The 72,089-nt window shown below is 34.8% G+C and overlaps 2 protein-coding genes across 2 annotated transcripts; one reads left to right on the top strand and one right to left on the bottom strand.

Annotated features, from left to right (window-relative positions):
* The first annotated feature begins 36,840 nt into the window (after positions 1-36,840).
* Positions 36,841-38,226, top strand: LOC145669763 (uncharacterized). The gene has a single exon (XM_081738101.1). The coding sequence runs from the start codon at positions 36,841-36,843 to the stop codon at positions 38,224-38,226; it is 1,386 nt and encodes a 461-aa protein (XP_081594227.1).
* Positions 38,227-46,469: 8,243 nt separating this feature from the next.
* On the bottom strand, positions 46,470-47,855 carry LOC145669762 (uncharacterized). The gene has a single exon (XM_081738100.1). The coding sequence runs from the start codon at positions 47,853-47,855 to the stop codon at positions 46,470-46,472; it is 1,386 nt and encodes a 461-aa protein (XP_081594226.1).
* Between the last annotated feature and the right edge of the window lie 24,234 nt (positions 47,856-72,089).

Below are 72,089 nucleotides of genomic sequence, written 5' to 3'. Positions count from 1 at the left end.
TTAAATAGAAAGCTTTGACTACACAATGGTGATCTATCTACTGATAAATGTCAGCAATGCTTCCAAGCATTTTTTATTTCGTTTTTTTTATTTCCTGCAAAAAAAGCATTTCCATTTATATAAGTGAGTATATGTTCGACGTAAGTGTATTCCATTAATATCCATTATGTGATCTATTACGTGATGAAATTGTGATCCATTTAGCAAACATTTTAGAAACATGCTCCTCTAACTATTTCTCTGCTACCTATTGTTTCTTAAATATTTTTATTGTAACGTGAGCTTGGAACACGTGCGGACGCAGTTGACTTGTGGTGTAAGCCAATTTTTAGAAATCATTCTAATTTTTTTTTTTTAAATTACCAGCAACATACGAAAATTTTGTGAATTCAGACAAATTATACAACATTATTAACGTTTAACGAGGAAAAATGTCTGAAGATGAGAAGTAAGCTAATGTACAGAATGTTTGAAAACGACACCGACATTGTTTGGGAGGTAATTCCTGACACCAAGATAAGGCAAAATGTATAGACCAACCTGGGTGCAGAAATCCATTATTTCGGAGTTATAGGCTGCCGAAAACATAAAAAAATGAACTTTTAAAGGTCCATAGCTCCAATACCATGGGACCTTTCGTAGTCAGGTCAAGAAACTAGTATGTGTCCTATCCAAATATTGAAGTTTAAGAATCCTGTGGTACTTCCGCAACAATTTTGATAGATGTAGTTGACGAGTACTTCAAATTATATGCATGTAGAAGAACACCCTCCATAAAAATTGTTGTGTGAGTGCCTTAGAAATCTGAAACATGTATTTTTGGATAGTGTACATATTAGTTCCTAAGTGAAGTCTTGACCTGACTACGAAAGGTTCCATAGTATTCAAGCTATGAACCATTAAAAGTTCATTTTTTCATATTTCTGACAGTCTATAACTCTGAAATAAGGGATTTCTGCTCCCAGGTTGGTCTATAGTTTCTGTTTTATCTTTGGTGTCAGGAATCACCTCCCAAAAGTTGTCGGTTTTGTTTTGAAACACCCTGTATAGATCACACTGAGCTAACGAAATGGTGTAAGTGAGTGTGAATTCTCATACGTAATTTTCGAAAAAAGTCTAGAAAGTTCAATTTCTTTCTAAATTTAAAAATATATTATGTATGATTATTATGTCGACTATTAAGATGAAATTTATACTCAAGAGTACACTATTAGAACTGTTCATTATGACTGTAGCAAGATGAGATTTGTGCTCGTATAATTAATGAGATGGTCTACACAGTATAATTAATGAGACGACCTACACAGTATAATTAATGAGATGCCCTACACAGTATAATTAATGAGATGGCCTACACAGTATAATTAATGAGATGGCCTACACAGTATAATTAATGAGATGGCCTACGCAGTATAATTAATGAGATGGCCTACACAGTATAATTAATGAGATGGCCTACACAGTATAATTAATGAGATGGCCTACACAGTATAATTAATGAGATGGCCTACGCAGTAAAATTAGTGAGATTTGTACTAGAATTACGATTAACTCTTGAACTTTATTTATTTTTTTTTTGTTTAACTAGCATTTTGATGGAAGATGCCATTTGAGAGTTTTTCTTTACGAAAATTAGTCCTTAATTTTAATGGCACGTAACTCAGGAACCGAAGATCAGGACAGGAAAGTATGAGAGATTTTAAAGCCAATCCTGGTTTCTAGTAAATGCAGGTTACCATCATCATTAGGAATTGTGCCGTTATTGTCAGGTCAGTTGCTGCAAGTGAGAACTTTCTATTCTCCACGGTTTTCCGTTAACCTCTTCATCTTCACGTACGATTTTTCTGTTTTAATATCGTCCATTAATAGTAATCTCCTTCGCCCCCTCTCTCTTTTTCCTGCTCCCATACCTTCTAAAACGTCTTTCGTGATACAGTTCCTTTTCAAGCAATGTCCCAACTAGTTTCTCTTCCTCTTCTTAATAATATCTAAAAATGTTCTTTTATTTTTCTACCATTTCTAACACCCTCTCATTCGTTTTCCGCTCGACCCTGCAAATTCACTCCATTCTTCTTCACATCCACATTTCAAAAGCTTCCAGTCGTTTTTCATCATTTTTGCGTAATGTCCGTGTTTCTGACCCATACACTACAGTACTCAACACGAAGCATTTTATGAATCTTTTTTCTAAACTCTTTATTTAAGGTCCCACAAGATAATACTTTCTTCCTCCTAAAGGCTTCTTTCGCCATTCCTATCCTTGCTTTTTATTTCACGTTCACATTTCATATAATTTCTAATAATACTACCGCAAGTAATCGAAGGGTAATCCAAAGTAAAACCAGTGACCCATATAACCCTTTGCAACAGTTATATATTTATCCCAGGACTTAACTAATGCCTGGAAGGCTTCGGTATAGGAAGATTTGACAGTACGTCTAAACCATTATAGGGGAGTTGTTTCCATTCATCACTGGAGAAGTATTGACCTTCTCGGAATTCTTTTACGGGAATATACAAGAAGAAATCACTATACGGTTCTTCCATTCAGTGAAGACTTCAACTCATCTGTGTCGGTCAAAAGCGGAAACCTCTTTTGAAACCCAGTGTGGACCCACTTTTCGGTACAGCAAATGGTCATGAATTAATTTTTATTCATTTTATCTACCGTACCTGTTGAAATATTACACACTTTTGAAATTTCACGACACATTATAAAATAGATTTTCACTTTGCGCTGTTCGAAGTAGACGACTGCACTAATCTCTGTGTGCACCAAAGAAGAACAACTGCCATCCGCTTTTTGTGGTCCGAAAGTGTAGCCGGAGCGGAAATTCATAGGAGACTTTCAGTACAATACGGGGACAATGTGTTGTCTCAGCGAAGTGTATACGAGTGGATTGAACAGTTCAAAAGTTGTCGTATGAGTGTGAAGGATGTGGAAAGAGCAAGGCTGGACAGGATGATACTGTTCAGCTACAGCAACAACTGATGACAATAAGAAAGATTGTGAACAACAGACGAGCGAGTGTTGATAAAGTGGCAACACATATGCAGTTTAGTCTTGGTTCTGCAAACGATATTTAGCATAACAAGGTCAACTTTTACAAAGACTGTGCGAGATGGGTTCAAAAAAAATTCGATAAAGAGCACAAGGGAAACTGTGTGAGCATGTGTGAGCGCCTACTGGACCATTACGCTAACGAAAGTGATGTGTTTCTTAGGCGAACTATCACTCGAGATGAAACGTGAATTCATCACTTTCAACCAGAGCGCAAAGCATGGAATGGAAACACCCAGGATCTCCTGTCAAGAAGAAATTCAAGAGCCAAACTTCTGTAAGGTAAGTGATGCTCACAGTGTTATGGGACTTACAAGAGCCAGACTTGAAACATTACTTGGAAGAGGGACCAACTGTAAAAGGTAGAGAGATATACTGGTAAGCAAGTTGAAGTCTGTAATTTGTAATAGACGCAGAGGTCGATTGTCGAAAGGTGTTCTTGTGTTGCACAACAATGCGGGTCCACATTCCGATTCCCATACAGCTCAAACCTTCAGACGCTGCGTTTCGAGGTGTTGGAGCATCCTGTGTATAGTCTTGTTCTTCCCCGTTTTGTTACCATCTGTTTGGTTCACTTAAAGATGCTTTCAGAGACCATCAATTCAGCTAAGATTATCAAGTGAAGAAAGCGTTCCATTCGTGGCTTGATGTGCAACCAAAACCCCCTTTTTGGGGGGGGAAGGATATGGGAAATCTTGTGAAACGGTGGATTGAAAAGTAAGGTGACTGTGGTGAAAAATATGAATAAAAACATTGTACACTTGTGGTAATGAATAATAAAAATTGATTGTAAATACTTATTGACTTATTGACTTATCTATCTATCTATCTATCTATCTATCTATATATTGTTGATACATGTCATTGATATTATTCAGAAAGATATTATTTTTGGTAAAGGAAGTATATTTAATTAATCGGATGTTAAGAAACTCAATGTTATCATGTAACGTAAACACGTGTGTGTGTGTTTGTGTGTTGACATCAATGTTTTGTGTATGTGATGTTTCGCTACGGCTAGACGCTTGGTCGTCAGTTCGTAAGCTATTGTAATTTGTATTTGTAATGTTTTTGAATTGTCATCAAATTGTAACATCGTAACATTGACACACTTTGACTGTGGTATAATCGTTGAGTTTGCAGAAATTTGTAAGTCTGAGAATTTGATCACGATGTAATTCGGGTGAAACCAATGTTTTACCAATAGCTGAGATATACAGAAAGTCAACAACAATGAATTCCAGGATGTCTGGAATCCTAGTATAAAACTTATGGTTTGGAAGAATTGAGGAGAGGTGGATCAGAGATCAGAGGTGGACCGTGAGACATCGAGTATACACATAGAGATCCACTGCGACTTATATCACAGTAGTTACTTAGCTGTGATTCTCTTCTACGAACATCGACATCAGTTCCAGACACCAGTTGTATAAAGGTACGTGTATCTCAGCTATGTTCGAGTTATTCGTGGTTAACTTCTTAGCTGCTTAAAGATATGTGATCTTGCGTTTATACTCAGTCGACGATCAACAATAATAGTACACAAGCTTTAATGAAATACAAAGATTTAATTCAAAGTTAATTCAATGTGGTTTCTTTCCGTCATCCTGTACTTACTCATTCTAGATGGTGAGTAGCAGCGATCTTCGACCGTCAGTTAACATTTCATCCCCATGCTATATAGGCACGACGGTGAAAGGTTGTTATGGTGGAAATGCTGGTTTTGTAACGATCCTAGGGTAGCCCACCGTTTTATGGTGGAGATAGTGGTGGTTCGAATCCCGCGCCGGTGCAATTTTAGTGTTAAGAGTAATCCCACCGTCTTATGGTAGAGATTTGCTGGTTTTTGTAGCTATCCTAGGGTAGTTTTATGGTGGAGATATTTTGGTTCAATTCCCGAAGAGTGCTAAGTGTAGTTCTCACCAGTCTTATGGTGATGAATAGCTATGGCTCGAATCCCGAAACGGAATAATTTTAGTTTTAAAAATACGTTTTAATAGGTTATGGTTAAGTCCGGTTTAAATATTTATAGTTTAAGTTATTTAGTATGTTAAGATTTTTTAGTATGATCGTTCACCAATTGAATACGAGATTTGGTTCGGATCTCGAATGACTAAGGCAATTGACTCAAGTAGAATAAGTAATTACGTTAACCCTCACCACCCACCCTCGCTTCGTAATCAAAGTTGTATTAAGTAGTTAGATAAATGAATGAAAACACTGTGTTAACTAGAGCACAGAAAGCGAGTAAGGGAATAAATATTGATGTGAATAATTTATTTGGTGTGAGGACACCGGAAAGACGAAATACTTCTTGTAGTCAAGACAAGGTCGCGAGTCCTAAAATTATTTTGAGTAGAGAACCAGTTTTCAATTTCCCGAGTAGTCCGGTGACTAAATCCGTATCAGAAGACTTTCCTTCAATCATAAATTTAGATCCGAAGTTAATAGATAGTAATAATAAGGATTGTAAAATGGCGTCTAACATTACGTTTTATGCAGATATTAACAAACTACCTAAATTCGATTTGAAGAACGATAATGACATCGTTTCGTTCTTCGATGAGTTCGACGATGCTTGTCAAATGGCAGGTATCGCCGAAAGCAAAAGAAAGGAATTACTGCCTAATATTTTCAAAGGAGTAGGGAGGCAATGGATTAAATTGTTCCTGAAACGGAAAAACACGGCAGAAATACAGTATAAAGATTTGCAATCAGAAATAGTAGAAGAGTTTACTAAATCTAATGTGACAATAGATATAGAAGATAAAATTAGGGAGCGTTTACAGCATGAAGACGAAGCCGTCATCAATTACGTATATGACATGCTCGTTCTCTGTGAACGATTAGATTCGAATATGACTGATATTAAGAAAATAGGTATTGTAGTTGGAGGATTACGTCCATACTATATGGAAAAGGTAGGAACCCGAGAATATTCTAGCCTAGACAAATTCGTTGAAGACTTGCAAAAGATAGAAAAGAATAAGTGTAAGATTGCAAAACGCGTGAAGAAAGAGCCCGGTAAAGTCACGATTAAAGATCTTGTTAAAAACATTAGGGAGCAAGTAGAAGATGACGAAAGTGGATCTGATTCAGATCATGTAGTCGTAAGAAAAAATAAAGAAGAAAGTAAGATAAAACAAGAGCCGCAGAGTATTACACAAATCGCGGAGTTAGAGAAGAAGATAGACAAATTACAACTTGCATTATCGGCGAAAACACAAAGCGAAGAAAAACACGAGAATAACGGTAGAAAACAAGGAAAAAATCAGTATTATAGAAATAATAAGCAGAATAGAGGTAATAACCGAAACAATTACCGTGGAAATAAGAATAAGAATTGGTATAGTAATAGTAACCGTAGCCAAAACAACAATAGAGGAAATAATGGATATTACAATAAGCGTGGTAATCGAGGTAATTATTGGAGAAATAATAGAGGACGTGGTCAACAAGGAAACTGGCAAGGAAATTGTCAGAATACGTGTTGTCACCAATCCTATAATTTTGAAAATCCGAATCAGCAGAGATTTGTGCAAGTGGTACCAGCGCAAGTAAATGGTACTACTTACTATCAAACAGTAGGTCCGAGTAATTTAAACGGAACACATCTGTAAATGGGCGAGGCGCATTTACAGGCAATCGTAATGTACGAACAAGAGAAATAATCGCCTCAGTTAATTTAGAAAACAATATGGTATATTTACCATTGGAGATCGATGATAGACAGATTAAGGCATTACTCGATAGTGGGTCACAAATTTCGATTATTAATGAGAAATTAGTGCCACCGAGTGCAAAAATAATCCCACGACAAACTAAGATCAAAGGCATCACGCAAAACACTCTTGTAATTAATAAATTAGCTGTAATCAAGTTCAAAATTTCAAATCAAACTTTTCACCAAGAATTTCGGATAATTAAAGATTTCCCATATCAAATGTTGATTGGGAATGATTTTTTGCAAACGCAGAATTGTAGAATAGATTATGGTACTGGTAAAATTATAGTTCAAAGGTTCGGGAAACCGATCAAAATTTGTAGAAATGATCAAGAAACCAGAACAGTTTCTGATAGTATAGCAATTAGCATAAAAACAAGTTTAAAGCCGAAATGGGTTCTTGGACATAGAATAAAGTTGTTACCAAGAACTAGGACAACTGTTGAAGTTAACCCAGTTAACTCTTGGGCGAACAACGAATTTTTGTTAGAACCAGATAAATTATTAGAGTCTCAATATAACATATTTGTACCTAGAGTGATATTGTCGAAAGAAAATAGTTGTTTAGAAGTAATCAATCCATCGAATAAGACGATCATGTTGACTAGAAATTTGAAAATGGGAGATGCAGAAGCATGTACTAGTGAATCAGAATTAAGACAAGAAGGATTAACAGACGATGAAATTGAAGAGGTGTTAGAAGCGAGGAAAAATTACGATAAAACACGGTTGAAATTTGGCAATAAGACTAAACCAGAAATCAAAAAGAAATTAGAGAAGTTATGTTATGATTACGCAGATGTTTTTGCGTGGCGAGAGAACGAATTAGGAAGAGTCAAGGGAGTAGAACATAAGATAGAGTTGGAAACGGAAGTACCGTTTCGACGTCAACAGTATCCAATACCTATAGCTATGAAAGATAAAGTTAAAGAACAGATAAACATCTTACTCGAACAAAACATCATCGAGGAAAGTAATAGCTCGTATAACTCACCTATGCTATTTGTAAAGAAGCCAAATGGATCTATTAGAGCCTGCTTGGATTGTAGATTGCTGAATCGGCACGTAAAGTTCCATTCCGTGGCGTTGCCGCCTATACATCAGATCTTAACATGTATGGGTGGTCACAAATTCTTTAGTGTGCTTGACATTAAGAGTGCTTACCACACGGTATCGATTTCTAAGGAATCTAGGAAGTACACGGCATTCAATATTCCTGGCGTAGGGGCGTATCAATACTCTAAATTACCGATGGGTTACATTCAATCGCCCGCTATATATACGAAAATCATGGCAATGTCATTAGCTAACGTTCATCCGGAGGCGGTGTCATATTACATGGATGACGTATTCCTATATGTAAACAATCAGGAGAAGATGGTATCGGTATTGCATTCAGTTTTTCAAAGACTAAGGAAATATGGCTTAAAGTTATCAGTAGAAAAATGTCACTTCATGGAAGAAAAAGTAATGGCATTAGGTCACATCGTGAGCGAAGCTGGTTACGAAATAAGTCCTAAAGTGATTCAGGCAATAAAAGCTTGTAAGCCACCTACAAGCGCGAAAGAGCTTAAGTCATTCCTTGGGTTGACTAATTATGTGCGGAAGTTTTGTAAAAACTACGCGGAAATGTCATCTAATTTCCAACAATTATTAAGGAAAAACCATAAATTTGTATGGACCCAGGAACACCAACTTAGTTTTGAAAAATTAAAGGAAGCGTTGATGAATGCACCGTTATTAGCACCGTTCCGTGAAAATCTGGAAACAAGGGTGTATACCGATGCGTCTACAAAATCAATAGGGGCTGTACTCATGCAAAAGCAATTGAATGGAGAGTGGACACCTATAGCATATTATAGCAGAGTGTTAAGACCAAACGAAACAAGAAGACATATAGTGTAATTGGAAATTTTGGCCGTGGTGAGTGCCTTTAAAGCATTCAATTACTATTTGTATAATAAAGAATTTGAATTATACACGGATTGCAGATGTATAAAATATTTACAGACAACGCCAAAATTATCACCAAAATTGTTACGGTATAGTTTAGAGATGGCACAATACCAATATACGCCAGTGCATTGTCCAGGTGAGAAAAACCCTAGTGATGTATTATCAAGAAACACGAACATCCAACCAACCGATGAAGACATTGATTTAGATGCGTTACCAGTCAAGACCGAAGACCTCGAAGTCAACATCACGTTCGACGAGGATGTGGACGTAGCTGAGTTGCAGAGGAAAGATTCTTTCTTCGGGTCAATAATGAAGGCAATAGAACATCCGGAAGAAGCAGCTGAAAAAGCGGAAAAACAAGCTCGCTGGTATGAAATTAAGGACGGAAAACTTTTCAGAACTCAGAAGATGGCTAATGGAAAGAAATTTCTATTATGTATTCCTTTTTCTTTAAGGGAACAAGTTTTTAAGAACTTGCATTGTTCGATATATGGAGGTGGACACTATTCCTACACGAAGTGTTATAATCGAGCATTGAAATCCATTTATTTTCCGAATATGAAAAGATTTTTCCAAGAGAAGGTCAGCCAGTGCATCAGTTGCCAAATCCAGAAACGTAAAGCTGGTAGGACACCACTGCATCCGCAAACATATCCTAGTTATATGCCATTCCAGCATGTAACTATGGATGAGATTGGACCGTTTAAAAGATCGAAAAATCATAGAAATAAGTATGTAATTGTGTTCGTTGACAGTGCCACTCGGTACTTAATTGCTAGGGCAGTTCCTGCTATAACTTCAGAAATTATAGCAGAAGTAATTTTTGAAGAATTGATTACAAAACATGGGATCCCTGAAATTCTTGCGATGGACCGGCACAGTACACACCGAAGCCGAGTTATGGAAGAGATGGCTGAGCGGTTTGGTATGAGGTTGAACTTTGCCAATACAGATGCCCACTACAACATCGGAACATCGGAAAGAGCTATAGGATCAATCCAACAGATTATGAAGCACTATATAGACCGTGAATTTACAAACTGGGACGAGATCTTACCTTCAATAGTGTTTACCATGAATACACAGATTCATGACGGAACAAAACACTCGCCTTATTATTTGCTTACAGGGCGTGAACCCAGAACGTTCTTGGAACAGGATCTGGACATACCTTGTGAGTATGTAGAAAACGAAGAGCGAATAAGGAATGTAAAGGAAGCAAGGAAGGTTGCGTATCAGAATTTGCAGAAGCGGTTTAAATCCCAGATTGAGAAGAAGTTCTCTCAACCGAACTTCGACGTAGGACAAAAAGTTTGGATTCGTGAAATGCCAAGAGCAGGCATTCCAGCTTGTTTTGGAAAGCGATATAACACTCGAGGAGTAATAGTGCAAAAGTTGAATAATAACTCATATAAGGTGAAATATGAGACTAAGAAAGGACAAGAGAAGACGGATTCCGTTGACATAAGACTTTTAAAACCATTTGTAAGTGCAAATGAGGAAGATTCGGATAAACAAGAGGAAGAGTCGGATTTAGACAGTGATGTCTAAAAAGAAAAAAAAACAACGCGTGGAAAACCAAGAGGTTTTTAAACTCAAAGGACTACATCACGAGAAGAAAAAAAAAGTTTTGCAACTACAAAATACGAATAAGTTTTAGTATACAAGTTTATTTTTTGTTAGGTATCTGTATACAACATGTTTTTATCAGTGAAACAGCGAGATGGACCGCTGTTTATCAACAAAAGTCCGTGTCCCGAAATCAAAGTAAATGTTGATTTCCATCTGAAAATCCCTTAACTGGTAAAAATATATTGTTTACAGAGCGTAAAGTGATTAGGAAATTAGAGAATTTTTTTTAAAATTAGAGATATCTAGTAAATAGATTTAAATTGTTAAATAATCCAAGGTACACATACAAAGTAAACTAAATAAATAAAAACATAAGTATTAAATAAATAAGATATATCGAAATAATTAAAATAACTAAGTTAATTTCAGAATAGTAATTCTAAGTTTTAATTGTTTACAGTTATCATCATGTTCAAGATTATCGGTTGTCTAGTACTATTGATTAGTATTGGGGTAGCTGAAGAAGAACATCAACAAATAACATTATCAGATATTGGATTAGCTTTGACACAGAATGCCTATGCTGTTCATGCTACGAATATGGTGTTTACGACTGTCAAAATGCATTTGAATTTCCAAGAATCGGTGCCAGTACATGATAAATGTACTGACGCATACGAGATTTTAAATGATTATGCAGTAAAAGAGAAAGAGTTTAGACAGAACATAGTAAATTTATTACCCTGCCATTTTGTCTATGAAAATGGTAGAACTAGGTGTAATAATAATCACAGAAATAAAAGATTTATATTTTCATGGTTACTGGGATTGTCGTCAATTGGTTTATCGACGTATAATTTAATACATAATAAACAGTTGTCTCAGTCTATTGATAAATTAAGTAAACATGAGAATGTATTAACTAATGAAATTAAAAATCTAAAAGAATCATTTAATAATGAAATTGCAGTAGTCCATGGAATTGTCGTAAAAGTGCAACATGTATTGCAAGATTTTAAAAATAAAATTCAGGAGCTATACTGTTATTTACATCAATCCCAACGCAAGATTATGGCAAACTTGTTTGCTCATCTTGTACAGGAGAGAGTGAATAAAATAGTAAATAGCATTTTAAATAATCAGTTAACATATCATATATTATCTAATGCTGATGTTAAAAGGTTAATTAGTCTTCATGACGTATTGAAAAATACTATTTATAGGTCAGACATTGGGATGTTTTACCAAATGTCTAGTATATATTTAGTAAAATATCACTACGAAGAAAATAATGTGGATTTAATAATAAAAACTCCGATAATATATGATACTAGTATCTCAATAATGTATGACGTAACATCAATGGGCTACTTAATAAATAAGACCAGAATATTTTATGAATTACCGGAAGCAGTTTATTTGGCTGAAGGTAAATTTCACTCATTGGATAAAAGTAAATGCGAATTTAAAAGTTTTCTATATTTTTGTGAAAGCATAACTATGGATCGTGAATCGAAATGTTTGAATAATATCGTTTTAAATAATTCTCTAGAAGGATGCCAGCAGAATTCTGAGAAATTTTTGGGGAATGTGATATTCAGATATACACACGCTGGTGTGATGTATTCTTCTATTGAAGAAGCGTACATGACAAAAGTGGGTGTACATCAAGAAATTACTTCAACAAAACTTGATCAAACTAAGGCTAAATCAAATTTCATAAACTATGATAAATTTGATAACATAATAATTGGAGAGCTGGTCATTCCAACCAAACGGATAATTCAGATTCAAAATAAACATATTAAATTGATCGGTAATTGGACTGAGAGACAAATAAATTTCACCTTGCATACGCAAGAGCTAAATAGTTTAACTGAGAAATTGTTAAAATTGAAAGTTGATACGTCAATCCCAGAACTACATTTAAAAACAGACTATATTATGTATGTAATTTTAGGAGTAATAATATCATTAATTTTGACAACAATATTGTTATTAGTACTGTATTGTAAGCTTTATAGAGCAATACGGAAGTATAAAATTGAAAATCAAGAATAATAATAATAATAATAATAATAATAATAATAATAATAATAATCAAAAAGTAATAATAAAGTAAGCATAGTATGTAAATCAATATTGTATGTGCCTTGGGTTATGAAAAAAAAAGTTTTTACATTTTTGGATATGAAGAAGAATGGAGTTTATTTTGAAAAAAAAGTGTAAGTTGCAATAAAAACCTGAAAAGGAATATCGGATTAACATTTAAAACAATTGGTAATATGTAGAGATACTTACCTACAGCATGAGGTAGTTGTAAGTTGAAAAGCCTTTGGTTATGTCATCCTAGATAAAACTAGGATTGGTCTAGTTGAGTTGGTGAAACGATTAAGTTGTTGAATAAAAATGGTTACGTAGTACTAATACGGCAAAACTCTTAGTTTTGGTAGAAAAAGAAGCAATAGAAAATAAGCATAGATAATAGATCATCATAGATAAACATAGGTACAAGCGTGTAAATAGATAATAGCTAAGTTAAATAACAACAGAATATTAGTGAAATCAGTAGCTTCAAGCTATAGAAAACAAAAGCGAAAAGAAGAAAAATAGAAAAATTGTCTATTAGTAAAGCTAGATAAATAGACAAATCATAGATAAAGTAGATGCTAGTGTTACAAACTAGTTCAAGTAAGCTTACAAATCTACAATAATAAGTCGTTAAAAAGTACGAAAAAAGTATGAAAAGTCGTTAAAAGAAGTAAATAGTTTGAATAGAAAAGTAGGAAAATCATAGATAATAGACGAGAAATAGTCGGAAATAGAATACAATCATAATGCATCATGTCTATAATCATTGCTAAGTTGTATGTAAACACATTATTTTTGTCAAAATTCATTTTCTAAATTCACGTATTTTTTTAAAATGAGAGAAGAAGTATTTATTTATTATTATTATCGAATGATCAATTGGCATATGGATTATTTGTATAATAATAAGTTATTGTATTCAGTGCATGAATGTCTTCAGTATTCATGTAGATACAATACTCAGTTTTGTAGTTTTCTGTTTTCTAAGACATACTACTTGCGGAATACCGACGGGAGCCTGTTGTTCGCTGATCGCGCGTGCGAGAGAGGATTCGTTGCTAAGGGGCGTGACTTACGAGAAGATGGCCGCCGTCTAAGCAACAAGCCACTCCCACTGAGGACGAGTTTCTCTTATTCACAATGTTTTTGATGCTTTATGAATGATTTCTAAGTACAGAGAATGTTGGAATGTTAAAATAAGATAGATTGAACATCAATAAAGATAATTGTACCTACAAACAACGTTAAAACTAGCTGTAAAGTGTATTTAAGAACAAAAATATGCACGAAAATATAGGATTGTACGACTTTGAAAAAAAACTGACAATAACAGCGTCAAACGAATGAAAATGTAACGAGGATAGCATTTTTGTATCCGAATAGGTTACATAACGATTAGAACACTAGTCATTATTTAGAATATGCATCGATTATGCATTTTATAGAGAATAATGAACGATTAATGAACATTAATACTAGGCCTATGCTGGAAGTATGAATATATTTTTCAGAAGAGAGTCATAGACCGCGATATAGTTATATTAGTTTTTAAGAAAATAAAAACGCGATTTCACACTTAGATTATCTATATTTACAGGTATTATGGAAAAGAAGTTTACCATACTTGCTATTGCATTAACATCTTTAACAGTGTTAGTACTAGCGACGTCTATAATTATTATTTATTTAATTATTAAATTACGTAGATTTAGTAGAAAGAAAAAACAGGAAGGAAGTGTAGAGAAAAAGGTATATGACGATATTAGTAACATAGAAAACTGCGGATTATTTCCAATCTATGCAGAAGTAGATAAAAACCACACTAAAAAGCACACTATTTGCACAAAACAAAATGCAGATCACTATCTCAAGCAAAAAGAGGAACCACAAGGTAACTTGAACACTGTTGCTATGCACTGCACCAAAACCAAAGAGGGATGTATCACAAATCACGAATTATTCGATTCTGAAGCGGAAAAAACGGATAAACATTTAGTCACAAACTTGAAACACGAAAAAGTGTACATGCGTCCAAACGATGTAATAATCCTGTGAACAATTTGCCGAAATTTTCACGAAAAGTGCGGAGCACGTATTCAAAGTTAACTTTAACCATCCAAGCAACGCGGCAAACAGGATGAGACGTGGAGATTTATCAAGATCAGTGTCAAAAACGTTGCTGACATAACATTTTTGCGGAAGGAAGTGCATCAGAGTTGATAACTCTACAGATAGCAAACTTACCATAAGTGAAGTGAATAATATTTTCAAATTTTATTTTGTGTTCTAAAATTATGCAACGACAAGAAACGTTGTTCATTAGTGTATTAGTGGTTTATAACAACATATATAGTGTATAATGAAGTGCATTGTATTTATGGAAAGCATCAGTGATATGGACACTGATACTAGTGGAAAATGTGCGGAGACAATAAACACTGAGTTGGACTTTGCGACTGAATACAGTGGAAGTTTCCGAGAACGAGAGCGAGAAAATATATGTATGTGTGTTCAAGAGCACAGGATGTGCTAGACAATTACAAATAGTTATATAGATAACTCAACAGATGGCAGGAGACCATACTTTTATGAGGACTCTTGACAAGTATTTAAAAAAAAAGAAAACAATAAATGTAATTAAATGATGTTTTTATGATTTCTTTTGAATGTGATAAATGAATATAAAACTATATACAGGGTGATGGATAAATATACTCAATTATTTTATGGTCAATTTCAGGGAAGAAATTGAGTCGAGAACGGAGTTCTCTCATTTTGAAGGTAGGGCATGTTGATACATGTCATTGATATTATTCAGAAAGATATTATTTTTGGTAAAGGAAGTATATTTAATTAATCGGATGTTAAGAAACTCAATGTTATCATGTAACGTAAACACGTGTGTGTGTGTTTATGTGTTGACATCAATGTTTTGTGTATGTGATGTTTCGCTACGGCTAGACGCTTGGTCGTCAGTTCGTAAGCTATTGTAATTTGTATTTGTAATGTTTTTGAATTGTCATCAAATTGTAACATCGTAACATTGACACACTTTGACTGTGGTATGATCGTTGAGTTTGCAGAAATTTGTAAGTCTGAGAATTTGATCACGATGTAATTCGGGTGAAACCAATGTTTTACCAATAGCTGAGATATACAGAAAGTCAACAACAATGAATTCCAGGATGTCTGGAATCCTAGTATAAAACTTATGGTTTGGAAGAATTGAGGAGAGGTGGATCAGAGATCAGAGGTGGACCGTGAGACATCGAGTATACACATAGAGATCCACTGCGACTTATATCACAGTAGTTACTTAGCTGTGATTCTCTTCTACGAACATCGACATCAGTTCCAGACACCAGTTGTATAAAGGTACGTGTATCTCAGCTATGTTCGAGTTATTCGTGGTTAACTTCTTAGCTGCTTAAAGATATGTGATCTTGCGTTTATACTCAGTCGACGATCAACAATAATAGTACACAAGCTTTAATGAAATACAAAGATTTAATTCAAAGTTAATTCAATGTGGTTTCTTTCCGTCATCCTGTACCTACTCATTCTAGATGGTGAGTAGCAGCGATCTTCGACCGTCAGTTAACATTTCATCCCCATGCTATATAGGCACGACGGTGAAAGGTTGTTAATATATATATATATATATATATATATATATATATATATATATATATATATATATATATATTAAACAAAGTGTACTGGAGTGTCAGTGTAGGATCCTCAAGCCTCAAAGTTGCACAGAGATGTATAAGCGTCTCAAGGCCAGTAAGCTGAGAGAAGTAAAAGGAATCTCAAGGTCCAGGAATTCAAGAAAGATAATTAGAAGTCACAAGGTCCAGAGTAACCAAGAGAGGATGATCAGCTCCAGGCAGACTGATGTTGATGAATATAGTTTCCCTCCTTTTATATATACATTTCGGGTATCTCTGACTTCCTATGTGGTTGATGCTTTTGTTTTCCTTCTTCGGCTCACGCGATGCTTATTTGACACTTGATGTGTCGTTTGCTTGCTACTGTTGAGAGGTAACAGCTGGTTGGAATTTTACGATACGAGGACTTTTTGACAATATATTTCGCTTGAATACTTTTTTCTTAAATAATGGCAACTTTTGAAAAGACATTAAACTTAAAGCAAGTTCTAATTTGCATAACTATAGCAGCCTAAGACTGAAAATGCTAAGTATTTTCTCATTTGTTCCTTAGGTCAATTAATTTTAGCATACCCAAGGTGACAAAATTCTCTAAGTTGTTATTGTAATATATATTGGCTTTTTCTGCAAGCTTCGTTATCACATTAAACATGATAATTAAAATAAAGAATACAAATTGTAATTAAGAATATTTTTCTTCTTTCTTTTAGGTAGTTTGGCGGCAAAATGAGGACACATTATATGGTGGTTGTTACATTTTTTTTAATGGCTAACAAAACAAAAGCGGGAAAATATTTGATACCGAAATTACCAAGAAACCACCTTAAGAGCAAATTAAGTGGTTGCCTTTCGTACATTATATCAATGTATTACAACCACACACGAGTTGTAACGGTGTTTGCAGATAATACAACTGCTGGTTTGAATGTGCTACTACCAAGTTACAACTATCCAGTAGTAATAGTTAACACTAACTTGCCGGATGTACTAAATGCATCAAAACCGAAGATTTCTGTATTTGAATGGTCTGAAAATTCAATAGTATATTTGTTTTTCCTGGAAAACAGTGCCGAATTTTTGAAAGCAATTCACAAACTGAAGTTATTTTATTTAAGTCCCAGAAGTAAAATCATTGTTGTTCTTTTCACAGTGAATAAAACAACTGAGGCAGAAAGTATTTTTCGCAGTGCATTTCAGGAAAACATATTCAATGTGATTGTTCTTACAGTGGGGAATAAAAAGTTGCTGAATATGATCGACATATACACATATTTTCCATTCTCACAAAGTCACTGTAAGTCAGCTGAGAGACTAATACTCATCGACCAGTGGCATAAGGGACATATGATCAAAGGAACTGACTTATTTCCAAACAAAGTACAGAATCTTCATTCGTGTGAATTGAGTGCTACAACAACTAATTTACCTCCTGTTTCCATATTAGAAAAGAGAACAGACGGTAGTGTTGTTGCTAAGGGCCTAACTCCAAAAATACTATATACAGTTGCGAAGAAAATGAATTTTACTTTGAAGTTTTTGAAAAGAATTGATATGAATGATCATGGTATACCCTTAGATAATGGTACATTTTTCGGTGATTTGGGAAGAATAATATCAGGTGAATTAGAATGAAGTTTTGTAGGTTGGACACCAAAATTTATGTACTTCGTACATTTTGATCCAATACTAAGTGGAGATTTCATTCGAATGATGTGGGCTGTTCGCCAGCCCTCCACATATCCTAAATGGATGAGTATAATTTTCCCTTTCGACTTATATTGCTGGATTCTAATTTTATTCATGTATTGTCTCGTCATTATAACAACAAAACTAATGAAATTCGTTATAAGGAATGGAAACAGTTTAATGTTTGTATCTCCTTTCATGTATAAGTTCTCAATACTTTTAGGGATATCTGTTCCAGGACCACCTCGTATACCTTTGGTTAGAGTGTTATTCCTAATCTGGGTTATGGGTTCTTTCATTTTGAATTATTGCTATCAGGCTTCGCTTTTTAGATTTGTTACAAAACCAATAAAATATAAGTTAATTAATAGTATGAATGATCTTGTAGACTCAGATGTTCCGTTGGGTGGAATTTTTGACCATCGGAGGTTTTTCTCTGACTCTACTGATCACCTAATGAAACGCATTCTAGGCAAGTGGAAGGACCTGACTCCTGTAACAGCTCTGCAAAAAGAGTTAATAGATTTGGCTGGATCGAAAAATTGGGGGATACTTTGGGAATCCGGTGTTGTTGATTATTTAGTGTATTTACACTCCCTTTTCGATTCACAAGGTAAACCGTTGATTCATAAGGTCCAGCAGGTTGTTGTTGCAGTTCCTACGGTTTATTTGCTGCGACCAAATTCTCCTTACGTGAATTCTTTTAGTCAAGTGATTCAATATTGTGTGGAATATGGATTACGTGAAAAATGGAAAATTGATACGTTACTTGATGTATGGATAACAAGACGACATTTAGCTTTTAGTGCGAAAGATAATGATGTCATAATAATTTCTATTAAGGATTTGATGGGTGGTTTTGCATTGCTTATTTTGGGATTATCTTTGTGTATAATGGCATTTGTAATTGAAGTACTTCATAAGTATAGTTCTAAGTTCAGGGAAAATAAGTAGACAGTGTTTTCCAGGGTATGTTTTATATTGTGTTTTTGACAGTAGACAATCGACGGTTGGTTTTCTATGTACTAAAATTACTGTACATATTGTACATGAGCCTTTGGCCAGCTGCATATTGAAGATTAAGATCGTGCATGATTTAGTGCTCTAATGGTTTGCAGTTATTTTTTTATTTTTAATTTTTAACTTGAGTTCCAATTAACTTTATTGTTTTACAAATACGAATGTTAAACTCTAAATGTGAATACGGCCATTGTGATATTACGAAATAATTAAGTTGATAGGATACGGTTTGTGTTTTGGAATTAAATCGTCACAATAGTTTTAGATCTATAATTTGTCTGCGTGATAGTGACATCTATTGACGTTAGACTGGCAGCGACATATATTATAGTGACTGTGGTGTCCTATTATGAATTACCGTGACGCACAAAAATGTTTATATTTTATAAGTAGGATTGTTAATATCAGAAAATGACATTTTCCGAATATTTTCTTTATATTTTTAATTAAAAAATTATATGCAAAACTCTCCATTTCTTGAATGTTGTTTAACATTTTAAGGACAATAAAGAGTATATTTTATAAGAAAAAGGCACATACAATATAGGTTTCTTTTTCTTACTTTTACCAATGCTCTATTAATTTCTTACTAATTTGTAACTTTACATGATCAAAAATTATATTTTTTATCGAACGTTGAAAAGAATATCTAGTTTGGAATTATATGTAACATTTTCTAAAATTACTTTTTACATTCTTAGAAGTTCACTTAACATTTGTGGTTATGATTTTCTTCGGTTGTATATGTTGTACTAGAGAAAAGAAGCTTCCTCCAGCTCCCAATCGTTGGCTTGTTGGACCGTAATCGATATACATAGAAATAGAAAAGATGATGAACAAACATCTCCAGATATCATAGAATGCGTCTGGCTAATTTTCTCGGAGCATTATTCTAAAAATTGGAGCAAATATAAATTTATCGAGGAGGTTGTTGCATTTCCTTTCCGTTTTTAACTTTGTACGTCTAGCAACTATTTCAGCATTCATAACGATCAACGCGAGACTTGAATGGGCAATTGCGTCCTAACATGTCAAATCCAATACTAGTGATTTGCCTCTCATCCAAGGTACTACTATCATGCCCTCGGGTCGTTTATCATCGGAAAGACAACAACCTGATTGTTCCGCGTATGGAAGGGATTCAGGTCGTGGTGAGGGCTCGCAAGATGATATTGTTAACTGGGGAATGTCTGGTGTTTCTGCCAATGCTCTTCATGCATTAAAGGCCATGCAGGGCTCGTTGGGTAACTTGACCACTGCAGGCTGGATAGCCCGATGTGGCTTACAAACAGCAGCACCCAGTCTTAAGGAAGCAGAGATTCGAAATGTTTCATTAGACATGTAAAGACCTAATGGGGGTTGAAAGTATTGCTTAAGACCATGCAACAGTATGGGTGATGAAACAGTAAGAATACGGCTTTATCCGCTGGAACAGCAACTTACTGTAATAGAAGTTCATGGAACTGTACTGCAATTAGTGTATACCAAGATGCAAAGGTACATCTTTTGCTACTTTCTGGAAGCTCCATATCTGTTATATATTTCCATTTGCTTGAGTCTTCTTGAACTGCCCCACTGGCTCCAGGTGACAACCTTGTGGAAGGAAAGCCTCGATTAAGAGATCCGTGGTAGGACACTAAAACGATAGGAATCTCCATATCGACGGTTCGTCGAATACCAAGGAATCCTAATCCTACAAGTAAGAGTGCTTGCATCCAACAGACGTCACATACGGAGTAGTTCAAAATAGACTCAGACCCATTCTGAGGGTAAGATCATATTTCTCCAGCACTGGGGGGTCTCATTCCAAGATGGAAAGGCTCGTAAAACATAGTTTAAACGAGGGATTGAAAATGAAGCACGTAGAAGAAAAAAAATGATGCATATGGTGAAATCAAAGCGAGGTGGGACAAAAATATATTCCAATTAGATACTTGTTAACGACACATTTGTAAATTTTCCTTTGTGGGAGCAAAACCTAGAAGACAAAACATCATACTTAGTTAGGAGACGTACTCCTGGGGCAGTTTCTGCAAATCTTCTGAATAATTGGTTGAATGTGGCTTCATCTGATCAAAGAAATAACAACTTCCATTTTTTTAGAAAAAGTAATGTAGGTCAAGTGCAGATGCCTTCTCATTTATATGTGTTAATGTTGAAATTGCTGCTTCAGATTTGTACGCAATAGTCCCATCATCTAAATACCAGATGTTTAATTCAATGTGAATTGAATTTACTAAAGAGTGTATAGGTATATCAAAAAGTGCAGGGTCCAGGGGCTCACTTTGTTGTACCCATCTCTGGGATGAAATAGTGTCTCAGCTTAAGAAATAATTTCTTGGTTGTTGAGAATAACACTGGTGAAGATATGGATATATTGCGGGAAAGTACTTCAACACTGCAGTAAGCATGGAGTCCTGGCGACGTCCATTAAAACCATTGCGAAAATTCAGCTTCACGATAGCCTTAAGAGTATTGTGTGTGGACGAAAAATATGCCCTGGTTGCATGAACCGGTGCCTCGGCTCCAGTGGGAATACAAACTCCAAGTTGATGGGGAGACAGAAAGTTCTTATCAGGCTCTTTGGCTGATACTCTGTGCCAAAGATTTACTATGGCGATATGTCTGATTCTACCACATTTCTTTTAAAGAGCAGTAAGTTTGGCTTTGAAAAACAAGGGCGAACTTTCAATGGTACCATTCTCAAAATAATTAGATTGAACATGTCGCAAAGTGATTTGGGAGCTTTTCCTTCAATCCAAGTATTTGACAAGATAACATATCTTTGAGAATGGAAGGGCGAAGACCATCTGGACCTTCTGAGATTCCTGATGGAAAAAATGATAGAATATTTAACTTCGCAATAGAACTCTTTGTTTTACCCATGAGATAAGATTTTTTAAAATATTTTCGGATTGTTTGGGAAGTTAGTGCTACAAATCGAAATATGAACATTTTGATACATTCTTTATTTTTATTTGAAATAACTACTTGTAACAACTTCCAAGAGTGGATCAGCACCCTGAGTTCGAGCACAACGAGGTACACGTCTTAGGATGTGTGTAATAGATCTTAATGATGTCAATAAGTTGCCAAAGTTAGACAACGTTAAATCCTGCGTGCTATCGTTGCTGTTAGTGATACTAAAATTTGTGGCTCTACAATCAGGAAAGCTAATATTGTTGATATTACTACAATCCTCCTCTACATTTAGGATCCTATGTTTTTGTCTATATAAATGGCTAACCCCCTTGCATTCAGATAAAACGTTCCACAGTGAGGACAAGGTAATGTCCCGCAGATGTAGGAGTGGCTGAAAAGTTGCCTCTGTCAGGCTTACCACTGCTGTCGTCCAAGTCATTGCCAGGAATATCGGTTTCTCCTGACTCCGCTTAGTCAACCGATGGATATTGAACACTGGAAACGCCATTTGGAAATTACATTAGTTAATATTGTATTTCTACCTCAAACATGCTGAATTTATACCCCCAGGAGTATATTCCGAATAATTTATTATATATATCTATGTATATACAGAATTTGGAAACTTGCTGACTTCAAGAACAAATGCCAATTTTGCAGCAAAGTGCAAAAATACTCCTTTCTATCAACTAAATTCGATAAGCCTAGTCGGTAAGACGTCTTTCTTGCATGTGGGTGGCTCGGAATCGATCTACTGTGGAAGCGAGAAAAGTTTCTCGCTTTACTCTATTTTTGAATGTGGCTATGAAGTTTGTCCATCCTTTTCAAAATAGGTACCTGGGGCAACCGGGACAAATATCGAATAAGTCACGTAATCTCTTAACTTTCTACACTAACCATTGTCATTGAACCCCCTGACATGTTCAGAAAAAGGTGCAACTTTAGTTTACATTCTATCAAATAATAATAACAAAAAACGATTTGTTTAGTTTAAGATTCCGCGGTGTGCCATTTTTGTAAAACAAACGAATGATTCATGGAGGTGAGTGATTGTGATCATTTTTGTGTTCTTTTCTTAGAAATTGAACCCGGGAATACGTGCATCAAAAGTACACGAGCTAGTCTGTATTCCAGGGAGGGGCACGTATCTATTGGGTTTTCCACTTCTCAGGTAAAAAAAAATCTATTGATTTGACAATTTTCTATTACATCCTGTCTTCAGCCACACTCTTTTTTATTTCTGACTACTATTTTTTCCCTATATCTATATTATTTAGTCCGTATATTTCATTCATGGCTTTCCTTTAGGTATTCTTCTGTTATTCCATGCACAGTTAGTAACACCATTCTCCTGACTCATAATTCGTTCGAAAATCATATCTATACTTTTTGGAATTACCTTCCGTATTTTCCTTCTACCACTTTCATTACTCTTGTTTGACACCTTATCCGCATCTAATTTTCCAACATTATTCTTCTATAGCACCACATTTCTATGATTTCCATTTTCCGTTTTTCGTTTTCTTTACCCCGCCTGATATCCATACAACGCCTCTAAAGTGCATACTATGCTGCTCTCAGCAATTTCTTTGAGTTTTTTGTCAATATTTCCAGCTAGTTTACTTCGAATGTCTGTAGTTGCCTGGATTTTATATCTTGCATTGCACTTATAATTTTACTCTTTAAGCAACAGAATTTCTCCATCCGTTCCATCAGGTGATATCTTATTTTGGTATTAACTTTTCTTTTTCTTTTCTAGTGAATCATTTGTTTAATTGACAAACAACCCAAACAAACCTTTGTTTAGTAAATAAACATATTTCTTTGTTTTGTTTAGTTAAAGGGTATTAATCCAAACTGTTTGCAATAATAAAATAAAAAAATGGATTTACAAGAAAAACGTTTGTTTCATTTTTATAAACAATAGAATATTTTGCAAGTAAATTTACTTTCAAGAAGCAGAACTCTAATAATTGTTGATGACAAACTTTCAATCTTTAAAGCATTGATATGTCCTATTCTTATTTTACGTTTACGTGTATTAACTGTAATTGTTTTTACATAGTATATTTCTACTCCTTTGTATAGAGCTATATAGACAATGCAAACTGTACATTGCTTTCAACTATAGCTGAAATAAAAATAATAAATTGCAAGGTGTACACTTACAGAACGTTAAGTTGGGAATCAAATTTCAAATTTAAACTGGAAATTACCTTAAAAATAGCATTCGTGCCACTATCTGTTGAACTTAGTGCGACTACCATGTGAATTAACAATGGACCTACACCTTAACTTCGATTAAAGAAGCTCCTTATAAAATACACTAAGGGGGCTCTTCTTCCATTTCCGCTTTACAAGTTTTCCAGATACATACACATTTTTTGTATGTATTTCAACAAACCGCAGAAAGTATTACAACATTCGAGGAAAACGATGTCTTCAGAAGACCAAAGTCAGAAATGTATAGGGCTAACATATGGTGAATTCCTCTTTTGTCTCGCCAGTGGTTGTCTTCGTCCCTTGCAGAAATCTGTGCATAGAATCTGATTTATATGATGAATCCTTATTAGGATGCAATTGGACTTGATTTATGAAATTTCCATACAAACAAAGGAGATCTCTATACGAAAGGAGAGTTGTCAATATGTGTTGCTGATAGTGTGAGCTAACTTTAGAGTTAGAAGTCATCCGATGAATAGTAAATCTTCTATTATTGCAGTATTCAGCACGTACTATAATATTTAAATTATATGCAATAGATGTACTGTCTACGCTTTCTTTACGCCAGCAAAATCAATTTTTATACAAAAGTTGTCATATATTCCCTTTTAATCATGAAGGATTGGTCAAGCCAATGATCATATTTGACTGACTTCAAGCAATGGAGTTACGTGATATCTTCAATAAACACTACACTACACTGTCAAGATCGAATACTTATTACAAAAGCCATTATATAACATATTTTTTAAACCCAAGAATGGAGTTAAATCTAAGTTCACTCTCTCTTTTTTAATTAGTTTAAATTTAGGTAGTGGGAGATATTGTCAAGCCTCAATAAACAGAAACTTTGTTTTATAGAAACCTAATAGCTTTACGAAACATATTGTGGAATTTTTTGTCAGGGAAAGAGGTAAGTAATCCATCCTTAGATTAACCACTTATTCGGTTGCATTTGGCGGCACGGTTAGTAAATGCCATCTTTCCTGTGGAAACTCACAATAGATCGACATACTTTTTGTGGTCACAAACATAATGTTAATGAATATGAAGGACTTGACAATATACTATGGCTATAGATGCATTGGGCCTTGCAAACAATAACCTACTAGTGTCTTCACAATTCATATTTTGTATTTCCTACACAGTTTTTAATTGTACATTAACTGATTGATTGGATTGAAATTTAGCTTTCTTTCCAACACCGAGGCAATATAAGACTTGAAACTAACGTTTAATGTTGGATTTGAACCATAAAATCCAATCGTCCTATTAAAAATAGAAGTAATACATAGCGTTTTGGTTATAAATATAAGTATCTCTGAGTTTAGTAAAATTGACTGTTTATGTTCTGAAATTTTGCGGTCTATTAGATAGGTCGGACCTACAGTTTAAAGTAGAATATGAATAGTCTCAACAAAAAACAAACCCAAGACTTTGTGCATCATAGACGAATGCTCTGGCTACATAAAGAGCAGCGTTTATTTCATATGATTTCTTCCAGACAGTACTTAAATAGATGGAGTGAATGCAGTTATGTGAAATATATTAATATCCTGTGTTGAGCATGATCTAAAATATGGTTCGAGGAAGGGTATTTCTTAGCTCGGAGAGGAATTTTCCTAAGGGCTATCCCTGAAAGCGTCACTGGGAAAGAAGGTTCGTACTCTTATTATTTTTGGAAAATTAAATTTCTAGATTTACAGTTCACAATTATGCTCTTTAGACTAAAGACAACAGATGAATCCATGAAAATGAATTATTATTAAGTACTTCTTAAAATGAGAATGCGGGAGCAACGGGAGAAACCTGATAAAACCCACGGTCACAACTTTGTCCATCACTAACTCGCGTGGGTGGGGATCAAAACAGGAGCTCTCGCATTAGATGTGAGCTTTGTACCACTAGGCCAAAGCATCATCCCGTTATTATATTACATTTACTAAATATTCTTACCCAAGAAATTGCTTTGATTTTCCTAAGAATGATGAAACTGGAAGGAGAGAGAAGGCAAATAAGATGAAGAGTTGGTTCAGCATTATGAGCTCTTGCTATTTCCATTCATTGTCAGCTACAGTAATCGTTGATAAACTTACAAAGTATGGACTTGTCTCTTTTTGAGCTAGTAAAAATTGACTTCTTATGTATTAGAAGTTTCTCTTTTGAGGCAATCAATCTACCAGCAAAATATCATTCCTTTTTGGCCTGGATAGTTAGAACCTACACTCTAATTTTTAATAAGATTTGCCAAATCCACCTAAATCCAACTCCACTATCTAGTGAATATAAACCTAATCCGACGTAACGTAAAAATACTACAAATTAAATGATTTTTAAAGTTGAAAGTCCGATTATTTGTGAAATTACATTTTTCTGCTCTCCCACCAGGAATCGAACCCGGTACCATATGCACGTAAATAATTACATTAGTCGTTGTTAATAAAAACATAAATTTGTAATGTTCGTATATTATTTCACTTTACAAATACGATTTAGGAGATGATAGAATATATAAAGTGTACCATTCTCGTTGAATCTGAGGTAATGCGCCAGTATCCATTCAGTATATATTCCATTCAGTATTCAATTCCATTCAGTATAACGCCAAAATATAAGATATGACATTCAACTTTTACTTCCGATTCCAAAAATACGACTGTATTTGTATGAAACAACTTTAGGATAATATTTGTTCCACATAAGTATTCCACCAATTTTAACCTGAACTTCATCATTGGTTTATGAAGAATAAATAGATATTAATATATTTTCATTTATAGAAAATTTATGAAAGCGCACTTTTAATACTATTTTCGCAGAGTAAGCTTTCAAATGAGAATTGTGATGTTGGAAATTGTATCCCATGAGAAAATGATCAGAAATGGAAATTTTGTAACTATGTAGTTACTACGTTAGAAAAATGAAAATAATCTCCCTTATTTTTGAAACGAAATGAAGTGAAATCTTAAGTTTTACGTCCCATGGTCATGCCTGCTAGGCTAAAGGAGACGGTGATTGTGAGAAGTGAATGAAATGGTGGAATGAGGAAAGTGGGAGGAAACGGGAGAACCCCGAGGAAACCCACGCACACGGCGTTTGTCCACCACAAAGTTTTCTTGGCGAAGCTGGGATCGAACCCGGAACCCCACACCCAACAGGTGAACGCTCTACCAGTGAGCCTCCGCGGTTCTCTCCCCTATTTTTGATTTACTTATTAGTATAACATATATTTGTAATAGTTACTAACAATTACTATCAAATAATAGTTGGGTAATCAAGAATGAGTTACACAAGTATGTTTTCACGTAAATCTTACAAATAGAGCAACTTTAGTTTGTAATACCATTCGTCGCGAGTGACTTTCCATGCACTGTACAAAGTAACTCCAAATTTACCTTTTCGATAAATAAAATATTACAAAACATTTTAAACTTACAATTGTACTGCAACTCACAACTTTAAAAGAAATGTAATAAATTTAGAGAACATGAGCCATGGTAACAATTGCAAAGTGCCACTTGGAATCTTAAAACATGCGGTGAAATTTAGGAATGTTTCCAATTTGAAAAATTGAATAATGGACGTTTGATGCACATTAGAAGCAGTCTTAAATTCATATTGGTGAACTATGGAACATAAATAAGCATACCATTCGCTTTTTGGGAAAATTTGCTATTAAAATGAGGTGTCACATACTGTGGTTTTCATTTTTCAAACTTTACTTTAATTCAAAATTGCAGATTTCAAGACGGCTGCTGTTAAGGATACCCTTACCGTATCACTTCCCTCTAGGCATAATATGTATTACCAAAGCTTGTATCCACTTATTATCATCAATACGCGGGTTAGAAGCGGAAGTAAGGGACTTACACACATAGTAATTATAAACAATCAATATGCTTGTAACTTTTCCCCAAATGGGGGTATCTTAAACTAACTTCACCATTGTCTTCCTGATAAAATTCTAGCCCGAAATTATGTATCATATTACCCTATTCTCATTTAAAAACCTTGAACTTAATTCAAAATGGTGGATTTCAATATGTATGCCGTCAATTCATACGTACCATACGAGCCTTCCCTTAAGCCTTATATGTATCTACATGGTTGTTCTTTCGTTAACACTCTGTTTACAACGGGTAGTAAGGGACTTCTGCAGTAATCTCTATTAACCACATCACAACTCTTAAAAATTATAGAAAAATAGAAAACATGGATCATGGCAGAAATTTCTGTAATCACAAGTAATAAATACATGTCCTCTATTGGCAAAGAAAAAGTTCATTGAAATCGGAGAAGGACAATTGGGTGAGGTCCATTGTTAGCTTAAGAGTGGAAGTGTAATTTTATTATACTTGTTTTACTTATTGCCAATTTAGTACTAGGCAGGTAATTAGCCAGAACACTTAGACAAGGGTGAGAGATAATTTGGGAGAAGGTAACTAGGTTCGCCTTACATTCATAATGGTTTATATTCTAAATATGTATTTATCTTATTTAACTTATATATTATTTCATACAACCAATACAACCAACAGGTTACATACATTAGGTTATTTTTTTGAAATGGTCTCCATATCGGTTTAGGTACTTGTTGAACAGAGAGATGAGTCTGAAAATTCCCTCCTGGTAAAAATCCTGTCATTGCGTGTTTAGCCATGTTGTCATGAAGTGTTTCACCTCCTTGTTTGAAGCGAAGCAACGGTCTCCTAGGCGACATTCGCTTGCGAACGACATTTGCAACTCTGCCATCAAATGCCTTTAGGCGATTCTCCTGATGTCCTGAATCAGCTCCTCCTCACAAGTTGTGTTCAAATCTGTTGATGCCGTGCTGGGTCGACCACTGCGCTCCTTGTCGATGATGTTTTCTCTACCAGACGCAAGCCTTCGACGTCACTCTGCGACATTCTGACGAGACATTACAGTCTTTCCGTAAATCTCTACCAACTGCCGGTGAATCTTAGCCATGGTTAGATGTTTCGCCCACAGAAATCGAATAACTGAGCAGACATCTTCGTGAGACAAGTTTTCAAGACGAGTAGCCATTTGTGTTCACCTACAACTAGCGCTGTAGGTGGCGGGTGGCTGAAACTGTGCACAGTTGCCAACTCCATGTGTGAAAATTATCGCACACTCCTCATTCCTATATAACAGACGAAACTAGAGAAATATCAGTCTTGTAACATTAGTTTCTGATGCTCTTATTGTCCCGTAATTGTAATCGTAACTGTGTCATATTATTACCACTTAATTTAAGAAGATACACTACCGGTATTGATAAGCTGTTGCGCTAAGTTTTATAAAAAGAAGCTCAGATCATATTGCCTTTAAAGCTATTTTTGAAGAACAACTTCTTGCAAGTAGATCAGCACGATTAATCTTGTAGTTAAGAGGTAATCAAGGAAAGCTTAAACTCCATCTTGGGCTCTCCTGAAATCTTTAAGACCTTTTATTTTTAAGTACCTTGTTAGGGTAAATTGTATTTCATAGTATAATTTATATAACTAGAAACTATGAAGATAAGGTAAACAGAAGTTAGTCCTACCAATAAATTATCTTTCTACTCTTAGTTTTCAGACTATGGGCATGACCATTTGCGAAATTTTTCAAAAAAACGAATGTTGGAACCATTTAGCTCTCAAACTTGGTTAGGAAAGAAAAGAAAACTCGTTTATTTTTGTTTCGTTAACCTGGTTGATCTATGAAGGAAACGTACATAATTTAGTGGTGAACGCAGAAGTTAATCAGGAATGAGTTTAAGCTCCCAACTTGGGGCATATAACTTCAAGTGAAAGTACACATATATGAATACGGTAAATGTTTGTTTTAGCTTTGCTTAATGTGTTGCTTACTGCCACCTTAAGTACGCCACTAACACTCTCAGGGAATATTACGACTGGAAGCACTCTTATAATGATAACATTAATAAATATGTATAGCTTCATATGGAAAATAGTTTGTATCGCATGAATCATTTTCCAGTACGGAGAGTTCTAAACAACTATGTTATAAAGTTTTGTGGCCAGACATATATAAACATGTTTTTATGTACAGGTCGAATATAATACGCGGAGAAGTTATTAATAATGTATGTATTCTCAATTATAGAGAAGGAATTTTGTAAAAATAGAAAGGTAAATGCAGAGAATCTGCGGAAAATACATCTGTTTAAATATATTCTAGTTTGTGTGTTATCATTGAAATATTTAGTGAGTGAACTATGTTTTAATTAGTTCCAGAAATTATAATATAATGAACTTAGATCAAAATAGATGTTATATATTCTCAGGAGACATATATTTACAGACAGGATAACTGACAGCTGACACAACGATGCCAGAAATATCTGGAGGTTCATGGTGACTACGTCAAAAAAATAGCGGTTGAATATACTTGATATTATATCAAACACAATAAATTTCTTCTGCTATCTTTTATTGCTATTTTTAAATATCTTTTCGACATTCGACATACATAAAAATTGATTGTGTGGGTGAGTACGTTTCAGCATAACCCTAAAAAGTTTGGAGCAATTTTATCCAAACTTGGTTTAAATATTACAGTCTGGAAAACAGTATCGTCGTTGTTAGTAATGAAGAGTGAGAGACAGACAGAGAGGGAGTGTGTGTGTTTGAGAGAGGGACAAACATAACATGATCAAAAACGATTGATATTAATGTCGAGTCCATAGTTTTCAGGGTCCATGAGATGATTGGTGACAGTTCTAATGCCTTTTAAGTCCAAGTTCAACCCCAGAGTTAGTGTAAATCCTCGTTGCACACCTAAGAGGAGTAGGAGTGGCGTCATACAAAAATGATTGATAAAGCTTGATATTTGTGTCAGATTTGTAGTTTCTGTGGTTCTTGAGATGAACAGCAAAAGTTTCAATGCTGTTTAAATAGGTTTCGTCTCCTACGTTAACTCTCTATGCGAACATGAAGTGTTCAAATGAACTTTTACCGCTTTGAACGTTTATCTTAACTTCCACCTTATAATTAATGCTAATTTATAGTAACAAAGATATATCTGCAATTAATTCAGCGAATCAAGAGATTTCATCACAAACTTCAACACTTACTGAAACTGGAAACGGTTAAAATTAACTAGTTATTACTAGTAGTAAATTGCTTTCCATAAAACAAAAAATATTAAAAGATATCCAGAAACGGTTCTTTGTAATCGATTCAATATCCCAGGAATACGTCCCGCCTTCTACGTTACCTTTTCGTTAATACAGGAAGTGGTAGACAGGCCCGTATCCAATGGGGGAAGGGGTCTAGGGGGCGCCCCCTAAAATTTTCACGGCAGGCTTGCTAATGAACTATAATATGGTGATAAACTATAATGTGGTTGGATCGGGGCCCCATAAGCTACCGGCCTGTTGGTAGATACTGTATATATCAACCATTTAATGTTTTAATGTCCATCGAAATAGTAGAATAAAAACGGTACTAGAAAAGTGAAAATGATTTACTGCAATCGATTTAGTATCTCAAGAGATCATACAACCAGCACACGCAACACCAAATTCTGTTACTTCCATTTTACAAGTACTTCCGCTTTCCGCTTTCAGTACTGATTTCCAGGGAACAAAAGCGCTAAAAGATATTGGAAAGCATTTTTGTGCAGTCCTTCGTCATCCCAAGATGAGGGCCACAGTACTATAAAGGTAACCAAGAAAGTTCTGACACTTTTTACCCATTGCCTTCGAATATCGATATGTCACCTAAGACGTACCTGGAAGATCAAAAGTAGTCTCCAGCATCGACGATCTTCTGCAAATGTTCTCGAAAGCCATGGATTCCATCGCGGTAGAACTTGGTGGGCCGCGAAGCGAAGAAGGTATGAAGTACATTTTGCACCTCAACTAAGGATTTGAACTAACGTCTTCTAAGGCGATTGTCCAAGGAATGGAACAGGTGATAATCGGAGGGTGCAAGGTCCGGGGAGTATTGCGTATGTAATAATGTTTCCCATCCAAGGCTTAGAATGGTGTCCCGGGTCATCATAGCCACGCGGGGCTTATCGTGGTTCTGTAACAGGAGAGCCACTTTGCAATTCAGAAGTGTTTGCTCAAGAGTTTTGAGTTTTACTTGAACAGGGCTCAACTACTGACAGTATACAGTTGCATTGATGTCCTGAGCATCTAGTAGCAGTTCCTGATCACGATATAGCGAGCAGTCTAACAAACACAGGAGGATCTTCTTCTGGTGTAGTGCTGGTTTCGGCTATTTTAGAACCGGTTAGTGGGATGCTAACCAATGATGGCGGCACTGTGGAGCTTCGTACAGGACCCACTTATCACATGTTAACACCCTGTCCAGAATGGCTCTTTCCTCAGACGAAACAGCAAAGAAACACAGGTGTCTGCACGCGTTACCTTCTGGCCCGGGGTCAAATCATGTGGGATCCATCGACCATCTTGTAGTGCTTACCAAGTTGATAAAGGTGCTGTCCAATGATTTCTCCACTCACACTGAATTACGGTCCCAGTTCCTCACATGTATGGCTATTCCTCGCGTCAATTCCTGCCTGAAGATCTTCATTTTGTACATGTATTAGTCTGCCGGACGTGATGCATCTTCGAGTGTTTCGTCACCGTTCTTAAACTTACTGAGCCACCTCTACATTGTGCAGATAGTCACGATACTCTCAGCGTTTGACCGAAGTTTGAACTCGTACAGCATATACTCGCTTATGACGCTCTGCTGAGGTCCCATGTTCACTCTGTCCTTGCGGAAGTTCGCGGTGTAACTGAACTGCCACAACCAGGTAGTATGTTGGATATACCCACACCAACAACTGACCTTCGCCTTATCTCCATTCGCATTCAACTCATGGTGTGAGGCCAATAGAATACAGACCTTCACAAAAAGTGACAGAACTTTCTTAGTTACCTTTATAATTAATAATTACGGTTTCTACATTGCTTTCCATAAAACAAAAATGGTAAAAGGTATCCAGAAACTGTTTCTTCTAGTCAATTCATTGTCCTAAAAATACGTTTCACCTTCTCCGTTACCCCTTAGATAATACGTAGTGAATGGAAAGTGAACCATTTCTTGTTTCAACGTTAATCGAAATAGTAAAAAATGACGGTAGTAGAAAAGGAAAAGTGGTTTACTGCAATCCACTCAGCATCCCACGAATATGTATCATCTTCTCCGTTATTTCTTTAGTAAAATGAAATTGGAAATGTCAGTTCTTGACTATTTTATATTACAGCATTTGTGGCCATACAACTAAAACGGTAACAGATAGCGACATGTTGTTTTCTTGTAACCGATTTATACGTTTCATTAGAACTTATTATGACCATCCACAACACTCTACCGAATGTGAAAGTGTTTCAAATTTACTAATACTTCAAGTTCCAATATCGATCTTCATAAATCAAAATTGTATGTGATGTAGTTTTCTTTTTTCTTTTCTTTTCTTTTCTTTTCTTTTCTTTTCTTTTCTTTTCTTTTCTTTTCTTTTCTTTTCTTTCTTTCTTTCTTTCTTCTTCTTCTTTTTTTCCTTTTTTTTGTAAATCAGCGTGCCAAGAAAAGCTTGAATCTCCTGCATTCACTCTGTATTAAGACCAAAAGTGGTAGGAATCTACTGCATGCGATCTTAAGTTAGATAGCTAGAGAATAAAAACGAAATCATTAATAAGGAGCGGACTTTTTTGAACGATTTGGTGTCTTCAGAAAAGATTCTCTTTTGTCTCTCTACTAAGACCGGAAGTGGTATAGATTTACTTTTAATAGTCAATTCGTAACGAATTTAAATTCAATTCGTTTGGAAGTCTACCGTAGTTTAACGACTGTGAAACGAAATTAATTTGTTAAAATTGTATGATCATGTTACCCTTATATTTTTTTCTCTAATTTTCTCTAAAAATAATGTAGTGTATTTTTAATCATCAAACGATTATATGACTAAATAGGAAGTTGGACACCCTTTCTTACCACTCTAATGGTGACCTTCATTTTGGGAACTTCTGCATACTTTTATCCTTTGGAATACTAGGGGCTGGGTAAGATGCAGTGCCTAATGGAAAAAACCCGCTACCAACAATTTATTGACTGAATAAGAAGTTAAAAGATAACGTATAATGAAGTCTTTTGTATACGTGAAATATAACTATATTCGAAATAGATCTATGTCCCTTTGTTACTTGAGTCATCAAAAATTCGTAAAGAGATTAATATTATATACTTGTAATAATGCATTGTATTTCTATTTGTGATAATACATTTTTCCTTATTTCAGAATATATCAAAGGTATTGTTATTTATCTTGCGGTTCTATACGCTATTAGAACTGAATATAATTCAAACGTTATAAAGTATTCACGAAATGTTTATCACGCACAGTATTTTCCTCATCTAACCTCATTTATTATTAATATTTATTTTACGTTCTGCCTACAATAAAGTAGAGTAACTATTGGCGACAAATTGTGTGTACTGAGCATTATTACTGTGAGATTTCCTGTTGACTGTAGACGGTAAGTCTGTCTTTAATATTACTTTAACTCTCCCACTATCGTCTACGTTGACTTCTTGAAGGAGCTCTCACAGTTTTGTGAAAGTCGTCCTCCGCTTGAACTGTAATTATCCATCTGCGATTGTTTTGAGCTAATTTGGACCAAAACTGAAGTCAAAGTAATTTACGACCTACTTATGTCACGTTAGACTTATAATTGTCCATGACAACAACCGGCCACTACAGTTGCTGATACTGTTAAGATAATTCTAAGATTTCGACGAGAAATGTTCAATCATCTCCCTTAAGCTCTGTCATTGCCCCATTGATTTATTTTTTTTATTCATCTGGAAAAGTGGCTTGCATCGAAACGTTTCAGTTACAATAAAGTCCTCAAGATATGAATTCTACACTGGAAGCAATCTGAAATGCCAGATATTTACAGAGAGGGTAAAATTGAAACTGGGGCCACGATACCAGGAATGTCTTGAAGTTCGTGGCGACTACATAAAAAGACTTGTATGTACTTATACCTCAACAAGAAGAAAATTTTCTCTCCTATGATTTTATTGGTTTCTTTAAATATAAGTTCTTTTTCGACATTCGTCATATATAAAAATTGATGTATATGTGGAAGTCCATGTTAAAGCATAACTCTAGAACACCGGAAGCAATTTTATCCAAACTTCTTACACATATTACAGTCCTGAAGAGAGTACTGTAGTGGAGAGTGGATACACAATGATTGAGAACAATAGATATTTGTCTCAAATTCATAGTTTTTGAAGTCCATGATATGATTGGTGAAAGTTCCGATGTCCTGTATACCCAAAGTCAACCGCAGAATCAAGTAAACCTTGCATGCCTAAGGAAATGCACTAAATTATAGGAAGATATAAATTGCGTAACCACATCAGCGCAGAAGTGAGAGTGTTAAATGTTTTCTCAGTCCTTCCTTAGGTCAAACAATTTTTAAATATCCAGAGATAAACAATCAATAGATTTCAATCAATTGAACAAAAAATGAAATGAAATATTTGAGTTTTACGTCCCACGCATATGCCGGTGTGGGTAAAGGAGACGGTGATGATGAGTAATGAATGAAATGGTGGAATGAAGAAAGTGGGCGGAACGGAAGACCCCGAGGAAACCCACGCACACGGAGATCAACTGAACAAGTTATATATGAGTGAGTATAGATCTTCAGGTGTAGTTTTTGAGAAAATCGAAAAAAAAACTGTTTTTGTAAACCTAAACATTGATGCGATACCATAACTACGCTATCTTTGAATACAAACTGATACTGAAGTATATAACCTTACCAAACTTTCCCTGTCCATTGTCCCTGTTATGAAAACCGGAGGTAGTAAATCTTTCTTCATTTTGTTCTCATAGTTAAAATGTTGTAGGTTTAGTTTGAAACAAAACTCAATGCTAGTTTCAGTTAAACCATCAGTAAAATTAATTCCACTAACGGTTAAAATACTATCACTACTTGTTACAATTCTTCTTACTAATGATGAAATTAATTAAGACTTAAATACACTTCCGATGTCTATTCACTTTCCCTCCCGTTTGGCAGTGATTTTATAGCTGCTGCATTCATTACACAATGGAATGAAGTTCATGTTTTGTCATTCTTGTCGTATTTAAACATTAAAATGTCTATCAGGAGCTGATTTCAGAGCTAAGAAGCTTCAAGACCAGATTCTGTATACAGCTCTTGTATTATAATGTAAAAGACTGTGTTAATTTTTCATATTCTTTCCGTATAAGTTTAAGTTTTTCTTCCTGAGAACTTTGGTAATGTATAGTATATTGTTTGTTTCTGAAAGCCCAATGATCAAATCAATCATAGATAAGTAATATAAAGACTACAAACTTTCAATCTAACAATATTCTTCTTATTTCTTTTAGGCAATCTTGACGAGAAAATGAGGACACATTACATGGTGGTTGTTATAATTTTTTTAATGGCTAACACAACAAAAGCGGGAGAAAACCTGGTACAAAAATTACCAAGAAACCAACACAACAGTGAATTATTGGGTTGCCTTTCGTACATTCTATCCATATATGACAAAAACACACGAGCTGTAACTGTGTTTGCAGATAATACGAATATTGGATTGGATGTGTTGCCACCAAGTTACAACGGTGCATTTGTAATTGTTAACAGCAACTTGCCAGATGTACTAAATACATCAAAACTCAAGGTTTCCGTATTAGAATGGTCCGAAGATTCAATAGTTTATTTGTTTTTCTTGGAAAACGATGTTGGTTTTTTGAAAACGATACACAAGATGAAATTATTTTATTTAAGTTCCAGAAGTAAATTCATTGTTGTTCTTTCTAGGATGCATAAAATAACAACTGGGACAGAAAGTATTTTCCGTAGTGCGTTTCAGGAAAATATATACAATGTGATTGTCATAACAATGGGAAATATAAAGTTGCTAAATATCATCGACATATACACGTACTTTCCATTCTCAAATGATCATTGTAAGTCAGCTGGTAGACTAACACTCATCGATCAATGGCATAAGGGACATATGATCAAAGGAAGTGACTTATTTCCGAATAAATTAGAAAACCTTCATTCGTGTGAATTGAGTGCTACAACGTTTTTCTTACCCCCTGATTCCATATTAGAAAAGAGAATAGATGGTGGTGTTATTGCTAAGGGACCAACTCCAAAAGCACTATATACAATTGCGAAGAAGATGAATTTTACCTTGAAGTTTACGAAACGAATTAATAAAAATGATCATGGTAGACTCTTACCTAATGGCACATTTCTCGGTGACTTGGCAAGAATAAAATCCGGAGAATTAGAAGGAAGCTTTGTAGGTAGAACACCAAAATTGAATCATTTTGTACATTTTCATCCAATACTCAGTGGAGATTTCTATCGAATGATATGGGCTGTTCGCCAACCCTCCACATATCCTAAATGGATGAGTATAATGTTTCCTTTCCACTTATATTGCTGGATTGTAATTTTATTCTTATATGGTCTCGTTATTATGCCTATGAAATTAATCAAATCACTTATTAAGAATAGAAACTGTTTAATATTCCGATCTCCTTTCATGTATAATTTCTCCATACTTTTAGGGATATCAGTCCCAGAACCACCTCGTATTCCTCTGGTAAGAATAGTATTTGTAATCTGGGTTCTGGGTTCTTTCATTTTGAATTATAGCTACCAGGCTTCGCTTTTTAGATTTGTTACAAAACCAATAAAATATAAGTTAATTAATAGTATGAATGATCTTTTAGACTCAGGCATTCCGCTTGGTGGCCTTTCTCACCATCGGAGTTTTTTCTCTGACCCTACTGATCACGTAATGAAACAGATTCTGGACAAGTGGAAGGATTTTACTTCTCCAAGAGCTGTGGCAGAAGCGTTAGTAGATTTAGCCGGAATTAAAAATTGGGGTATATTTTGGACATCCAGTGGTGTTGATTATTTGGTATATTCACACTCCTTTTTCGATTCACAAGGCAAACCGTTGATTCATAAAGTCCAGCAGATTGTTGTTTCAGTTCCTAGTGTTTATTTGCTGCGACCAAATTCTCCTTACGTGGATTCTTTTAACCAAGTGATTCAAGATTGTGTGGAATATGGATTACGTAAAAAATGGAAAACTGATACGTTACATGAGGTACGAACAACAAGACGACATTTAGCTTTCAGTACTAAAGATAATGATGTTGTAATAATTTCTATTAAGGATTTGATGGGTGGTTTTGCATTTCTTATTTTCGGATTATCTTTGAGTATAATGGCATTTGTAATTGAAGTATTTCATAAATAGAGTTCTTAGTTGAGGAAATAATAAGTGTACAGTGTTTTGCAGGAAGTATATTATATTGTGTTTTTGAAAGTATTTGGTCTAGGAATTAATTCGCGCGGTTGGTACGCACACATTGAAGCTGTAGTACAAACACAAAATACATAAATACCTTAAGAAAAATATTGTCCATCGCTAGCCACCACTTTCGCCCATCTGTCAGGCAATGTACGGATTCCGTGGCGAAAGAAGTCCTCATCCTTGGAAGCGATCCAGTCAGAGACCCATGTTTCGATATCTTCTGAAGAAGTAAACCGCTGTCCAATCAAATCGTTGTTCATGCAATCGAACAAGTAGTAGTCCGAAGGAGCAACGTCTGGTGAATACGGCGGGTGGGGTAAAACTTCCCATCCGACATTTTCTAAATAGGTTTTGACCGGTTTTGCGACATGTGGGCGAGCGTTATCATGTTGAACAATAAGTTTGTCATGTCTGTTCTCCCATTCTGGTCGTGTTCTGGCCAGAGCTTGCTTCAAACGCATTAATTGTCGTCGATAACCTTCTCCATTCATAGTTTCACCCGGTTGCAGCAGCTCATAGTACACCACACCTTTCATATCCCACCATATGCACAGCATAACCTTTGCACAGTGAATATCTCGTTTTGGTTGTGATGGACCTGGTTCACCTGGTTTCACCCAGGCCTTTTTTCGTTTAGGGTTCTCGTAATGGATCCACTTCTCATCACCCGTAATAATTCGATGCAGAAACCCCTTTCTGCTCTGTCGTTGAAGCAGCAATTCGCAAATGGTTTTTCGTCTTTCAACGTCTCTGTCTTTCAATTCATGTGGAACCCAATGCGACATCTTTTGAATCATTCCCATGGCTTTCAAGCGTTTGGAGACTGTTGTTTGATCAACGCCTAATGCTGCTGCAAGTTGTTCCTGCGTTTGACACGAATCCTGCTCGAGCAATGCTGTCAATTCTTCGTCTTGAAATTTTTTTGGCTGTCCAGCTCGCTCTTGGTCTGCCAAGCCGAAATCACCACTTCTAAACCGTGCAAACCACTTCTGACACGTTCGCTCAGCTAGAGCATGGTCACCATACACTTCCACCAAAATACGATGACTTTCAGTCGCACATTTCTGCATGTTAAAGTAATGCAGCAGGACACCCCGCAAAAACACTTTATCAGGCACAAATTGCGCCATGTTCACTTAACTACAAACTGGTGTTGTTGACGCTTTAATCCACTGCCCTATACTACGAACGATACGCGATGACAGGGGTTTGCAACACATGTGTGGATACACGGAACTGTGGGACGCTCCGTTCGTTGCGCCATCTCTTGTCCACCCGCATGAATTAATTCCTAGACCAAATAGTTTGGTGACTGTTGGCTTTCTATGTATTAAAGCTGTTGAGGTTGTTGCACGGGAGCATTTTGCTGTAGAATTAAAATTATAATCGTGGTTAGTTTAATGCTTTAATGATTTATATTTGACTTCGTTTCTTTTTTTTTTTTGCTTGTTCTGCAATATCTTTTGGTGTAATACATATAGGGATGTTGAACTCTAACTACAGATACGGCCATTGTGATATTTTGGAATAATTTAAGCAAGAGGACGCAGTTTACGTTGCTATTAAGTCGCCACAATAGTTTTAAATCTATGGATTTTCCGCAAGATAGTGACATCTGTTGTCATTATCAGGTAGGCAGGCAGGCAGCAGCTTCTCAATACATTAGCTTGACGCATATATATATATATATACATATATATATATATATATATAGGGATGGCCAATTCCGGAATTTTTACTTTCCGGAATCCGCCCCTGGCAAACCTTGCAGACAGGCCTTGTTCAACAGTACAAACAATAATTGCGATGTATAATGTTTCTATCACTGTGCGAAACCATAAAAGAATAATAAAAAAATAATAATAAAAAAAAAGAACTGGAAGACCAAGAGTGTTGAGTGAACAAGTTAAACGTTACATTATTAGGGAAAGAAAAAAGGTTCCGAAAAAGTAGTGCTGTGCAATTGGCAACGGATCTGGAAGCACGCGGTGTTAAAGTATCAGCCAGTACAGTGCGGAATATTTGCAGGGTATCATGGTCGGATAGCCAGGAAAATGATCTGGGTGAACAAGACAAATCGTATAAAGAGACTAAAGTTTGAAAAAGAGTATAAAGATAAGGGATCAGGCTTCTTTCTGGAATAGGGTCATATTTTCGGACGAAAATAAATTTAATTTTATCGAGTCCAATGGGAGGCGTATGGTATGGCGCAAGGTGAATATAGAGATGAATCCTCAAAATCTCGTCCCTAAAGTAAGACACGGAGGAGGGTCCGTGCTCGTCTGGGGTTGTATGAGTGCCTCAGGAGTGGGTCGTCTCCACCTTATCGATGGAGTGATGATCCACAAAGTGTATATTAACATATTAAAGGAATATCTCCATACTAGTGCGCAGAAGATGGTTCTTGAAAACAATTTATTGTTCAGCAAGACAACGACTCCAAACATACAGCGGAAAATACTCGATTGTGGCTACTCTATACAGGGGCGGATCCAGGACGGACTTCTGGGGAAGGGGCGGTCGGCAGTAATACTGCTACTTTTAAGAGCTCCAAACTTGTTATGGATGGGTTTATTTATATATAAAATAAGAAAGTTTCCTCTTGTGGGGGGGCGATGGCCCCGATCGCCCCCCTCTGGATCTGCCCCTGAGGTTTGGTATCTTTCTCAAAGACTTACCCTTCTTATGCACTTTAATAATTACTTTTCTTGTCTCCTCATTTGTTTCTGTTCGGTTGCTTCCCATTTCGACAGCCCACCGTGCAGTTTTTTCACTCCTATTCACAACTCACTCTGTTACTCGTCATGCTATACAAAGGTGCATACTCAGGTGAATACTAGTGAACCCCAGTTGTGGTATCTTTGTTTCGTATTCGTACGTCAGGTGTACGATCACTTTTTGCGTCTACTCTATACATTTTCTACGGAATTTATTTACTTTCTGACCATTAAACTTGTCTTTGTGGTTCTTTATTGATATATTCATAAAGCTTAGTTTTCATTATTCATATTGTGTGTGTTATTACACTTCTTAAATTTTCTGTTTCTTTTTCGCAGGCATTCTCGTTTCAATAGCATAGGTGTACGAACACTTTCTGCGCTCACTGTATGTACAGTAAATACAAATTTATAATTTTTGACTTTACGAAGTATACAATGTAATTGTTCAATAATTAACATAAGCAGGCATTCATTAATTTATATTAATATAATAGTTAACAAAATTAATAAGCGGGTGATTGATGACTTAGTGGTAGAGTTTTCATCTATGGTATTCTAACCCAGGACATGTGGGTTTTCGATGGCTAATTTTGTGTTCGAAAATTTTCCCGGTGGTACTCTTGGTTCCCTTTCTTATATTTGTTCCATCATCACTCATTAACGAATTTAGTTTATCAAAACTCTATAGCCATATATTCATTCTGTCCGTCAGTGAAACAAACAGTCTCAAGAACTATCTGATAGATTACCAATCAATTTTGGCCATGATGTACAGAGTCAATAGTTAAGAATCGAGTTCCCTGATGAATGTAATATTCAAACCGGAAGCGGTACAAATCAACCATTTCCGGTTTTAACGTTAATCATTATATAGTAAATATGGTAATAGATAGCGAGAAGCGGTTTCCAGTAATCGACATATATAACATTCATGTAGATAGAATGTTACCCAGTTTGTGTATCTGCTGAAAATAATGAGCTTAGGTATTTAGAGAGCATTTTCCGCTTTAGAAAATGTGTGCTTGGTAAAGAATGTAGAGAATTAGCTGAGTCAGGCACGTAGCTAGAATATGGTAATAGGAAGGGGGGGATCTGTCACGAAATACTGTGGTTATTTACCAGGGGCTCAATCATTCTAAACTATTTTATTGGCAACATATATTGGTTCGTTTAGCCAAGATTTCTAATGGGGGCATGATATGAAATACTGTGGTTACACACCAGAGGTTCGATCAATCTAAATATTTTACTGACAACATACCCATATTGATTGGTTAGGACAATAAAATGAGGATATATTAGTAAGTATTTTAATAAGAAGCTATGAAAAAATCTCGAGTAAAAGAATATAAAAAAAGTATTGAAAAAGATATCGTCTTCCGAGGTCATTCGAACGGTGTCGAGAATTTTGCGTCTGGGAAATTTGCGCCCTACCTCAAGAACAGGGAAAATTGCGCCTGCGATGTACCTCCAACGGGAAGTTTGAGCCCTGCGAAATAAAAGAACCTATTGGAGCTTACGCATTTCCTCGGAGGGGCTGACATTAGAGCATAAACAATCCTCCCCCCACAACCATGCCATTTGTGATTTATTTTCATTGTGGCTATATAAGGGGACAATAAACTTCAATATAAGCCAAAAGAACACAACGGATCAACGCAATCACTGCTTCTTCCAGAGATGATTTTGGGGGAACACTGGCCTCCCCAGAGCTCTCAGAGTGCCCCCTCGGAGGAGACCAAAATAATACGTCTATAATATAATAATAAATAGAATAGTACCAGCAGTGACCCCCCTCCGGAATACTAAATATGCTCCCCGGAACATTTTTCCTGAAAGAACGACTGAACGCAATTGTGTGTTTGAAGTGTAATTCCAGCAAGTAAACACACTGTACATAGTTTTCTTGATAATATTACTGAACTGATTTTACATTCACTTTACATTTTCTTTTCTATATTTTGTGTCCTGAAAAGCCAAACAACTCGCAAGGATTGTGAACAGAGATATCTTGGGTAGAGCCAAACAGCCTTTTGTAGATTAAATTATACTCTTTGATTATATTAATAAATAATTATATATCAGTCATTTATACGTTTATTGTAAATTTTGTAGTATAATGAAAAATTGTATTTGTATGGATTGCCCTTTAGTGAACTAAAATTGTATTTTTTTCATTTGTTCGGAATATTATAACGGATGGAGTAACTCACTGAGCCGATGAGAGGCAAGCCTAGTTCAAGTGCGAGTGGAAGTTACTTTACACAATACAATAATAAGTTGAATTGTAGGGCGCTAACATCCCAGTGCAAATATATAGCCGGCGCATTTTCCCCTCTTTTTGGGGTAGGGCGCAAACATCCCAGTGCAAATATATTGCGAGCGCATTTTTTCCTATTTTTGTGGTAGGGCGCAAAATTCTCGCATTCAAGGAAAATATAATGTCCGTGAAGTTGACAAGCCACTTACGTCAGACTCCAATTTCGACTTTAAACGTCGCTAGTTCTACGTTAGTGTTCGATAGTGACGCAAATCGTTAGTACTCCAACTGCATGCCACCACGCCCACTTCTAAGAATCATCTCAAAAATGAGGTTAACCGTTAGAGCAAGTAAGTGCTCATTGGTGCCATTAACATTAACGTTAAAGCCTCCATCGTACGGCCCTTTGAGTAATAATAACACCACGTTTTTTGCTAGTCTCAATGCGTCCCTATATTCTCGCGAACATTCTAACGTGCCCAAGTTAGTTACTTTTTTTGGGAGGGGACTATTGTTTATCTGTTATTGTTTATTGTTTATCGCTAGTCTGCAGAGTAGTCCTTACATTAATATGCCATTGTCCTTGATAATCATTGCGTATTTACAAGCAATTTGTTATTACAGTTAGAAGATATCAAAAAACAACAGATAAAATCTACTACTTAACGGTTCATATTTTTCTTTTACAGTACATAAACGATTAATAATAATAATAATAATAATAATAATAATAATAATAATAATAATAATAATAATAATAATAATAATAATAATAATAATAATAATAAAGACTATTCCAGCATAAAAGTTATCAATTGCATCACACTGGCAACAAGCGACGCATATTTTAACTTCATAAAAAATCGTTTCTCACGATTTTCTGGAAAACTACGTATGATAACATCTTCATTATGTCAAGTTGTTTATCTCAGTGTGATATATGTCTTACCTCTGGACAATATCACAGTAAAACCAAAATTAAATATTAGGAGTACATCGTACTTTTGGACTACATCTCATTAATCATGGGAAGATTGAGTAGTGTATATTTTGGATGTAAGTTTCAGCTTAACTTGCATCATACATTCTTAGGATTACAAAAAGGAAATTAGTTCGTTTGCATTTGAACAAAATTCTTAGGATTACAAAAAGAAAAAATAATTTTTCCGAATTCCGGAATTTTTCCGAAATCCGGAATTTTTCCGAAATCCGGAGTTTTCCCGAATTCCGGAATTTTTCTGAATTCCGGATTTTTTCCGAAATCCGAAATTTTTCCGAATTTCGGATTTTTTCTGAATCCGGATTTTTTCCGAAATCCGGAATTTTTCCGAATTCCGGAATTTTTCTGAATTCCGGATTTTTTCCGAATTCCGGAATTATCCGATTTTACTTTCCGGATTCCGGAAAGTAAAAATTCCGGAATTGGCCATCCCTATATATATATATATATATATGTATATATATATATATATGCGTCAAGCTAATGTATTGAGAAGCTGCTGCCTGCCTGCCTACCTGATAATGACAACAGATGTCACTATCTTGCGGAAAATCCATAGATTTAAAACTATTGTGGCGACTTAATAGCAACGTAAACTGCGTCCTCTTGCTTAAATTATTCCAAAATATCACAATGGCCGTATCTGTAGTTAGAGTTCAACATCCCTATATGTATTACACCAAAAGATATTGCAGAACAAGCAAAAAAAAAAAAAAAGAAACGAAGTCAAATATAAATCATTAAAGCATTAAACTAACCACGATTATAATTTTAATTCTACAGCAAAATGCTCCCGTGCAACAACCTCAACAGCTTTAATACATAGAAAGCCAACAGTCACCAAACTATTTGGTCTAGGAATTAATTCATGCGGGTGGACAAGAGATGGCGCAACGAACGGAGCGTCCCACAGTTCCGTGTATCCACACATGTGTTGCAAACCCCTGTCATCGCGTATCGTTCGTAGTATAGGGCAGTGGATTAAAGCGTCAACAACACCAGTTTGTAGTTAAGTGAACATGGCGCAATTTGTGCCTGATAAAGTGTTTTTGCGGGGTGTCCTGCTGCATTACTTTAACATGCAGAAATGTGCGACTGAAAGTCATCGTATTTTGGTGGAAGTGTATGGTGACCATGCTCTAGCTGAGCGAACGTGTCAGAAGTGGTTTGCACGGTTTAGAAGTGGTGATTTCGGCTTGGCAGACCAAGAGCGAGCTGGACAGCCAAAAAAATTTCAAGACGAAGAATTGACAGCATTGCTCGAGCAGGATTCGTGTCAAACGCAGGAACAACTTGCAGCAGCATTAGGCGTTGATCAAACAACAGTCTCCAAACGCTTGAAAGCCATGGGAATGATTCAAAAGATGTCGCATTGGGTTCCACATGAATTGAAAGACAGAGACGTTGAAAGACGAAAAACCATTTGCGAATTGCTGCTTCAACGACAGAGCAGAAAGGGGTTTCTGCATCGAATTATTACGGGTGATGAGAAGTGGATCCATTACGAGAACCCTAAACGAAAAAAGGCCTGGGTGAAACCAGGTGAACCAGGTCCATCACAACCAAAACGAGATATTCACTGTGCAAAGGTTATGCTGTGCATATGGTGGGATATGAAAGGTGTGGTGTACTATGAGCTGCTGCAACCGGGTGAAACTATGAATGGAGAAGGTTATCGACGACAATTAATGCGTTTGAAGCAAGCTCTGGCCAGAACACGACCAGAATGGGAGAACAGACATGACAAACTTATTGTTCAACATGATAACGCTCGCCCACATGTCGCAAAACCGGTCAAAACCTATTTAGAAAATGTCGGATGGGAAGTTTTACCCCACCCGCCGTATTCACCAGACGTTGCTCCTTCGGACTACTACTTGTTCGATTGCATGAACAACGATTTGATTGGACAGCGGTTTACTTCTTCAGAAGATATCGAAACATGGGTCTCTGACTGGATCGCTTCCAAGGATGAGGACTTCTTTCGCCACGGAATCCGTACATTGCCTGACAGATGGGCGAAAGTGGTGGCTAGCGATGGACAATATTTTTCTTAAGGTATTTATGTATTTTGTGTTTGTACTACAGCTTCAATGTGTGCGTACCAACCGCGCGAATTAATTCCTAGACCAAATACTTTCAAAAACACAATATAATATACTTCCTGCAAAACACTGTACACTTATTATTTCCTCAACTAAGAACTCTATTTATGAAATACTTCAATTACAAATGCCATTATACTCAAAGATAATCCGAAAATAAGAAATGCAAAACCACCCATCAAATCCTTAATAGAAATTATTACAACATCATTATCTTTAGTACTGAAAGCTAAATGTCGTCTTGTTGTTCGTACCTCATGTAACGTATCAGTTTTCCATTTTTTACGTAATCCATATTCCACACAATCTTGAATCACTTGGTTAAAAGAATCCACGTAAGGAGAATTTGGTCGCAGCAAATAAACACTAGGAACTGAAACAACAATCTGCTGGACTTTATGAATCAACGGTTTGCCTTGTGAATCGAAAAAGGAGTGTGAATATACCAAATAATCAACACCACTGGATGTCCAAAATATACCCCAATTTTTAATTCCGGCTAAATCTACTAACGCTTCTGCCACAGCTCTTGGAGAAGTAAAATCCTTCCACTTGTCCAGAATCTGTTTCATTACGTGATCAGTAGGGTCAGAGAAAAAACTCCGATGGTGAGAAAGGCCACCAAGCGGAATGCCTGAGTCTAAAAGATCATTCATACTATTAATTAACTTATATTTTATTGGTTTTGTAACAAATCTAAAAAGCGAAGCCTGGTAGCTATAATTCAAAATGAAAGAACCCAGAACCCAGATTACAAATACTATTCTTACCAGAGGAATACGAGGTGGTTCTGGGACTGATATCCCTAAAAGTATGGAGAAATTATACATGAAAGGAGATCGGAATATTAAACAGTTTCTATTCTTAATAAGTGATTTGATTAATTTCATAGGCATAATAACGAGACCATATAAGAATAAAATTACAATCCAGCAATATAAGTGGAAAGGAAACATTATACTCATCCATTTAGGATATGTGGAGGGTTGGCGAACAGCCCATATCATTCGATAGAAATCTCCACTGAGTATTGGATGAAAATGTACAAAATGATTCAATTTTGGTGTTCTACCTACAAAGCTTCCTTCTAATTCTCCGGATTTTATTCTTGCCAAGTCACCGAGAAATGTGCCATTAGGTAAGAGTCTACCATGATCATTTTTATTAATTCGTTTCGTAAACTTCAAGGTAAAATTCATCTTCTTCGCAATTGTATATAGTGCTTTTGGAGTTGGTCCCTTAGCAATAACACCACCATCTATTCTCTTTTCTAATATGGAATCAGGGGGTAAGAAAAACGTTGTAGCACTCAATTCACACGAATGAAGGTTTTCTAATTTATTCGGAAATAAGTCACTTCCTTTGATCATATGTCCCTTATGCCATTGATCGATGAGTGTTAGTCTACCAGCTGACTTACAATGATCATTTGAGAATGGAAAGTACGTGTATATGTCGATGATATTTAGCAACTTTATATTTCCCATTGTTATGACAATCACATTGTATATATTTTCCTGAAACGCACTACGGAAAATACTTTCTGTCCCAGTTGTTATTTTATGCATCCTAGAAAGAACAACAATGAATTTACTTCTGGAACTTAAATAAAATAATTTCATCTTGTGTATCGTTTTCAAAAAACCAACATCGTTTTCCAAGAAAAACAAATAAACTATTGAATCTTCGGACCATTCTAATACGGAAACCTTGAGTTTTGATGTATTTAGTACATCTGGCAAGTTGCTGTTAACAATTACAAATGCACCGTTGTAACTTGGTGGCAACACATCCAATCCAATATTCGTATTATCTGCAAACACAGTTACAGCTCGTGTGTTTTTGTCATATATGGATAGAATGTACGAAAGGCAACCCAATAATTCACTGTTGTGTTGGTTTCTTGGTAATTTTTGTACCAGGTTTTCTCCCGCTTTTGTTGTGTTAGCCATTAAAAAAATTATAACAACCACCATGTAATGTGTCCTCATTTTCTCGTCAAGATTGCCTAAAAGAAATAAGAAGAATATTGTTAGATTGAAAGTTTGTAGTCTTTATATTACTTATCTATGATTGATTTGATCATTGGGCTTTCAGAAACAAACAATATACTATACATTACCAAAGTTCTCAGGAAGAAAAACTTAAACTTATACGGAAAGAATATGAAAAATTAACACAGTCTTTTACATTATAATACAAGAGCTGTATACAGAATCTGGTCTTGAAGCTTCTTAGCTCTGAAATCAGCTCCTGATAGACATTTTAATGTTTAAATACGACAAGAATGACAAAACATGAACTTCATTCCATTGTGTAATGAATGCAGCAGCTATAAAATCACTGCCAAACGGGAGGGAAAGTGAATAGACATCGGAAGTGTATTTAAGTCTTAATTAATTTCATCATTAGTAAGAAGAATTGTAACAAGTAGTGATAGTATTTTAACCGTTAGTGGAATTAATTTTACTGATGGTTTAACTGAAACTAGCATTGAGTTTTGTTTCAAACTAAACCTACAACATTTTAACTATGAGAACAAAATGAAGAAAGATTTACTACCTCCGGTTTTCATAACAGGGACAATGGACAGGGAAAGTTTGGTAAGGTTATATACTTCAGTATCAGTTTGTATTCAAAGATAGCGTAGTTATGGTATCGCATCAATGTTTAGGTTTACAAAAACAGTTTTTTTTTCGATTTTCTCAAAAACTACACCTGAAGATCTATACTCACTCATATATAACTTGTTCAGTTGATCTCCGTGTGCGTGGGTTTCCTCGGGGTCTTCCGTTCCGCCCACTTTCTTCATTCCACCATTTCATTCATTACTCATCATCACCGTCTCCTTTACCCACACCGGCATATGCGTGGGACGTAAAACTCAAATATTTCATTTCATTTTTTGTTCAATTGATTGAAATCTATTGATTGTTTATCTCTGGATATTTAAAAATTGTTTGACCTAAGGAAGGACTGAGAAAACATTTAACACTCTCACTTCTGCGCTGATGTGGTTACGCAATTTATATCTTCCTATAATTTAGTGCATTTCCTTAGGCATGCAAGGTTTACTTGATTCTGCGGTTGACTTTGGGTATACAGGACATCGGAACTTTCACCAATCATATCATGGACTTCAAAAACTATGAATTTGAGACAAATATCTATTGTTCTCAATCATTGTGTATCCACTCTCCACTACAGTACTCTCTTCAGGACTGTAATATGTGTAAGAAGTTTGGATAAAATTGCTTCCGGTGTTCTAGAGTTATGCTTTAACATGGACTTCCACATATACATCAATTTTTATATATGACGAATGTCGAAAAAGAACTTATATTTAAAGAAACCAATAAAATCATAGGAGAGAAAATTTTCTTCTTGTTGAGGTATAAGTACATACAAGTCTTTTTATGTAGTCGCCACGAACTTCAAGACATTCCTGGTATCGTGGCCCCAGTTTCAATTTTACCCTCTCTGTAAATATCTGGCATTTCAGATTGCTTCCAGTGTAGAATTCATATCTTGAGGACTTTATTGTAACTGAAACGTTTCGATGCAAGCCACTTTTCCAGATGAATAAAAAAAATAAATCAATGGGGCAATGACAGAGCTTAAGGGAGATGATTGAACATTTCTCGTCGAAATCTTAGAATTATCTTAACAGTATCAGCAACTGTAGTGGCCGGTTGTTGTCATGGACAATTATAAGTCTAACGTGACATAAGTAGGTCGTAAATTACTTTGACTTCAGTTTTGGTCCAAATTAGCTCAAAACAATCGCAGATGGATAATTACAGTTCAAGCGGAGGACGACTTTCACAAAACTGTGAGAGCTCCTTCAAGAAGTCAACGTAGACGATAGTGGGAGAGTTAAAGTAATATTAAAGACAGACTTACCGTCTACAGTCAACAGGAAATCTCACAGTAATAATGCTCAGTACACACAATTTGTCGCCAATAGTTACTCTACTTTATTGTAGGCAGAACGTAAAATAAATATTAATAATAAATGAGGTTAGATGAGGAAAATACTGTGCGTGATAAACATTTCGTGAATACTTTATAACGTTTGAATTATATTCAGTTCTAATAGCGTATAGAACCGCAAGATAAATAACAATACCTTTGATATATTCTGAAATAAGGAAAAATGTATTATCACAAATAGAAATACAATGCATTATTACAAGTATATAATATTAATCTCTTTACGAATTTTTGATGACTCAAGTAACAAAGGGACATAGATCTATTTCGAATATAGTTATATTTCACGTATACAAAAGACTTCATTATACGTTATCTTTTAACTTCTTATTCAGTCAATAAATTGTTGGTAGCGGGTTTTTTCCATTAGGCACTGCATCTTACCCAGCCCCTAGTATTCCAAAGGATAAAAGTATGCAGAAGTTCCCAAAATGAAGGTCACCATTAGAGTGGTAAGAAAGGGTGTCCAACTTCCTATTTAGTCATATAATCGTTTGATGATTAAAAATACACTACATTATTTTTAGAGAAAATTAGAGAAAAAAATATAAGGGTAACATGATCATACAATTTTAACAAATTAATTTCGTTTCACAGTCGTTAAACTACGGTAGACTTCCAAACGAATTGAATTTAAATTCGTTACGAATTGACTATTAAAAGTAAATCTATACCACTTCCGGTCTTAGTAGAGAGACAAAAGAGAATCTTTTCTGAAGACACCAAATCGTTCAAAAAAGTCCGCTCCTTATTAATGATTTCGTTTTTATTCTCTAGCTATCTAACTTAAGATCGCATGCAGTAGATTCCTACCACTTTTGGTCTTAATACAGAGTGAATGCAGGAGATTCAAGCTTTTCTTGGCACGCTGATTTACAAAAAAAAGGAAAAAAAGAAGAAGAAGAAAGAAAGAAAGAAAGAAAAGAAAAGAAAAGAAAAGAAAAGAAAAGAAAAGAAAAGAAAAGAAAAGAAAAGAAAAGAAAAAAGAAAACTACATCACATACAATTTTGATTTATGAAGATCGATATTGGAACTTGAAGTATTAGTAAATTTGAAACACTTTCACATTCGGTAGAGTGTTGTGGATGGTCATAATAAGTTCTAATGAAACGTATAAATCGGTTACAAGAAAACAACATGTCGCTATCTGTTACCGTTTTAGTTGTATGGCCACAAATGCTGTAATATAAAATAGTCAAGAACTGACATTTCCAATTTCATTTTACTAAAGAAATAACGGAGAAGATGATACATATTCGTGGGATGCTGAGTGGATTGCAGTAAACCACTTTTCCTTTTCTACTACCGTCATTTTTTACTATTTCGATTAACGTTGAAACAAGAAATGGTTCACTTTCCATTCACTACGTATTATCTAAGGGGTAACGGAGAAGGTGAAACGTATTTTTAGGACAATGAATTGACTAGAAGAAACAGTTTCTGGATACCTTTTACCATTTTTGTTTTATGGAAAGCAATGTAGAAACCGTAATTATTAATTATAAAGGTAACTAAGAAAGTTCTGTCACTTTTTGTGAAGGTCTGTATTCTATTGGCCTCACACCATGAGTTGAATGCGAATGGAGATAAGGCGAAGGTCAGTTGTTGGTGTGGGTATATCCAACATACTACCTGGTTGTGGCAGTTCAGTTACACCGCGAACTTCCGCAAGGACAGAGTGAACATGGGACCTCAGCAGAGCGTCATAAGCGAGTATATGCTGTACGAGTTCAAACTTCGGTCAAACGCTGAGAGTATCGTGACTATCTGCACAATGTAGAGGTGGCTCAGTAAGTTTAAGAACGGTGACGAAACACTCGAAGATGCATCACGTCCGGCAGACTAATACATGTACAAAATGAAGATCTTCAGGCAGGAATTGACGCGAGGAATAGCCATACATGTGAGGAACTGGGACCGTAATTCAGTGTGAGTGGAGAAATCATTGGACAGCACCTTTATCAACTTGGTAAGCACTACAAGATGGTCGATGGATCCCACATGATTTGACCCCGGGCCAGAAGGTAACGCGTGCAGACACCTGTGTTTCTTTGCTGTTTCGTCTGAGGAAAGAGCCATTCTGGACAGGGTGTTAACATGTGATAAGTGGGTCCTGTACGAAGCTCCACAGTGCCGCCATCATTGGTTAGCATCCCACTAACCGGTTCTAAAATAGCCGAAACCAGCACTACACCAGAAGAAGATCCTCCTGTGTTTGTTAGACTGCTCGCTATATCGTGATCAGGAACTGCTACTAGATGCTCAGGACATCAATGCAACTGTATACTGTCAGTAGTTGAGCCCTGTTCAAGTAAAACTCAAAACTCTTGAGCAAACACTTCTGAATTGCAAAGTGGCTCTCCTGTTACAGAACCACGATAAGCCCCGCGTGGCTATGATGACCCGGGACACCATTCTAAGCCTTGGATGGGAAACATTATTACATACGCAATACTCCCCGGACCTTGCACCCTCCGATTATCACCTGTTCCATTCCTTGGACAATCGCCTTAGAAGACGTTAGTTCAAATCCTTAGTTGAGGTGCAAAATGTACTTCATACCTTCTTCGCTTCGCGGCCCACCAAGTTCTACCGCGATGGAATCCATGGCTTTCGAGAACATTTGCAGAAGATCGTCGATGCTGGAGACTACTTTTGATCTTCCAGGTACGTCTTAGGTGACATATCGATATTCGAAGGCAATGGGTAAAAAGTGTCAGAACTTTCTTGGTTACCTTTATAGTACTGTGGCCCTCATCTTGGGATGACGAAGGACTGCACAAAAATGCTTTCCAATATCTTTTAGCGCTTTTGTTCCCTGGAAATCAGTACTGAAAGCGGAAAGCGGAAGTACTTGTAAAATGGAAGTAACAGAATTTGGTGTTGCGTGTGCTGGTTGTATGATCTCTTGAGATACTAAATCGATTGCAGTAAATCATTTTCACTTTTCTAGTACCGTTTTTATTCTACTATTTCGATGGACATTAAAACATTAAATGGTTGATATATACAGTATCTACCAACAGGCCGGTAGCTTATGGGGCCCCGATCCAACCACATTATAGTTTATCACCATATTATAGTTCATTAGCAAGCCTGCCGTGAAAATTTTAGGGGGCGCCCCCTAGACCCCTTCCCCCATTGGATACGGGCCTGTCTACCACTTCCTGTATTAACGAAAAGGTAACGTAGAAGGCGGGACGTATTCCTGGGATATTGAATCGATTACAAAGAACCGTTTCTGGATATCTTTTAATATTTTTTGTTTTATGGAAAGCAATTTACTACTAGTAATAACTAGTTAATTTTAACCGTTTCCAGTTTCAGTAAGTGTTGAAGTTTGTGATGAAATCTCTTGATTCGCTGAATTAATTGCAGATATATCTTTGTTACTATAAATTAGCATTAATTATAAGGTGGAAGTTAAGATAAACGTTCAAAGCGGTAAAAGTTCATTTGAACACTTCATGTTCGCATAGAGAGTTAACGTAGGAGACGAAACCTATTTAAACAGCATTGAAACTTTTGCTGTTCATCTCAAGAACCACAGAAACTACAAATCTGACACAAATATCAAGCTTTATCAATCATTTTTGTATGACGCCACTCCTACTCCTCTTAGGTGTGCAACGAGGATTTACACTAACTCTGGGGTTGAACTTGGACTTAAAAGGCATTAGAACTGTCACCAATCATCTCATGGACCCTGAAAACTATGGACTCGACATTAATATCAATCGTTTTTGATCATGTTATGTTTGTCCCTCTCTCAAACACACACACTCCCTCTCTGTCTGTCTCTCACTCTTCATTACTAACAACGACGATACTGTTTTCCAGACTGTAATATTTAAACCAAGTTTGGATAAAATTGCTCCAAACTTTTTAGGGTTATGCTGAAACGTACTCACCCACACAATCAATTTTTATGTATGTCGAATGTCGAAAAGATATTTAAAAATAGCAATAAAAGATAGCAGAAGAAATTTATTGTGTTTGATATAATATCAAGTATATTCAACCGCTATTTTTTTGACGTAGTCACCATGAACCTCCAGATATTTCTGGCATCGTTGTGTCAGCTGTCAGTTATCCTGTCTGTAAATATATGTCTCCTGAGAATATATAACATCTATTTTGATCTAAGTTCATTATATTATAATTTCTGGAACTAATTAAAACATAGTTCACTCACTAAATATTTCAATGATAACACACAAACTAGAATATATTTAAACAGATGTATTTTCCGCAGATTCTCTGCATTTACCTTTCTATTTTTACAAAATTCCTTCTCTATAATTGAGAATACATACATTATTAATAACTTCTCCGCGTATTATATTCGACCTGTACATAAAAACATGTTTATATATGTCTGGCCACAAAACTTTATAACATAGTTGTTTAGAACTCTCCGTACTGGAAAATGATTCATGCGATACAAACTATTTTCCATATGAAGCTATACATATTTATTAATGTTATCATTATAAGAGTGCTTCCAGTCGTAATATTCCCTGAGAGTGTTAGTGGCGTACTTAAGGTGGCAGTAAGCAACACATTAAGCAAAGCTAAAACAAACATTTACCGTATTCATATATGTGTACTTTCACTTGAAGTTATATGCCCCAAGTTGGGAGCTTAAACTCATTCCTGATTAACTTCTGCGTTCACCACTAAATTATGTACGTTTCCTTCATAGATCAACCAGGTTAACGAAACAAAAATAAACGAGTTTTCTTTTCTTTCCTAACCAAGTTTGAGAGCTAAATGGTTCCAACATTCGTTTTTTTGAAAAATTTCGCAAATGGTCATGCCCATAGTCTGAAAACTAAGAGTAGAAAGATAATTTATTGGTAGGACTAACTTCTGTTTACCTTATCTTCATAGTTTCTAGTTATATAAATTATACTATGAAATACAATTTACCCTAACAAGGTACTTAAAAATAAAAGGTCTTAAAGATTTCAGGAGAGCCCAAGATGGAGTTTAAGCTTTCCTTGATTACCTCTTAACTACAAGATTAATCGTGCTGATCTACTTGCAAGAAGTTGTTCTTCAAAAATAGCTTTAAAGGCAATATGATCTGAGCTTCTTTTTATAAAACTTAGCGCAACAGCTTATCAATACCGGTAGTGTATCTTCTTAAATTAAGTGGTAATAATATGACACAGTTACGATTACAATTACGGGACAATAAGAGCATCAGAAACTAATGTTACAAGACTGATATTTCTCTAGTTTCGTCTGTTATATAGGAATGAGGAGTGTGCGATAATTTTCACACATGGAGTTGGCAACTGTGCACTTCAATCCTTTGGTATTTCTCTTGGGACCAAACATTCTTTTTTCTTTAAACAGTATTCATATCAGAAAATTTGAATTAGGCATACATAACAAACCAGCACTTAAGTATTAATATTTACTGTTTGGAAAATAATATTCGGCAATTAGAAATTAATTTGAGAAAATGTAGTTTTATATTTTATATGTAGAAGTTCATTTCTTAAATAAATAAATTCACCATTTCATCATCATGAGAAGTAATGCTTAATGCATTTTCATTTATGGATAAAACCATTTGTATTATTCATAATGAAACATTTTAACGTAAAATAAAGGGTAAATGGAAAGCCCCAGCCACTCCAAATGATGTACCTATTGATAAAGTTAGTAATTTATCCAAACACTTTTAACTTTGTTTTTATGTATATTGTCTGTAAAAAGCATTTCAATGTATTTGAGTGACTATATGTTTGACGTACGAATATTCCATTATTAATCCATTATGTAGTCAATTACGTGAGGAAACTGAGATCCATTTAGGAAATAAATAAGGAACATGCAATATCTATTTCTTTTCTACTTATTTTCATTCACAGTTTTTCTTGAAACCTGTGTTTGGAAACTGTGTGGACGCAGTTCATTTGGGTGTAAGCCATTCTTAAGAACTCAGTCTACTGATTTGTTTTTCAATTTTCAGTAGTAAACTCGAAACTTTTATGAATTCAGGCACAATCTAAGAGATTATTAACGCTGAAGGAGAAAAAAAGTTTAGAGACGAGACGTTCATTAATATATAGAACTCGCTAATGTTATGATGAGTGTAACTTCCTATGCTTAGTTTTAGAGGAAGTCGGGAGAAAACGAATTTTTTTGGAAACCTAAAAACTGATTATATATGATAACCACACTACCTCTTATGAAAAATTCATAGTGAAGCGAAAAATTAATCAGGTTTCTGATACTGACTATACTACGACGACAGATAATACATAGTATGGTTGATAAGATATGTACTAAAATTCTGGTAAACTGTTAAACTGTAGTACTCTTTGTTTCACTGCAATGTTCTGTTCAAAATTGCAGTTAGAATTTTTTTCTTTTCGAAAATTTGACTTAAATTTGATGACTCATAATTAGCAAACCAAAGATCAGCACAAGAAATACGAAGATCTGTTAAAACAATCCAGGTGTTACTGTAAAAATTCAAGGGGGTGGAATTGCCTTTATTTTCCCATATAACACCACACTACAATTATACATTTATTCTAGGACTTAAAATGGCTTGGAAGTTTTGGAATACCGAGAGTTTTCGGTACACCTGAATCATTCTGTGAAAGCTGCTTCACTTCGTCATTATTATACAGGGTGTTCCAAAACAAAACCGACAATAGTAGTTAGGGATGGTTACTTCTGGCGCATTTCCCCCTCCACCCCCTAACTGCCCCAAAAATTTACGAAGCCACCCCTGACCATTACACTTTAACACAGAAGGATACCCCAAAGTGAGATTGAATATGCTTTTATGACATTTAAAATCATAAAAACTTACATCTAAAAAACTTATAACTTATAGTGCTGTCTTTGATTGAAAAAACATTTTTTGTTTGGTGTAAATCGGATCAAAAATAACTGAATTATAAAAGTTTAAAGTTTAGTATGTTGTATACTACAGATATATGTATATACACTCCCGCTCAATCGCACACACACATTTACAATATCAGCTGTCGAGCACACATATACATATATAGCAAAGAAGAAGGAGGAAGTAAAACTTGTACGCTTGCCAATTTTTTCTCTCTCTTATTCTCTCTCTCTTTCCTTCCCATCAGCTCTGAACGATAGAGAGGTTTATGCAATAGAAACAGAGAGAGAATGATTAACGACGGCATATCCTTCGCCTTTCATATAGTTTGCATTGGATTTAACGGCTTCACATAGCTCGGGCGCTGTATTCTTTGCTAAACTTTTCTCTCGTAACGATCAGAATTCGAGCGAAAAATATCGCGCTGTTACACGATGGACTTTGGCTGTTAGCATCCTTGTCGACAAAGCCACTATTTAGTTCCAAAACGTGCCACATGCACGGGCTAGTGTTCCATATATAAAATGTATTTCTCACATCTTTTTTCTCCCTCTTTCTCCCATACATCTCTAGAGTTGAAGCATTCAGTGATACCAGATTTTAATAACTGAGTTGTATCTGTATATTCAAAGGCCTTAGCTTTTATAGTGTTGATACTATAAAAACACTTATACAGTTAAAACATACTTAAAATTACAAGTTCGGATACTGATAATGGAATCATCTGTTAACCTTGTTCTCTATAGGAAACAATGACTTTTTAAACTCTGTCCACTGATCGTAATTCAAGCTGAATAGACAACCGTTAATATCAAAAACTACTTGAACTTCGGTTTGCACATTTTTTACAATTACATTAAAGTTATTAGTAAGAATGAACTTTTTTTGAGGATCCATTTCTAACCACTCCATTTTTTACTTGTGACAACATATTTTTGTTCATTTTCGTTCATTTTTGGATTTACATACAGAACTCAACAGTTGGATAGTTTTCTTTTAGACCAGTGTATTTGATTTTTATCCCATCTTTAATGATCTCATCAATCATTTTATCTGTTAAGTGGTTTGTAAATCTAGGTGGAAGAAAAACCTTGAACTCCTCACACTCAACTAATATGCTCTTTCCATACTTAGTTTTAATCTTTTCCATTTTCACAATCTTATATTCTGTATTTAATTCTAATTCTCTTAATCCAATAACCTGTTTTGGTTCAAGACTTCCAAGCTTGTTTAAAAAATCAACGTGTTTTGCCATCGTATTTATTATATAGAAAATCAATGAACACTCTTCAATTTTTATCTTCAACAAAAAATATTTAATCATTTTTATCAATTTCGTTTTATGGAAAAACTTCCGTAAAACAATCGTTAATGAAAACAGTTTGAGGATGCCAGGGTATCTTTTCGATACCCTTTAAAGTCGCCTATGGCTAACTGATAAAAGGTCAGTGATACTGACCCTTAGATCCTTGAATTGTTTTTGATATTTTGTTAACTATCTAAAACTCTTCTACCACTTTCTCATTCTTGGGATCATATGCAAAGTTCTTTCGCCCAATTAAAATCGCATAACATATAGTATCAGCAGCCACAGCTTCTGCAAAGTCTACCACGATCTTTATGTTTGTTCTCTCATTTACCGATACATTCTTCATCTTACTACAATTAATCACATACATTGGTCTGTTATCTATAAACTCTTTAGGGTCATAGTACATTTCAGTGGTTCCACATGTTATTCTCTTAAATGCAGTATAGTCTTCGTACATCTTAAAATAATCCTTGTTAGCGATATCTAAGTTTCTTGATTCTTTTGGAAATACCTCATTCCTCCCATTCTTAAGATAGATATTCTTTACCTTACAATGATCGAACTTACTTGCATCTGCTGTTTGTTTACCACTTCTATCAGTTTGAAACATTACAACTACGAAATCAGGCATATCAAATTGTCTAGAATTAAATTGAGTAGTAACATCAAACTCCAAGAAAGAACCTACAACAGTCTTTTGAACACATTGATAAGTATGGAATGAAAACATGATTTTGGGTTCTTTAAGAATGTTGAACTTTAACTTGTTTTCATAGTTAGATTCGTATTCAACAATAGGCATTCTTATCTCCATACTTTTTATTGTTATTTTTCCATCATGAGGAGCTGCTCCCGATCCAGTCCATTTGTACAAAACATCGTTATTGTTGTTAGCTTTTGTAAATGTTATTCTCAATCCACCTTTCCACATAACCTCTTTATAATCACTTAAGAAGCCTGGAATTAATCTTAATGGATACAAAACACTAAAGTCCTTTCTTAGACCAAGTTTATCATCTGTTTCAAATCCTGCTTGTTTTAGATATTCAACTTCTGGCTTGGAAATATTTAATGTTCCGACAGCTGTAGATGTTATTCCTGGTAGTTCAATCTTATCTATAACAACACCATGCTTTCTAACCTCAATTTGAGAAAAGAAGAATGGTAAGAAGTTATCTACAAGTTTTATAGTATCGTTTGCACCAAATGTTCCTCCAACTGATGCACCAACAATTTCAAAAGTCATATGACAATCTGCTTTGTGTGGATGTACGAACCCATCCCCCACATTGAAATCGAACTCAATATCTTTGTTAGCTTCATTCAAATTATTAAATGTTCTTGTGTTAGGTTTAAAACTCTGCAACTCGTAACTCTCAACACTATCCATTTATTATAAAGAAAATCTTGAAACAACGCTTTTGAGATTAAGAGGTCTGATGGATTTGTACCTTTAGATGCGAGAAAATACTTAACATTTTGGACCTCCGAATACAGAGGGACTAATTTTTTGAAATTTAGTACCATCTGTTTGCTTCGTTTGTTTTCTTTCCATTTGAACAACTCCTTTCCCCCATCTTTACAAAGTTTAGTTGCGTTCATGAACCCGTTGCGGTAACAACGCTTTTATGGGATATACCCATAAAAGAATCATACATAATAACATTTAAAAACTTATAATCCCCATCCCAACTTAACCTTAGCATTCATAGCAGTACCAACTCCAAAAGCAGCCAATCGTTCACCAATTGATGCATCACTACTAAATGCTCTCTTCTATGCTTTAGTTTCTAGTTCCTTATCTGCAATATGTCTTGACTCTGTATCTTTATTGTCTCTGTAGTATATATCGTGTTCTTTACAAGCCTCATCTAATGGGTTAATACCTTCATCACCTCTCTCTAACCTTTCTTGAAGCTTAGTCCCAGGCCCGCAAAATCTAAAACCTGGAATATGTAATTCAACTGGAAGTTTATTAATCAAATCATTTACTAACCCTTTCCCAAGCTTCTCATCATTCCAGAATCGTGGTGGTAATGTATTTAAGATCTTAATCAAATAACCTATACCTTTTGGATCATTAGGAATAAATTGTGAAAGCTTATTATTAATCATACTCACTATACCTACTTTCTCATTGTAAAAGTTATGATTTCCAGCCTTTTCTTCTCCATCTATGACAATTAGCCTATTTATAAGCTTTCTCACGTCATCCATCCATACATATTCTTTAGGTATCTCGGTATAATTTTTAATTCCTTCACCAGTCCTTTTAGGTGTCGTGTTCTTTTTAGGAGTTGGGGGTAAAGTTTGTTTAATATAATTATCCCAAATAGGCTTGATAATATTAATGTACTTTGAACCTCTACTAGATGCTACCTTTTTATCTCGATTATATTTTTCGAAGGCAGCATCTGATTCTATTATTATTTCCTTGTACTGTTCAAAATCATCATCGTCATAATCTTCAATGGTTTTATTAGTATTCATCGTTAACAATTCCCATAGACCTTCTGTTCCTTTATAAGTTTTACCATTAATTATCAAATCATCACCATTCACTTTAACTTCCAAATTTCCTATCTTGTTTATTATTTTTCCATCTTCTTCTGCAGCTCTTATTCCAAATACACTATCATTTCTTTTACTATAATATTTCGTTGCAATCTTACCAAATGACTGTGCTGTTGTTAAAGGTTCTACTCCTTCCACTTTGTCTTTAATTTGTTTTCTCATTTGTTTTATTTCTCCGGTTATAGGCGTATCGCTACTACTTGGAGAACTATCATAAGCTATCTTTTTAGGTGTTTCTAGTAGACTAGGATCTATTGAAGCCGTCTTATGTGCAACTGGAACAAGTTCAGTTATTAGATTTTTATTTTGTTCTGCTATTTCTTTGATCTCACTTCCCAAGTTTTGAATAGCATCAATTACAGGTTGCTCTTGTGTCTTAAATTTATCGTATATACCTGCTATTTCTTTTTTCCAAGAATTGAAGCCCTTTAGCAAGAACTCCTTCAACTTAATATTCTTATCAATTTCTTTCTCATCCATTTATTGTATAGCAAACGAACAAACGTCAATGAACGTCAAAGAACGTCAATAAACGTGAAAAAACGTCAAAGAACGTCAAACGTTAAAACGTATACGTCAATAAACATCAAACGTTTAAGAAGTGTTTTATCTTGTTCCTATACTTACCATTGTTTACTTTCCTTGTCATATCAATTACTATGAAACCATAATCTTCTTGCCAACATTTTGAACACATCTCTTTAAATTTATCATAAGACATATCTCCCCCAACAAACTCATTATACACATGTTTAAGATTAGTATCATCTTGTCTGAATATGCATAGGAAGTTAACGTTATCCCTTATAAGCTGTTTAGGTACTTTTGAATATGTTTGTGCAAGATAGAAACAGTCTAAATGTCTATGCCTACCTCTTGTAAAGTAATTTCTAACAGTATCTTGATTCTCCAAAATGTAATCGTCAAACACAACAACAGAGTATTTTTCACATTCATCAATAGGTACAATAGAATCATTACCGCTTAAGAACGTTGCTATTTGCTTCTTAAACTTTAGTTCTGCCTTTTCAAATCGATCTTTTAACTGCTCATACTTTGGCTGATTCATGCTTTTAGAATATATGTAGAAGTAATTATTGTTTAACCAACCTGGCTGTAATAAGAAGTTAAATAGCAAAAACGTTTTACCACACGCCGACGGACCCACGATAAGGCATCGAACATCATCAGGTATAAGTTCTCCATTTCTTTTCTTAGCTGTTGTTTCTTTTATCATCTCTTTTACATCCCAATTAATAGTTTTCTTACTCATTTATTATAGAGAAAATCATCACCTTTTATGATCTTATTTGTCTTAGAGTATTCACAACCTAGAAACGCCATCCAAGATCATGTAGACGAAGAAGATAAAAAAAATTTTCAGAAGTTAGGGGCGGCAATTTACCGCCCACGTTGGGGTCCACCAGCATTGGACCCCTTTCAAACAGTTTGAGGATGAACTGTAAGGTGAGCGTTTTGCTCACCTTTAAGGGCCACCAGCACTCGCCCTCTTTCAAACAGTTTCAGGATGAACTGTAAGGCGAGCGTTTTACTCACCTTTAAAATCTCTATATGCCTGTTGATATTTTGTTTTTACGTGATCTCTGATTGCTTCTTGTTACCTGCTAATTTGGTCTCATATGATGCTTGTTTAAAAACACTCGGAATTCCGATGATTAATTTTCTGCTCATAGTACTAGTACAGACCCGGTTCGTTGATGAAGGGTGTCCGTAATGCGGACACCATTTGTAGTCTCCAGGTGTTACGTTATCTTTAAGGGCTTGACTTGTATTTGCATAGCTTCTTGTTCTTTGAGGCGGTTAAACAGATTGATAGAGTTAGGATCGTAGCAAGTGCCTTCTTGTAGTATGTGCCTGAGATTAAGAGGTCTGCTGGATTTGAACCTTTAGATGCGAGAAAATACTTAACAGATAGGGAGCTCCGATCGGTGCTACCAAAAATATACACGTTGAAGTCTTGGACTTTTTGGACCTCCGAACACAGCGGGGCAAATTTTATGATCTTATATCTTTAAGTTGTTCTCTGATCTTAAGCAACGTATCTTTTATATATTCGCTATCCATCTCACCATTCAATGTTATTATCATCTCTAACTGTTCTTTAAATGAGTTAATACAAGTGACAATGGTTTTATATTCGTCTTTTCTTTTGCTTATGTTTAACTTCGAAGACAAACCTGTTATTATAGCACTTCCAGTTGCAAGAGACGTTGTTAATATCGAGTAAATTGTTACAGGTATAAAAATATTAATAAACCCAGTTGTTGCAGAAAGTATAACCGACAACGCGATCAAAGTGTAGTATGCATATTTAACAATTCGTAGTTTTCTCTTTTTCTTCTTTAAACTGTATTCTAACTTCTGAATGACATCTTCTATTAACTTGATTACTTTCTCTCTTGGAATATCTCTAGGTAAATCAAACTCGTTCATTTATTATATAATAAATGGCTAAGGTATTCAAGTTAACGAGTGATACTTCTGTTTTAAAGAAGAAACTCCATTACGAATTAGACAACAGTAACAACTACTTAAGCATAGGACTAGTTGGGTTTTACAGTACATATCTAACTCCAAACATAACAACAGAAAAAAACAGTTTCTCATATGGTGATAGACAAGTTTTTATACCAGAAGGGCAATACAGCTTAAACAGTCTTAATGGATATTTAAAATCTCAATCCATCAACATAACATTATCAGAAGATCATTTAAGAAATAGAGTTAAAATTGAAACTGATAGTAATGATATTACAATTGGGAGTATAGGCACTGTCCTCGGGTTTAATGTTTTTGAAGTTTTAGAAAAGAACAAAACACATATTGGAAGTAAGTTGCCAAAGTTTCATCCGTTTGATACTATAAATGTTCACTGTAATATATAAGATGGTATGTTTGTTAAAGATACAGAATACACACATAGAGAAACAGGGATCATAGCATCATTCAAAACAGATGCTGAGTTCAAACATAGTATTATTTACGAGCCTACTTATCCATTATTTTTCCCTATATCCAAAGACAAGGTTGACAACTTTTAGATAAGGATAACAGATGAGAATGATTCCTTAATTGATTTTGGTGGAGCAACAACAACTGTACTTTTACAAACCAAGATTTTCTCTTAAATAAATAGGAAGATGTGTTCTATTAAAGGTTGTATGCTTAGTGTTCCTTATAACGAACTAAAGGATTTAAATATCGATCATGTATTAACAAAGAAACAACTTAACGATAAATCTAAGAAAATTAAAGAAGGTAAAGGAATGGATTTAACTTTAACTACTCCACAAATGAAAAAGATTAAGAAAGAGCATATTGGCGGTTTTATCTTTACAATTCCAGCCATTCTAGCAGCTTTAGGAGCAGTTGGTTCATTAGCAGGTGGTGCAGCAGCGATCACTAAAACTGTACTTGATGCTAAGAAGAATAAACAAGAACTTGAAGAACAAAAGAGACACAAAATGGCTATGGAAGAAAAGCAGGGGGCAGGTAAACCAAAGAAGTCAAAAAACTAAAACCATTGACCAACTTCGATATAGAGAGGTTGGCTAAAGAATTAAAGATAAAACGATTTAGAGGTGTATTTATGAGTGATGAACTTCCACAAAAACCCCATGTACATGAGTGTGGTGTAGTTAACCTCGATAAATCAGAAAACATTGGTACTCATTGGATATGCTATTGGAAAGATAACAACATAAAGTACGTGTTCGATTCTTATGGTGGTGTTCCTCCTAAACAACTGGTACAATATCTTGGTACCGAAAACTTCTTTTACAATGATGAACGAATACAAGACTTTAACTCAGTTATATGTGGTCATCTTTGTGTTAAGGTTTTAAATCTTCTAAATCAAGGGTATTCTTTTAGCGACGTTATGTATATGATTAAAAATGATTAAGCGCTTTTATGGGTTGTATCCATAAAAGTTTTGTTTAAGATAAATATGGAAGCTATACACAATAGATTTTTAGATTATTTTGAGAAGCATAAAGAAGAACTAGATGTACTAGATAGATATAATTTTTATCAGTATTTTTAGGATGTTAGCGAGATAGACTTAAAAGATAAAAACAACGTATATAATGTTATTGATTTGTGGAAAATGTTAATACCAAATTTTTTGTACACGGAAGAAGAGTTGGAAAAGTTACGCCCAATAATTACGTTAAAGGAGGTGTTGTCAAATTATAGCTCTAGACCATTACAATGCAGTAATTGTGGTAGTAAGTCATTAACAAAAGGTATAAGTAGATACATTTGTAACGATTGTTTTGTAGAGAGTGGTTGGGTTTACAGTACTTGTGAAGAAGTGAAAGCTGCTTGCGTAAGAAAACCATGGTACGATACTACAAAAAGATTTAAGTTACAGTTATCTCGTTTGCAAGCTTTACAGGATAGAATTATTCCCGAAGAGGTGCTCAAGGTGGTAAATGATAAACTTAGAGATATACCAAGAGATTTAATATCAACAAAAGATGTTCTAGAAGTACTAAAGAAAAACAAATACACAAAATATTATGATGATGTTTATTTAATACACTATCACCTTACCGATCAAAAACCATTAAAATTACAACATATGGAGGAAACACTTATAAATGAGTTCGAAAACTTACACGAGGTCTTTAGGGAGCTGTATCCGAAAAGAGTATTGTTTATTAACTTGAAATGTGTATTGTACTATCTGTTGAAAAAGCACGATGTTCATGTTGATATTGATTTTAAACACTCACCTAAACAAATAGAGATGTTAACGAAATGTTTTGAAAAATTAGGATGGGCATTTTCTGTATAATAAATGAGTATAGATATATTTGGTAATGTTAAAGATAGAAAATTTGATGTTGATATTAGTGAAGAAAAATTAAAATTGTTGGAGAATTTAAATGATGTTGTTAGCGTAAGTCAACTTAGGTCAATAGAAACTCAATTAGAGAACGATAGAAAACGATTTGAAGATGCATTAGAAACGTTACAAGACACATACGTCAAGATAGAAGATATTGAAAAGATTAGGATGGATACTACTAAATTGGTTATGCAAAAAGAAACTATGCCTCTACTATATCGATTAAGAGCTAAAAACGTTAAGGAGCCAATCTTTAGAATATTTAATCTTTCTAATGGTTACAAATTTCTCTATAATGGGAAAATAATGCACATGGAATTAAGTTTGGATAAATATTTTCTAGATATATATTTGGGTGATACTTTGATTAAAGAGATACCTTTGGACTTTAAGAAGAACGATATAATTACGATTAAACCAAATAAAAATTCTGCTATGGAAGAAGGACAATTATTGTTTGTTGTAATGTACATAGAAAGAGAGCTTTCCTAAAGACGTTTGCTATATAATAAATATGGATATCTTTGGTAATGTTAAAATGACATCAGAGTTAGATAATACAGTTGTGAGAAAAGATATTGCTATGTTGAGAGAAGAGCTTAACTTCATCAAACGGAGTTATGTTATAGAGCTTCATAGTCGATTGATATCAGAAAATGTTGAAACTCCGTTTTTTTAATACATAATCTATCTATCGCATACAAATTTCTTTATAAAGGTAGGTTAATGCACATAGAATCATCTTACAATACGTATTATATAGATATATATTTAAATGATTCTCTAGTTGAAACTTTTCCTTTGCACTTTAATACAAATGATAAATTAGCAGTTAGACCATCTAAAGGTTCTGATCTGAAACATGGTAAATTACTATTGCTTCTTATGCATGTAGAAAGAGAAGACGAAGATAGTGATGATGATGGTGAGAATGTTGATAGCATAATATTAAACAGCGATAGTTATTGATTTTCTATATAATAAACAGGATGTATTGTGTTAAGTGTAAGAAATCGACAGATACGAAGAAAGATACTATTAGAATTGAACAAACAAAGAATGGAAGATATCTAAAGAAAGGTATTTGTTCTGTATGTGGTGTTACTAAAACTCAATTCGTTAAAAAGCCTGATTGACTAGAAGAAGGTAAAGGTGTTAGAGAAGACATTATAGAAGAAATTCACAAACCATCTAGAAAAAACTTTGACAGATTAAGTGTAGTTATAAAAGGTATTGATTAAATTTTTTCAAGCTGATCTTGTAGAAATGGATAGTGGAGTATTAAAAGGTGTTTCCAAAATCAATAAAGGTTATAAGTATCTGCTAACGATTATAGATGTGTTCTCGAAATATGCGTTTGCTGTTCCTGTTAAAGATAAGAGTGGTAAGAATGTTACAGAAGCATTCGAATTCATATTAAGAACGAGAAAATCTAGTAACTTACAAACTGATCAAGGTAAAGAGTTTTACAATGAAGAGTTTAAGAAGTTGATGGATGAAAATAAGATTAATTACTACTCAACCTATAGTGGTAAGAAAGCTTCTGTTGTTGAGAGATTTAATCGAATACTTAAACAGAACATGTGGAAAAGGTTCACAACACAAGGGAATTATAAATGGATAGAGATATTACCAACACTAGTTAAAGAGTATAATCATCAAATTCATAGAACAATTGGTTTAAAGCCTATAGAAGTTAATAAGAAGAATGAGAGAACAATATTGGAGAAAGTGTATCAAAAAGAATATAAGCGTGTTAAGCCCAAATACAAGTTAGGTGATCATGTTCGTATAAGTAAGTCGAAAGGGTTATTTGAGAAAGGATATACACCTAATTGGTCAACAGAAGTATTTGTTATTAGTGAAGTTATTCCATCCAATCCACCTACATATATAATTAAAGATTTAGAAGAAGAGGATGTGCAAGGTAGATTTTACGAACCAGAACTATTAAAGACGAAACATAAAGATGAATACTTGGTGGAGAAAGTGTTGAGAAAGAAAGGTGACAAAGTATACGTTAAATGGCTAGGGTTTGATGATTCGCATAATAGTTGGATAGATAAAAGTAACGTTGTAGTGTAAATATAAATGTTGTCTTTTATTGTTATTCCATAAAAGGCTGGTTTAAATGAGATAAGGGGGTAACGAAACGATACCCCCATAACATATATTTCCAGGGTCGGTATTCGTAGGGATGACTTTAAGATTAGTAAGAAGTAAGAAACTACTTGAATATTTTGATAAAAATTAGCTGACCTACATCCCGGCCAGCAAAACTCAACGTATTATATAGAGCCAAAAAAGGTACAAATGGTATTTTTGGTGATTTCAAGTTGATTATAGATAAGAGTACAGGATACTTCAATGCTACCAAGTTGTGTCAAGATGGTGGTAAAGAGTTTAAAAATTGGTTTCAAAATAAAGAATCTAAAGAACTAATAGCATTCATTTCCAGCGCTGGTATTCCAGCTGTAGAAATTATTAGAAATTAACAACATAATGGAAAAAAGCAATCGAGCACTTTTGCTCTGTTGCTCTACATAAAAATTAGCTGGAGCAGATATGCTCCGGCAAAAAATAAAGATTTTCTATATAATAAATATGAGTACTATGGATAATTCTCCTAGTTTAAACGATATTTGCTACGAGCAGATTAAAGATGATTACTGGTATGGTTTGTTTGGTGACTTTAGACTGATTATAGATAAGAAGACTGGCTACTTTAATGCTACTAAACTGTGCCAAGATGGAGGAAAGAGGTTTGATCATTGGTTAAGGAACAAAGAATCAAAGGAATTGATAAGATACTACGATCAAAAAATAAGCAACTCCTCATATATGAGGGATTGCTCTACATATCTAATTAAAGGAGGGGACCAAGAAACAACATCAATCATCTCAGGAACATATGTCTACAGGAAAATATTCCTTGCTATTGCTTTTTGGATTTCACAGGACTTTTATGATAAGTGTTACGATATTATTGAAGACTATTTCTCTAAAGACTTTAAACGATATAAGAATGATAAAGAACGACTTGAAACAAAGATACAAGAGATAGAACAAACAATGGAGAGATTGAGAATTCAAAACGAGAGCTTAAAAGAAATTGCAGCACCATATACAGAAGATCCAGGGAAAGTACACAAACTAGTTATTATTAAAAAGAACCTCACGGCTGGTCAGCTTCAAGACATAGTAGACAAGTACGACACAGACAAACACGATCAGGTTAGGCGTTACGAGTCATACAAATATTGGGTTGGAAGGGTTCAGCAGCGAAACATTAAAGCAAGACTTCAGTGTCTCAAAGAAAAGTACCCAAGCATGTCAGTGTTATCAGAAACCAAAGATCCAAACTCGGTCAACCTCCTAAACAAAGTAAAAGAAAAATACAGCTGTGTTGTTTCGTATGGTTGTCATGTGAATATTGAAGAAGAAGACGACGAGTTTGTTGTTGATTTGTTTTTAAGTATAAGAGACAATTAACAATAAGTTGTGTGTTTAGATATTTGTAAAGGCTACAACTTTTATGATATAATAGTCATAAAAGTTAATTAGTTATACATTACCCTCTGCTGCAACAGTGAATGCTACATTCAACATATCACCTAAATTGGGATTATTATGATATTTTCTTATTATAGCTCTCCAATCCACAAAATATTTATATGTATATATAAAGTCTATAGATAGGTCTTGATAAGTTGAAATGTTAACCCAATAAACTCTGCTTTCGAACTCTGCAATAAATTCTTCTGTTAAATTTTGAGACATTGAAATCATTTCCCAATCTACTTTGTCAGCGTAATCTCTTATAAGGTTTTCTGATAATTGTTTAGTTCCAGATATGTACCACCAATTAACTCTATCTGCATGTCCTCGTATAAAGGCTTCAGAGAGTTCGTTTTTGTAAGATATAGCATCAAAATCAACTTTATCTATAAACTCATTAATAAATTCTTCAGATAGCTTTTGGTTATACGATACTTCTTTCCAATCAACTCTATCTGCAAATCCTTTTATAAAGTCTTCTGATAAGTCTTGGCTTCCTGAAATAATCTCCCAATCAACTTTATCAGCTAATTCTCTTATAAACTCTTCCGGCAAATATTTCCATAAACATATTTCGCTCAAATTAACTTTATGCAGATATTTGCGTATGAAGTCTTCTGTAATGTGATCATAGTTATATTCCTCCTCATAATCATCATAACCTATAGATAACCATTGTTCATCAGTCAGTGAATCTAATATCTCATCAGACAAATTCATAACATTTGCATAGAGAATGTTTTGTGTAAGAAATGAGTTGTTTTCTTTAGTGGCTTTCTTGAACAAATGATCTAACATACCTATGGACACGCTAAAATTTATTTTGTCTTCGTCATTATAACCACCAATATCTAAATATCTACATACACAATCAAATATAGGTTTGTAAGATAACATTTCCTTAGCACTAGTCATGTTTGTTTTTATTCTTAGATTTAAATTTATTTCATTTTTGTTGGTTTTCTATATGACAAATATGGAGAAAGAATTTGATTTATTACATGATAGACTTAAACTAATTCATCATGATCTTAAACTCTTAGCAGCACTACTAGAGAAGCAAATACTGTTGAAGGAAAAGGAGTTATTAGTAATGCAACAAAAAACATCTGATTTGAGTAGTGATGATGAATATAAATATGGTAGTGATGATTATGATGATGATGATGATGAGTAAGTTTACAAAAATGATTCAGTTTTAAATGTGTATATGTGACTTTGATGGGTTAATCCCATAAAAGCCGTGTTCTAATACAACGCGTAATATGTAGACAATGGCAGGAGTGTACAATGTTAAGCGTTGTACTAGGACAAATGAAAATGAACTGAAATAACCCGGTGAAGATAAAAATTGAAGATTTTCTATATAATAAATAAGATGAGTAATTATAGTAAATTTACTGTAATAGAGTTAAGACGCCAATGTAAAGAGAGGGGAATCAGAAGATATTCCCGATTAAGAAAAACAGAACTGATAGACCTTCTTAAACAACATGACGATGAACAAAGCAGAAAACAGATTAGAGATATATTCCCATTTAAACAAGAAGTAATTGAAGAACCAAGAATCAAAGTTGAATCACAACCAATCGATGTAAAACGTCAGAACATTGCATTAAAATCAAGATTAGAAACATGGAGATTTACAACAGATTACAAACCACAAGATCCACTTGAACAATATATTACTGCAACATCTAAAGCTATATTAAACAGATTACAAATTGGCTTAAGTAAACATAGTTCATTGAGAGCTAATCTTTATATAAGTTGTACATATAAGAAAGGAGAAGAAACTCAAAACTTCTATTTTAACACCGAAAACCAGGAAATATACTGATCAAGTAATTTAAAAGAAGAAATAACTAAGATGAAACAAAGATTAAGAACAAGAATGGATGAGTTCCAAGCTAGAGGTTCTGGTTGGGCTCTTATAAGCATTAACTTTTTACAACAAGCAATCGCCAAATATACACCATATAGAGGATCAACATACATAGAATTACCTAAACAAATTCAAAACAAAAAGGCAGTAATTAATGTAAAGAATGAAGATGAAAAATGTTTCTTATATTCAATTTGTTCTGCGCTATACCCAGTTAATAAAGATCCACAACGACCTTCCAAGTACAAGCAAGCTGTCAAATACTTAGAAGAAAAATTAAAAAATATTCATTTTCCTGTAAAACTATGCGATATTCCAAGAGCTGAAAAATTACTTAATATTTCTATAAATGTTTATGCATATGATAAAGACTATTCAATCTATATACTACATCACACACAAAACAAGCAAGAAAATCATGTCAATTTATTATATATAAAAGAACAAAATGAAGATCAAGTTAAAACGCACTATTGTTGGATTAAAGACCTAAGTAGATTAGTTAGTACTCAAATAACAAAAAAGAGAGCTCGAAAATATTTATGTGACAGATGTTTGTTATTTTTTTACTCTCAAAACGCTTTAAATAAACATGAGCAAGATTGTTCGTTAAATGAGCCAGTAAAAATAATAATGCCCGAAGAAGGT

This window comes from Thermobia domestica, chromosome 14 (assembly GCF_964235325.1).
Source record: "Thermobia domestica chromosome 14, izTheDome1.hap1.1, whole genome shotgun sequence".
Classification (NCBI taxonomy): domain Eukaryota; kingdom Metazoa; phylum Arthropoda; class Insecta; order Zygentoma; family Lepismatidae; genus Thermobia; species Thermobia domestica.
This window is presented reverse-complemented; position numbering and strand designations above follow the sequence as displayed.

Bases quoted from the DNA above. Each gene is read 5' to 3' on its own strand.
- LOC145669762 (XM_081738100.1), bottom strand. From the start codon at position 47,855: ATGGGAAATATAAAGTTGCTAAATATCATCGACATATACACGTACTTT.
- LOC145669763 (XM_081738101.1), top strand. From the start codon at position 36,841: ATGGGAAATATAAAGTTGCTAAATATCATCGACATATACACGTACTTT.